General features: G+C 39.6%; 1 protein-coding gene across 1 annotated transcript; it reads right to left on the reverse strand.

The window, feature by feature from the left end:
• Nucleotides 1–6377: 6377 nt before the first annotated feature.
• CAPN6 (calpain 6) lies at nt 6378–33943 on the reverse strand. Its single transcript, XM_037060162.1, has 13 exons — nt 33845–33943; nt 26619–26798; nt 15671–15802; nt 14469–14677; nt 13785–13977; nt 13028–13221; nt 12695–12772; nt 12401–12587; nt 10619–10741; nt 10237–10439; nt 9546–9667; nt 9046–9182; nt 6378–8028 (listed from the first exon to the last, which is right to left on the reverse strand). The coding sequence occupies exons 2-13, from the start codon at nt 26781–26783 to the stop codon at nt 7846–7848; spliced, it is 1926 nt and encodes a 641-aa protein (XP_036916057.1). The 5' UTR covers nt 26784–26798; nt 33845–33943; the 3' UTR covers nt 6378–7845.
• Between the last annotated feature and the right edge of the window lie 38146 nt (nt 33944–72089).

The raw sequence follows: 72089 nt of genomic DNA on the forward strand, positions 1-72089 counted from the left end.
TGTCATCTGCTAACAATGACAGTTTTGTTTCCTCCTTTCCGATTTGGATGCCTTTTATGTCCTTTTCTTCTCTGATCACTGTGGCTAGAACTTCCAATACTATATTGAATAGAAGTGGTGAAAGTGGACAACCTTGTCTTGTTCCGGATCTTAGTGGAAAAGCTTTTAGTTTTTGCCCATTGAGTATGATGTTGGCTGTAGGTCTTTCATATATGGCCTTTATTATATTGAGGATTGCTCCCTGTATTCCCACTTTGCTGAGTACCTTTATCATAAATGGATGTTGTACATTATCAAAAGCTTTTTCCACATCTATTGATATGATCATGTGGTTTTTGTGTTTGCTTTTGTTTATGTGGTATATTACATTTACTGATTTGCGGATATTGAACCATCCTTGCATCCCTGGGATGAATGCCACTTGGTCATGGTGTGTGATCTTTTTGATATATTGTTGGATGCAATTTGCCAATATTTTATTGAGGATTTTAGCATCTGGATTCATCAGCGATATTGGCCTGAAGTTTTCTTTCCTTGTTGTGTCTCTATCTGGTTTTGGAATTAGGATGATGCTGGCTTCATAAAAAGAGTTGGGGAGTTCTCCCTCCTTTTGGATTTTTTGGAATAGTCTGTGAAGAATAGGGGTTAGTTCTTCCTTAAAAGCTTTGTAGAATTCTCCTGTGAAACCATCTGGTCCAGAGCTTTTGTGTGACAGGAGTTTTCTGATTACTGCTTCAATTTCATCTGCTCTTATTGCACTGTTCAGGTTTTCTGTATCTTTTTCATTGAGTTTTGGAAGATTATATTTTTCTAGAAATTTGTCCATTTCACCTAGGTTTTCAAATTTCTTGGCATACAGCTCTGTGTAGTAATTCCTTACAATCCCTTCTGTTTCTGTGGTATCAGTTGTAATCTCTCCTCTTTCATTTCTGATTGTGTTTATTTGGGTCATCTCTCTTTTTTTCTTGATGAGCCTACTTAAAGGTTTATCTATTTTGTTTATCTTTTCAAAAAACCAACTCCTGGATTCATTAGTCCTTAGAATTGTGCTTTTAGTCCCTATGTCATTTAATTCTGCTCTGATCTTGGTTATTTCCTTCCTTCTACTTGCTCTGGGCTGTCTTTGTTGTTGTTCTTCGAGTTTTTGCAGGCGTCGGGTTAGGTTGCTTGCTTGAAATGTTTCTATTTTCTTTAAGTAAGCCTGTATTGCTATGAACTTCTCTCTCAGGACTGCCTTCACTGTGTCCCATAAGTTTTGGATTGTTGTGAGTTCATTTTCATTTGTTTCCAGAAACTTTTTGATTTCTTCCCTAATTTCTATCTTGACCCATTCTTTGTTTCATAGCATACCATTCAGTCTGTTGAGTCTCATTTAGTGTCCTATCATGTGGTCTATCTTGGAAAATGTTCCATTTGCATTTGAAAAGAATGTGTATTTACCTTCTTTAGGATGAAGGGTTCTATGTATATCAATTAGGTCCATTTCATCTAGATTGTCATTTAATGCTGCAATATCTTTGTTGATATTTTGTTTGGAAGATCTGTCCATTTTTGACAGTGGGGTGTTAAAATCCCCTACTATAATTGTGTTGCTGTCAATATCATTTTTGAGGTCCTCTAGGATTTTTTTATATATTTAGGTGCTCCTATGTTGGGTGCATATATATTTATGATGTTAATGTCTTCTTGGTGGATTCTTCCCTTGAGTAATATGAAGTGACCTTCTGGGTCTCTCTTTGTGGCCCTATTTTTGAAGTCTATTTTATCTAATGTGAGACTTGCTACCCAGGCTTTTTTTTCTTGTCCATTTGCTTGGAAAATTTGTTTCCATCCTTTCACTTTTAGTCTGTGATAGTCTTTTGACCTGAGGTGGGTGTCTTGTAGGCAGCATATGTGTGAGTCATGCTTTCTTATCCATTCAGCTATTCTGTGTCTTTTAATTGGTGCATTTAATCCATTTACATTTAAGGTTATTATTGAAAGGTACCTATTCATTGCCATTTATGTACCTGTGTTCCTCTCCATCTCTCTCTTTTCCTTCCTTTCCTTAAAGCAGCCCTTTTAGTAATTCTTGTAGAGCTGGTTTGGTGGAAGTGTATTCTTTTAGACTTCTTTTGTCTTGGAAGCTCTTTATTTGGCCTTCTATCTTGATTGAGAGCCTTGCTGGATAAAGTAGCCTTGGTTGTATGCCTTCCTTTCTCATTACTTGGAATATTTCCTGCCATCGTCTTCTTGCTTGGAATGTTTCCATTGAGAAGTCAGTAGCCAACCTTATTGGGACCCCCTTGTATGTTACTTCCTTTTTCTCCCTTGCTGTCTTTAGGATTTTCTCTTTGTCGTGTAGTTGTGCCATTTTAATGATAATGTGTCTTGTAGTAGGCCTCTTTGGGTTCCACCTGCCTGGGACTCTCTGCGATTCCTGGATTCGTGTGACTTTATCTCTCCTCAACTTAGGAAAATTTTCCGTTATTACTCTTTCCAGTAGGTTTTCTATCCCTTGTTCTTCTTCCTCTCCTTCTGGTATTCCTATTATTCGGATATTATTACGTTTCATGTTGTCTTGCATTTCTCTTAAATTCTCCTCATTTTTTCTGATTCTTTTTTCCCTCACTTGGTCTGTCTGGGAGTCTCTTTCTATCCTATCTTTGATCTCACTTATGCAATCTTCCCCCAGAACGATTCTATTCTTCATACCTTCTACTGTGTTCTTCAGTTCAGAAATTGTATTCTTCATTTCCTCTTGGCCTCTATTAATGGTTTCTATTTCCTTTTTCATGTTGGTGTAGTTTGCAGAGAGTTCACTGTAGCTCCCCTGTAGTTTCTGGTACCTCATTGTAATCTCTTTGAATTTCCTGATAACCAGTGCTTTGAATTAAATATCTGATAGTTGGCTTACCTCTATTTCATCTAACATTCTTTCTGTGACTTCCTCCTTTTCTTTCATTTGGGGATTGTTTCTTTGTCTTCCCATTGTTTGTGATACTCTTCTTTTGGCCTCAGCTTCTTAAATTGATCTGTTCTGGTTCCCTCGGTTTATGGTGTGAACTTCTGTGGTAGGATACTTGTGAAATTCAGCAGTGCAGTCTCCTGCAGGTATCTTGGTGTTCTCTGCTTCTACCTACTCCTTTCTTTATTGTGTGTGTTTGATCAGTTGGAGGGGGAGGGAAAATGGTTTATGATAGCAGAAGATTATTTTATGTTATTTACAGACACAGTCGGCAGAGAAGAAATAGACAATCGTTAGGCTATGTATAGAGTTAACCGTGCTCTTCAACCCAGCTTGCCACTTTTCTGAAAGGATGGACCTAAATTAAGTGTCTTGTTGGGAAGGGGGGCTTGTGAGTTGTATCTAGAAAGCAGTGTGGTTGTGGGTGGTCAGATTTTGAGGTAAAGTGAGAGTACAGGTTAGTAGCTGGGTGTAGCGTGTGAGTAAATAGAGTAATAGAATTCAGGCACCTGTAAGGTGTTCTAAGGTCCGAGAGATGTGTTATGAAATACTACTGTTGTATAGAACAGCTCTTATTTAGGAAATTTTTTTATCTGAAAAAAAAGGTAGACAATGGGAAGGACTCCCAGTCAAGATAGAGGCATAGATAAATACAGCTTGCCTACTCACACAACCACAGCAAAAATTACAAGTACAAAATACCATCCAGAATTGTCAGAAAGTTGAGCTGAATGAAAGTTCAACAACCAAGGAATTAAAGAAGTCACAGTGATTCAGATGAGTAAGAGGAGTGGAGATGTGGAGACATGGAACTGATGGTCCCAAACCTACATGTGGTGGGTAAAAATTGGGAAGGATATCTCAAGATTGAGGGATCCAAGCCCCACACCAGACCACCCAGCCCAGGGTCCCATCACCACAAAAATAAGTCCCCATAATTTCTGGCTGCCAAAACCAGTGGGGGTTGGGACAGAGGGTGAAGCTGTGGCAGGATTAGGTGTCTCCTCTCAAAGGGCCAACAATGGTCTTAGGACTTAAGACTTATACAGAATCACTCCCTCTGGGCTCTAGCATGCAGGACAGAAGGTGGAGGAGAATCAGTGTCACATGGGGAGAAACTGAAGTGTCTGGCCTCAGGGCAAGTGCTGGGTGACAGCTTCCACCTGGGCAAAACCCCAGCGGCCAGGCAGTGCTCATAGACTCTTTTCTGAGTCCCACACATAGCCACAGAGTGGAAACATCATAAATGAGACTCTGTCAACCTGGTTCACAGAGTTGCCCCACTTTGCCAATTACCTAAGACTCCACCCCAACCAACTTACTGGTGCACTTTTCTATAATAGTCCACTCAACTAAGACAGGAAATCAAAGTAGCTCTACATAATACATAGAAGCAAACTCAGGGAGGCTGCCAAATTGAAGAGACAAAGAATTATGGCCCAAATGAAAGAACAGAAAAAAAAACAGGAAAAAAACTAAATGAAATGGAGATAAACAATCTACCAGATGCAGAGTTCAAAACCCTGGTTATCAGGGTGCTCAAGGAACTCATTGGGTACTTCAACAGCATAAAAAAGATCCAGGCAGAAATAAAGTTTACACTAAGTGGAATAAAGAAAAATGTACAGGGAATCAACAGTGGAGGAAATAAAGCTGATAATCAAATCAATGAAATAGACATACAAGAAAGCACAGAGAGTCCCAAACAAGATGGACACAAAGAGGACCACACCTAGACACATCATAATTAAAATGCCAAAGTTTAAAGATAGAGAATAAAAAGCAGCAAGAGAAAAGAGGAGTGTTATCTACAAAGGAGTTTCCCTGAGACCATCAGCTGATTTCTCAAAAGAAACTTTGCAGGCTAGAAGGGAGTGGGAAGAAGTCTTCAAAGTGTTGAAAAACAAGGACCTACAATCTAGATTATTCTATCCAGCAAAGCTATCATTTAGAATGGAAGGGCAGGTAAAGTGCTTCCCAGACCAGGTGAAGCTGAAGGAGTTCATCATCACCAGGCCATTATTATATAAAATGTTACAGGGACTTATTTAAGAACAGGAAGAAGATCAAAACTGTAAACATTAAAATGGCAATATTCACAACTATTGAAAACTAAATCTAAAAAACAAACTAAGCAAATAATCAAAACCAGAACAGAATCATATATCTGAAGATCATTTGGAGGTTTATCAGCTGGGAGTGAGAAGGACAAGAATAGGGGGAAAGGTGAAGGGGTTAAGAAGCACAATTGGTAGGTACAAAATAGACAGGGGGAGGTTAAGGATAGTAGAGAAAATGGAGTAGCCAAAAAACATTTATCCATGACCCATGGACATGAAGTAAGGGCGGATTGTCAGAGGAAATGGGGGGGTACTGGGAAGAAGGGGGCAAAGGGAGAAAATTTAGGACAACTCTAATAGCATAGTCAATAAAATATATATTATTTTTAAAAAGTGGCCTGCCTGGTGTAGCTCAGTGGATTGAGGGCAGGCCTGCAAGCCAAACAACCACAGTTTGATTCCCAGTCAGGGCACGTGCCTGGGTTGCAGGCCAGTTCCCAGCAGGGACACATCAAAAGCAACCATACATTGATATTTCTCTCCCTCTCTCCTTCCCTTCCCTTTTAAAGATAAATAAATAAAATCTTTTAAAAAGTGGTAGCTTCTTTGAACTAAATTGAAATATCATAGTGCCATCTGATGACCATGTAGAACTATTACAGTACCTGTATTTAGATGTCATTAGTAATCTATTACTAAATCTATTAGTAATAGATTTAGAACTATTACTAATACCTGTATTTAGATGTCATTTCTAGTGTGTTCTAGGGTAGTGGTGCAGGGACAGGGCATGGGGGCTGTTCTTGAGGACTGTTTTGCTGATCTTAGAGACCCCTCCCCTGCCTGAACATTCTTTTCTGTCAGAAAGTAGGTCTCAAGAAGAAGGAGAAGAGCTTCTTCCATAACCTCCTCTAAGATGGGCAAGTGGCAAACTGAGTGGACTGTGGAAGCAAGAAAGTGAAGTATTCACATTCATTCAGCTCTAGGAGAGATGCTGAAAGGGAAAAGTTGGTATTTTTTTCTGTTGGGAGGTGTGCCCTTGAAAAATTGGCCTTGGTAGCTTTGATTTTCAATACGGTCCCAGAGGAATTTCAAAATCATGTAATTCCAAATATCATCCAAATATTCATAAAAGCAGAATAGAAGAGGGACCTCTCTCCATTCTCCCAATTATATCCCCTCTTCCAACCTGGACGAAGGAGTGTACCATCAGAATGCAGTCAATGGCTCTGCATTCATCAGACTTGTACCTGGAGTCAGGTTGCAAAAAGTATCACCATCCTTACTTCTAGTGCCTCTGAAAGAAGTCACAATAAGGGGACACTCTTGCCATCTCTTCTTCACCATCAAATCAAGTCAAAACTGGTAAATGTATTGAATGTGAATTTTATTGTAGTTTGGATTATGCAAGGCAGTGTGGTAAAGGCACTGCAGAAGTAACACAGGCTGAAAAACATCATAGGAAATGAGCAAGCTAAAAATTACCCCACAAAATATTTTTCAATGAATGCGTGCTGGACTAGACTAGGTACCACAACTATGATCCTTTTTTTATCATTGCAGAAGCATTGAAATATTTTTGGAGGTGAGGATTTGGGGGGCTAAGAAAGGTTTCATTGAGGAGGTGGCATTTATGCTGGGCCTTAAAGGAGGAGTAGAATGTAGATAGATGAGATGGGGGGAAGAACATTTCAGAACAACTGACCCCAGAGAAAATTCTGTAGAAATACTGAAAAAATAAAAGGGCAAACGAACACCCCCAGGGAGTGAGGCTTCTCAGCTGAGAAAAATACCTGAGGGTCCTAGGCTTGGATCAAAGTCTCAAGGTCTCAGGTGGGGTCTTCAGTACCAATGATCAAATATTAGGAGGCATAAGACAACGGGATTGTTTGTCAACCTAGCAGCAGCAGGAGGTTTCACATTGCAGTTAGGGGCCTAAAACTGGCTGTATTATGCCTGGATGGATTTTATTATCCTTTCAGGGTGTGTGGCAATTATTCATTCTTCCTCTTGCCCACTGACTGCCTGAACCATAGTTGTTGTGCAACCACATACGTGTGTGTGAGTGTAGGTGTGTGTGGATGGGTAGGCAACTGAGGTTTTGTCTCCCATTGCAGTTTCTTCCACTTTTCTCCTTGTGGCACACAGCTGGCTTCCATTGAGCTGGAGCTCAGGCTCTTCCCATTTACTAGGCTTCAATAAACTCCAGCTCTTGATTAAGCACCTAAGAAGCTTCCTCAACATGAAGGTAAAACCTACTGTGGGGGATGACTTAGGTTATGGCAGAACTACACTTTCTGGAGGTGGTGATGATGATGGTGGTGATGGTAGTGGTGGTGGTGGTACCAAGGACTGGGGACTTATAAGCAGGTTTTGGTTGCTGAATAAAATGCTGCTGGGTCATTTGTAGTATTCACTCAGGAGCTAGGATATCAGGCTAGACCAGCTTGGCCATGATCACCCCATCTCCTTCTTCAACATGCTCTTATAGAACAGATACATTGGATACCTGACATCAGTGAAGACATCTACAGGGTAGCCAGGCTGTTGTTCTGCTTGAATCTCACCCCCGGAAGCTCCAGAGTTTTCTTGGCAAATGTCTTTATGATCTCTGGTTGACTGTCACCTCCCCCTGTCCAGCTGCTGGAGGTATATAGGTTATGTGGCTGGCTACTGATGCTACTTGGATTGGGAGGTATTGGGGAACTTATCAGAAGAAAGGAAAAGTTAATTACTATTAATTTCTTTCTTTCAAAAGATTATGAATCTGAGATAAAATATGGCACTGGCAGAAAATAAAAGGATGGAAAGCTGCCAGGGTTTTCTGGAGCTGCAGATTTAGATCCCAGTAAGGTCATCACTGGAAATAACCTTAAGGCTGATGTGGCCTTGCTTGACTTTGGCGGTTGGACCACCCTTCTTACGCAGGTACAGAGACTTTAGATCACGGCAGTCACTGGGGTCAGCATCCAGAGTAACCTGTCCCAAGAACTGATCACAGAATTTTCGGCTGTTCCACACCTGAAGAGACAAGTTGAGAGAGTGAAGGTGAGCAACTGTCTGTGAGATTGGACGTTTCCCAATGGCATCTAGAACCTAATACTGAGCTTGAAAAGGTTTGTTAAGCCCTTATTATATGAAATGTTAAAGGGACTTATCTAAGAAAAAGAAGATAAAAAATATGAACATTGAAAGGACAGCAAACTCACAGTTATTAACAACCACACCTAAAACAAAAGCAAATTAAGAGGACAGCTAGATCAGGAGTGGAACCAGAGAAATGAAGATGACATGGAGGGTTAGCAACAGGGGAGTGGGAGGAGAAGAAGGGGGGAGAAGGTACAGAGAATAAGTAGCATAAATGGTAGGTAGAAAATAGACAGGGGGGAGGGCAGGAATACTATGGGAAATACAGAATCTAAAGAACTTGTGACACATGGACATGAATGAAAGGGGGAATGGTGGGGGAGGGGTGTGCAGGGTGGAGGGGAGTGAAGGGGGGAATGGGACAACTGTAATGGCATAATCAATAAAATGTATTTTAAAAAACAATAGATGATCTCTCCTGTTAGGCTGAGGGAAGATTTCTCAAATAGTGATGAAAACCCAGAAAGCAGAGCTAAAGATCATCAACCTTGATTTATGAGATGGTTACCTAAACACAGGTGGTCAGAAGCATTAAGTGAGAAGTACTACCAAACTAGCAGTCCATCTTGATGCATCAGAATCAAGGTTATCTGAACTGGCATTTGTTTCCCTCATGGAATTTTATAGTACAAGTGTTAAAATGTGTACCTGTGAGCATGAGGGCTTCTGCCAACAATAAAATAAATGGAAAAGAAGCCATTTAGGATGGGGATTAATAATAAGTAAGTCAATGTCTGTGCCTGGTAGGAAGTGTCTTTGAGTATGATACAAATAAACAAAAAAAAACAGCTTAATCCTTTCTTTATATACTATATATATGCAAAGCACTTGGGATAATCAACTATCTGGTACTAAATATGAGCCACTCTGGTTTCCTAGTCACATTCTTACCTGCACTATAATAGGAATGTCAGTGGTCCTTCGGTAGAAAATGGCCTGTGTGTCAAAAATGGCATGAACAGTATTCTTTTGGACAGGAGAACGGACTTCTTCTTTTCCACACTTGATGACCAAATAGGGGTTCACAGCTGGATCAAAGTGACATTTGTTTTTAAGACAATTATTAAAGTTCACTTTTTAGATAGTCAAGAAACAATCTCACTAAATCTATTCTGGGACTTTGACCATAATAGTAGGGTACCAGAATGATTTACAACTTTTATTCCTGACTCCCTAGTCTTTTCTACATTTTATAAAGGAATATAAAAATGAATATTATATAGGCTTTGCTCAAAGAATTTTACATTCCATTTTGCTCTGGTTGAGAGCATAGCAAAATGTTCTAGACTAACAATACCACTGAAGAGAATCGTTTGTGACCATCTTTTCTAATCACACATGCAAAAAATTAAAGTAAATTTTGCTTTCCCAGATACCCTTGCAGTTCTTACTTTCATTGGCATACTTCTTCTCCAGGCCCTCAGCACTGTGAACAGTTATCTGGGTAACTACCTTTGGGTAGCCACGAGCCAGGTTCCAGCAAGACATCTTGGGCATGTCCAGAGTCAGTTCCCTGGAATATCAAAAGGAAAATGTGTTGTTGATGATGAATGCCCTTTGATGAGGAGATAGGCTTCAAAAGCAGACATTGTTGCTAAAAAGCATGACACACTGAGTGACCTAGCCCATTCCTCCTCACACATGGCTTACATTTGGTGACTATGTTTCCCTTTCCCCTTGCTTTAAGGACCAGCAGATTAAGATCAAAGAAGGTGGGGTTGGGGTGAAAGATAGGTTTGGTGACCCAGCACTCAAAACATAATAGAGGAACAGTGAGGAGGGTCAGCTATCTAAGAGGAGAGAGTGTCATCCAGAGAACAGAAGATAAAATATAAGTGGAAAATCTTAGGCTATAGGTCTGTCACCCTTAAAAGGCAGGTCAGAGCTTTCAAGCTCAGATCCCCCACTGGAGAATTTCTTATAACCCCACTTTAAAAAATATTTCTACCACTATAATATCATTTAACTAAAATTATGAAAAAGTTGTCCCTTTGAGTACTACATACAGGGAGAGAGAGGGAAGGGGGAATTGGAGGCAAAACAGAGAATTGGAGTTTGCAGGGCTGGCCAAGGAAACTGAACCTGAGCTGCACAGGCACTTGAGAGAAGATTCTCAGGAGAAATTCACTGGTGCGGCCATGCTGAAACATGGTTGGGATGAGCACATAGTTGCCTTTCTTCAGGTACTTGCTCAGAAACACGGTACGGGTGTCAATATAGGTGGAAGTTCCAGCACGTTCCTGGATGTACAGGTGGTGAAGGCGGAATTTGCGGTTCATCTCCACCTGGAAATAAAGCCAAATAAAGTGCTCCACTCCATTCAAGTCATAGTTTTTTTGTTGGAAGATACTAGGCCCTCTGCTTTCTTTATCTCTGTATGTTTCTTAATTATGCTAGTCCCAAGCCATCCTAATTTTTTATTCCATTTACCACCATTCTCCCTTCTCCAAATGCCCATTCTTACCTTGAAGAGCTCAAAACCAATGATGTAATTGTCAGGTCTTCCCATGCGGCGGTACGTACGCAGGTCTTTCTGTTGCAGTGACATAATGACCTTGTGCCCATCCTCAGGCACAGTGAAGATGTACTAAGGGAAAAAGGCCAGTAAGGAACTTGGTTAGCACTTCCATTTCAGATAAGCCACTTCAAATTTCATGGAAGAAAACTTCACTTTGGAAAGTAGAAATGGGTTATTTTCTGGGCTTTCCCATTGACCACAATATGAGGCCTTGGATAATTCATTTACTTGATAGGTGTAGATCATGATACTTGATTTTCCCTATGGCATTCAGTATGTATTGAAAGAGATACCTTCATGCCTAGACCTTTGATAGCAATGAAAAGATGCTTTGTTTTAGTAAGTTCTTCGTAAAATCGTGGGTGTTTTTGTTTTTATTACTGCCCTCTTGCTTTTAAAAGCTGTACACAGGAAAATTATAGAACATTTAAAGGCAGAAATTATTCTTGTTTAACTTAATCTGACAGTATAGCATCACCCTATGCTAACCTCCTATTGCCTTCCCAGATGTGTGGCTTCTGAAAGAGCTGGATCAACTTCCTTGAGAATTGATGTTTGCTATCATTGTTTTAGGAAAGTTGCAAACTTGTGCTACTGGAGAATCATGGTGTCACTGGGAAGTATAACTAAAAAGACATCAGATTTCTCTCTTGCTCTTTCTCTAATTATTTTTCTTTTCCCCCTACCCATTCTCCTTCCCTGCTTCCCTTCTGCTCTCCCTCTCTGTAGCAAGAAAGAAATGGAGAACAGATGTAGAACCATTGGCTTTCAAGACCCCCAAAGGCCAATCATAACACTTAACAGTGAAGCCCTAAGTGCCATTTCCTCAGCTTGGTATATGTGCCTGATACTTAAAACATTTCCAGTGTTGTAAATGGAGGTATAGGGAGGTAGTAATAGGACCTTTCTTTTCTTTAGGAATAATTAAAATAAAAGGGGTGGATAAAATAAGAGTTAAGTAAATTAGGCCACTACCCATTGTATCCTTCAAAATGCCTGCCAATGAGGTCCATGCAAAGAAAATACACACCCATGTAAGGCTGCAACACAGTCAAAATTCTTGTTTCCTGTGGATTAGCTCATCAGTACATTTGGGGATAAAACCATCAAGGTTGTTATAGATTCAAGCTTTAGCTGTTTGGATTATCTTTGCTTTGAGTTGTTCCTAGTCTTGAACCCTAATATGTCACCTGGAAGGGCATTGTAATGGGAGATAGATGAGATGAGGTCATTGGTATGGTAGCTATTCAAATCTTGAGGGAAATGACCTGGTTCTAAATTAGAAAAGAGAAGCATAATGATGGGGTTCAAAAGAATAACCTGCATGAGAAAGAGAATACATGTAGTAAATGTGCACCCAAGAGAAGAGTTGGGCAGGAAAACATGAAAATATATTGAGAAAGTTTCTGGGAGAAGATCCCTTCTCTCCAATGTGGGACCATCAGAAGGAAGTGGTGGTGGTGGGGTGTCAAAGAGACATACTCAGCAATATAGCCAGGAGAGAGGTATCCAGAGGAGAGAGCTCAAATTTATAATGTTGTACATCCCTACCGAGACACAGTCTATCATGCTTTACCAGCATCTTGGACAACCTCTAGACATCTTGGTTGATAAATATTGCACAATAGCTACAAGTGGAACAATTAATGTCAAAGAAATAATCTGAGGTGAGCTTGGGTTCCTATTGCCTTCATAACTTGAAGGCAAACGTAAAGAATTGATACAAACCTGAGGATTCTGGAGGAAGGTATTACGGTTGTTATAACAGCCTCCTGAACGGTTCATCAGGGGATCATCATCCACCGTCCAGCATCCAACTACCGATTCTAGCTCCTTACGGCCAAAAATGGGGTTGTTCACATTGCGGCAGACATTCAGTTCATGAAAGTTGTGACAAAAGTCCTCCAGGCTCATCCTGAATGGAATGAGTACAGGAAAAAAAATGAAGATGGTTCTTAATACCTGCCCCTTTAGTTGCATGTAGAAGCCACAATCCCCTTAGCACAGAGTACTTCTCCTCACCAAAACTCTCCATCATCAGACATAACAAGTTCCAGGTTTTTGCGATCTGCTGCAGTCAGTTGCTGCCACTCTTCAGAACTTAAAACAAATGAACAAAAAAGGGATAAGCCCTTATGTTTGCCATTGACTTGCTACAGTAAGCAATATGCCTAAGAAATAGAATGCATGAAGATTGGACCTACTTTATCTCACCTCTGGCTGAATCAAAGATCCCATGTTTAAAAAGAGCCTACAAATGTCACAGTATTAACAGCCCACTAGCAGTTTGGAGGAATGGATTTGGGAGATCTATAAGGCTTTGGAGATGTAGTAGTCAAATGGAATGACACTCACATTTCACTCCAGGGACCACTCCATTCCTGTCTTCCCAAGGGATTCCGCAGGCGAATCATATATAGTCTCTCAGTACTGAAAACTTCCACAAGTCTCTCTCCAAGACAGATCTTCCGAATATCAGTCATAGTGTAGGTATGACCCTTCAGTAGACCCCAATCAGTTTCAACTTCTTGTTCCTCCTGATTGGGAGACTGAGAGAAAAGAAAGATATGTAAGAGCACAAGAATTGGGACACCCAAAGCCATGTCTTCTTCCTTGATTTGTTTATATTCATATGGTTGATGCAAGTTCTCCCTATACAGATAGAAATTTAATCCATACCTAAATTGGCACAGAGCAAGAAAAGGAGCAGATAAAGAGTTTAATATAACAATTCACTTAAACAATCCAGATTCAAATTACCCACAGTACTACATTCATATGAACAGTATTAAAATTCGGTGCAGCTGGTTTACTCCTTGAGCAAAAAAGCTATAACCTCAACATCCAGAAACAGACACAGATGGGATGATTTAGCAGAGGCCATTTACATCAACTCAAATACTGGGTTGGTTCCCAGCAGGATGACTGGGACAAAAGGATAAATAGTTAAAGCTCCTCAGTCTGTGCCAAGGATCAATGTATATTGTTAGCATTCTGAGTTCCAAAATGGCTTTTCATGAATCTCCAGAGTAAAGGTAATATTCCCTACTAAATTTTGTAGTCTCCTCTGTCAGAAATGGGATAAGAGTAGTTGTTTTTGGTGAATACAAACCTCAATGGAGCAACAGATCAAACCTCCTTTGGTAAATGTTTTGTACAGTTCTCTGAACAGCTTGTACTTCTCCTCAACAAGCTCTGTGTATCTTCCCTTCTGCATGTCAATAGTTTCAGACAGTGTGCCAGTGAAGTCCACAATGACATCAGTGGTGGTCAAACCATCAAGGGCTTCATAACAGCCAAGCAGCCTGGGAACAAATATACAAGGTTATCTTTGTAATTTTTTTTTTCCAGGTTAAGGACATGTTGTCCCAAGAATTAGAACAGTCCCCTTCCATGTTGACTTTACCATCTGGTTTTTCTCTAGGTATGACATGACAGTTACTTTGATCTTGTAGTCAGACATTTCTAGGCTTAGGCTATGTATGTCAAGAACAGTCCATGCAGAAACTTCTTTCTACAGGAAAATGCTAGACAAGAGGAAAATTGGAGGTCATAACACCATGTAATTTGCAGATTAGCAACAGGAGGGGACACCTAGGAGCAGATGAGGGTTAATAGAAACCAGAACAGCTGAGTTCTCTATAATCTAGGATTTCTTAGGGACATTCTGTGGTCCAAAGCAATGTCTTGTATCTGACTTGGATCTTACTCGATTTAAACTAAGGGGAAAAAATGAAGTCCCATGAAAATATGTGGCCTTCCTTTCCTCATGCATTAGTCAACCCCCACTCCTTACTTCGCATAAGCTTTTTCCAACAGAGCATTCCAAAACTCATTCATGGAGGTGGAGAAAGAGAAAACCAGATCTCCATTGATGGTGGGTAGCAAGTCATCAATCACCACCTCAGTCCATTCTCCAAAATGCCAGAAACGGAAGCGAAATATCCCAGCATATTTATCTAGTTTTCGAGGGTCCCAGTCCTGTTCCTTATGGTTGGGAATTGTCTGGAAATACAAGAATATTCACTCAACTATCATTTACTGGACTACATCCAAATAGTGAGATTACAGTTGACTTCCAGTGTGGCCAACAGGAAGCCCACTCAATACACCTGGTTTGGATCTAGATTGGTAAGTCCTAGATAGGGCATTTTCTTCCACAACTATTGCTTTCCCCATTCAGTTTTACTGAGGACAATATTACCGTGTCTGTCCTGAATACATAGAGAATGACTGGGGGCCTCCAGTTAGGGGTTAAATTATTTCCCACAGATAATCTATAAACCGGATCATAAGAAACTGTGTATATAAACATATTCATGGTTGTATGTTTAACCACATAACCAAGGCATTTTGAAAATTAAATTTAGTCAAAATGCAAGACCTCCCGTGGTTTCAGTTTCTAAAAGTCCATCCTAGAGATTTCATGTACATTGTATAGAATATAGATTTAATTCACAACTTGAGTAAAATCTACATTTCTATACAATTACCCATTAATCTACTAAAATTATTTTTCTGAAGAAAATGCTCTTTGTCCCAAATCAAGACCTTATTGCCCTGAACTCTAAATGCCCCCCAAAATTGTGCTCTTAATAATTTATTAGAACTTTTTCAAAGATCTACTTTCATCTTTGTCACATTTTAGTTATTCCTGGCCCCTACTAGCTTTATATCCCAGTAGGTACAGAGAATAAAATTACTCAGAGCTATTCGGTCAAAGCACTGCAAGTGACAAAAGATCAATCAATATGTGATAAAGCTTATAAATTAAAATATTAATCATATATTCTGATTGAAAACATGAGTGTTTACTGTAAAATCCTTTCAACTTTCTGTATTTGTAAAAAATCTCATAATAAAATAGAAGAGAGTTACCTGGTTAATACCGACTTCAAGAAGTAGACAACCTAGAAGGTTATGAGCTGACTTTTTCTGAAATTATTGAGAAAGACAAGAAGTTCGAAACTGAGTGAGGTACCATAGGAGATGCAATACCTTTGTCCAGTGAGATTCCTGAACAGCCAAACAGGAGAATGCAGGGACCATTGGCTTGTGCCCCAGTCTTCCTTGGATCAACTGGTGGTTGCTGATGTTGCCCACAATCAGACGGGGGTCATCACAGATGTCCTGTGTATATAAAAAATTGATTTAAGAGTCTGTGAAGTATTTCCAAAGAGTCAATGTGAGCTCATCTAAGAAGGATAGAAGAGGTGGGGGTCAAAGGACACCCCCAGGTGAAATAAAAGGGAAGTTTGGGGCCTATGAGGAAAACCACAAAGCAGTAGGTCATCTCCACAGGAAAAGGATAATGTGGGGAAGTGGCAGAAGAAATGGAAGAAAAGGGTGCAATGAAACAGGATGAGATGTGCTGGTCAGGGCTTTCAGACATAGCTATCACTGGGGTTTGGAAGAATTTTCAGCACAGCAGTGAGCTTTTAAAGAGGAGAACTAGGGATTAGCACACTATATTCTGATCCTATTTGTCAAAATGAGATTTTCTGAAACCCTCATGCTTAGAAAGGTAACTAAATTTGAGATAAGGCCTGGTGGAAGTAAACATAAATGCTTCTCCCTCTCTAGGAAAATTATTTGGGAAACCTTTTTCATGAAGGTCTTTCCTAACATAAAGCAAAGGCAACAGTGGTCTCTATGGCAACTAGATTTTTCTACTTCTTTGGATAAATATAGATGGCAGCAGCACTGGTAGCAAGTAGTAATACATCACTCGCGGGAGCATTTCAATAGACACTCTTTCCTCAAAATGGATGCTCTAAGGGAAGCTGTACAGAGTGGGGGCAGTGTATGTTTGGAGTGTACATGTGTGTCTTTCCCAACGTATTATTAGTAGTGTCATTCCAACTGCAAGTAGGAAAATAAGACCCAAATAATATACTTACAATAAAACATGATGAAGACACAGTGGAGACATTTTCAAAGAATAACCAGTGCCTAGAGAATGGACTCCCAAAGTTTCCCTGGTGAGTAGATTGAATAGCAGTTGCAATGCTCAAGTTGAAACCTTAGGAGCCACTGGAGTTAGGCATTTAGGGAGGGATATGAAGACATCATGGGTAGAGAGACAAGCATGGCCAAAGGTATAGCCACATACATGACAAAATGTAATTGAATACATGATTGTGTGATTTAGAATATCAGCACTTGCATAGTTAAAAGGCAGGAAATACCAATGAAGTTTAGAATAGAGGGAGAAAACTTCCTGGAGGAGGCCATTGGCCAGTACCTTATCATTCTGTTTACTCAGCAGAAACAAATCCTAGCTTCAAATGGAAAGAAAATCTAGACATACGTTTACTTAAAATTATTAAAGAGAGACAGCTATATTTTTCTGGTTCTCGAACTTCTTTTTTAAATGGACATAATTCTCCTTGATTAAGAGTCTGGTCTACAGAATGAAACATCCCATCTATTCTTTAAAAGTCAAAATAACCCTGGAAAGGAAAAAGCATTCTGGATAGAGACAAGTCCAAATTGAAGATTAATTGAGCATTCTTCTGCCAAAAGGAGAGGGTTAGGTGGGTTGTCAGCTTTGAGGTTTCTTTTCTTTTTTAAATGTATGTCTGGTGCCTCATCATTATTTATGTGCCTTAGGAAAGACTTCAACCTTACTAAAATTTTTTTGTGGGTTGGGAGCTGCATGTTTTGTCATTTACTAAACATAAAACAGGTATGTGGGATGGACTAGATCCTTTTCTTGTATTGTTTCTTTGTCCTTTCTGAGATGGAAGTAAACACAGTTTTTCCTTCCTGGGTCAGGTGTTACCATTTTATTTTGCAAAGATGTAAATATATACAATGATTTCTTGGACTTAGATGATGCATACAATAGTTTCTTAGGATGGAAAAACAATATAGTGAACACTGCTGTGTGTAAAAGTGTGTTTTAGATCATTAAGGAAAATTATTTTCTGGTTTTATGTGGAGTTATTAGTAGTTTGGCTAATGTTACAGTGTCTTTGATTTATACAAAGGTTTTCATTTCATAGCAGGAATCTAGGCTCAGCCTACATTTTTGGCATATCAACTTCTATCCAAGATGTAGAGTCACACATGTGAAGAAAAAGACATGTAAAGTCAAACTGAGGACCTAGGGTAATTAATCTCTTGTCAACCTAAGTGCATGTGTGTGTGTGTGTGTGTGTGTGTGTAAAGGTGTGTAAAGGTGTGTGTGTAAAGTTAACTATAATCATGGATGAATATATATTTGGGCAAAAACCTGCCTTACTTTCTATTTCTCTCTATAAACTGGCCCATGCCCTAGTTTTACTTCACCATTTTTATACATGGAAAATGCCTATTTAACTGTGGTTTTTAAAACATTATAAGTTAACAGTCTACAGACTGTCAAAGTTGCAAAAAATTTTGGAGACTATTTAGTCAACCTGTTTATTTTACAAATGAGGATGGGCAGCAACTTGCCCTTTGATAATCCAGCTAGTTAGTAGACCTAGCATTTAAGTTTTAGGTTCTTCAAAACCATATACAATTAGAGAAAGGACCTCAAGACCTCAACTGGTCCATCCTTTTGCCTTTAGGTAATATTGTGCAACTTTTCAGGGACAGAGATGAGATTACCTCTCAGTTATCCATCCCTTTGTTTTATGCCTCTTTGCTTAACACTTAGAAAGCTCTCCACCATTATAAAAGACTTGCTTGAATCATGTCTTAGCTTTTGGTTCCAGGCTCCTCCGTAGAAAGGTTTAATTTGCTCAATTTAATACAACAAATATGAACCAATCTATTCTGTATTTCACAACCATGATGTGAAACTTGGAAGCAAATCTTTTAAGCCATATTTTCTACTTCTTTAAGAAGTGAAAAACTTGAAATCAGCTAAGGAGATAAAAAGAGTGAAGGCTTATGAGCCAGTGCAAATCTAAAAGTGGTAGGGAGTGGAGTTGGGAGAGAGGTCACACCTCACATAGTCACATATTTGGGTGGCTTGGAAGAGAGAGAAGATTGTTCAGCTCCTAATGGGTCCCAGCTGTGTTGGCACAGTTAATGTGCCAATCCTCAAACTGGGGTTTTTCTTTTTCAAGACAAAAAAGTTCTTAGGGGGAAACACACACAAGTAGGAAGTCAAGCACTAAAAGTAAAGCCAGGAATGGCCCCTGCTTATCCCCATGCTTGAGCCAAAGCCTTCCAAAGAAAGCAGCTTGTCTAGGAAATATGTTCTCTTAGCTGAGAATTAAGATACTTTCCCATTGTCCTCACCTCATCTCCTTTATCAGATACCTCTGGAAGAGAGAAGGAGGCAGGCAATTACAATTCTTGGGGCCCTGTACATGTCACTCTCTGTGGCTCCCTTTGCACCTACCACACCCACATCTCTAAAATTTTTAACACATGTAAAATTTAATGACAGTAAACATTGATGTCCAGAGTAAGTCTCAAGGACCATATTAAAATGAAAGGATTCCTAGAAAGCCAGAAGAGTGGAGATATTTTTTAAAGTGTTCTGTGCACAGTCCAGCAGTACTGGAGGGATGGTGGATGGTGGTGTGGATACTTACAAGTGAGATTAGCCCTTCAGTGGGAATATTAGGACTAAGTTCAGGGCTCTAGGTAGTCCCAGAAGATTCAGGGTTGCCATTCAGGACCTGTGGGCTTTGTGAACTAGTCCAGGTTGCCATTATCCTATCCTTGGGATATTGAACCATCTCTAGATAGGATACTGAAAAATGAACCTGGGCACAGGAGCCAGTGTTGAACCAGCCTCTCAAGGAGTCCATTTCACCTGCTGAGGAGTTCTGCTTCTGCATGAAGATATCATCATCAGTAAAACATTCTCTTCCTTCCTAGCTCTTCCAAGGAAAATTAAATATGGAGCCCAGGAATAAGGTCTTAAGCCCAACTTCTACTTCCAATTTATACAACCAAGCCACAACATAATATCTTTTTATTTGAATCTTCAAACTTTTGTTAGGAGACTTCAGGTATAAATTACAAATTGCTTTATTGGAAAGAATTTATATATTCATGCAATATTCATTCAATGTGCACAAAGGATCTTATTGAGATGGTGCAATTGTTCTAAAACTGGATTGTGATAATATTTACAAAGATCTGTAAATTTACTAAAAAACAATGCATTATATACCTAAAATATAAATTTTATAGTATATAAATTGCATTTTGATAAAGCTGTAAAATATTTTTAAAGCAGAATTTAAAATAAATGTAGAATAAATGGAAAGAGTATGGATTTATTCAACTGCCTTCAAGTGTGTCAACAGTGAAAAATACTTAAGACTACTGGGAGGGCATAATCTATGGGAAGAAAATGAAATTCATGAACAGTTGAGGCCAAAACTACTTTGCAGAGGTGTCACATTCATCTGGGTGCTGGCAATTCCCATTAGCACAAAGACAGAAGTGTTTCATCCTTTATCATTCCTTCACATGCAATCTATCACCAACGCTGGTGTCCTGTATTTCTAACGTCTCCCCTCATCAACCTTTTCCGTCCATTCCTATCCTCTTTGCTTTAATCCAGAACCTTACTACCCTCCTCCCATCCAGTGTAGTGAAATGGCCCCTGGAGAAGGTATTACCTAGTGGAAGACATGAGCAAGAGCAATGGTAGTCAAAGCTGAGCTCAAAATTGACCCGAACTGACAGAAGATCTTGTGCAAGTGCCCTTGTTTCTCCCACAGCTAGCTGTGCAAATACCCATGAGGCTTTGCTCAATTTTAGTTTGAGATTAGATGTGTCTTTCTCTAAGACACTATTTTAACAGTATGAGCCATTCAGGAAAAAAAGCCAGAGAGTAGCTGGTGGGAGCTGAAGAAGAGATTTTCCATGGGAATGTGGTGGCCAGATTTCAGCATAAAAATTTTACCTGCAGTCTTATTATCACACTGTAACTCAATTAAAACTCAGCTATTAAAATTTACTAAGACTTTATATGTCAAGGACCTAGGAAGATAGGAAATTCCAGGAGTATATGTTTCAGGCCATATACCTGTACACTCAGTAAGCTATGATAGTGGCTAGTGTCATGGGCCACTGGGGGAATTAAGAAAAAATATTTTCCTCTGGAGGGTATGGGTGTTAAATAATTGCAAAATACTCTGTCTATCTAAAGTGGCTCCTTAGTAAATAGCAAGGAAGCAGCAAGTGGGAATAAGGGGAACTCAATACGTCCTAGGCTGATGGGGCTTGACTAGTTGACTAGTGTTGGTTAGTTCAATTAGCAGTCGTGATTATAGGCACAGGTGCTTATAAGGGCAGAGGCTTTTCAACACAGGAGAGGAAAGAGACGGAAAATATTAGGTTGATTATGCTTCTCCCATTTTAGAAACTTTCAAATAGGCCTGGATGAGTATGAGGCTATGTGGCATGCAAAGGAATAAGAAGTATGTAAGCTTCTATGCAGACCAAGATTTCAACCTTGCCAATGAGGGGGGTGAAGACAATGACCCATCTTGTCTTCCTGAGCCAATTCATAGAGGCCCAGGGCTGTCTCTTGGCTTTCCTGATGGGAAACCAGAGAACTTTGACGTTGTTTTTGACCACAGGCTTGGCCTCTACACTGACTGAAAAGGAATCCAAAGCTCTTTGAGGAGATTCAGATGTTGGTCCAGAAACTTGTATTTCCTCTACTCCCCACAAGAGGTCCCCTCTCCAACCACTTCAATCCACAGTGATCTTTCTTTTTTCAGAACCTTACATGATTTATTATTTATATGCTTGAAAATAGCATTTTTATATCAGCATTAATTTATTATTTAACTCCCATCCAAGTATTAACCAAGCCTGACCCTGCTTAGCCTCCGAGATCAGACGAATAGGGCGGGTTCAGGGTGGTATGGCTGTAGACTAATTTACTATTTAACTCATTGATAGCTCAATATCTACCTCTTCAACTGCAATGAAAGAGCCTCACCCCAGGCCATGTCTGTATCTTGTACAGAAGCTGGCATAGAGTAGGTACTCAATAAATGTTTTCAAAGTGCTTCTCCCTTTGGGTTTAATTAAGACTAAGCTCACTGCATCCTTTCAAAAAGGAAAATATGGATCAATTTATGATTTACAAAATCAGGACAGTGGATAGAACTGATTGGAGAACTATGTGTTTTAACAAAAGAGACACATACAACTCTATTTTCCTAAAATATCAGCATGGTAGAAACTAATGTGGGCTTTGCAGTCAAAAGTGGGTTCAAATCCTAGCATGTTAACAATCTGATCCTGGACAAATTCTTATCTCCCTGAGGCCCAATTTTCTCATGCACAAAATGGACATAGTATCTACCTTTATTTTGCAAGTGAAGAAAAATGATATCAAAGTGATTTTTAGATACATATCTTTCTAAGTCATGGCAGATTAAGATGAAATGAAAATATGTACAGGAAACTCCAAACACAATATCTGGGCCCATAGTAAGCATGCCATAAATGCTTACTCTTTCTCTGCCCATCCCCATGCACCCTCTCTTTATGACATTCCCTCACTGTTGAAAAGGAATTGCTTGCTTCAAAGGGAAGATGGACTATTGCCACAGTTACTAATTTTTTTCTTCCCTGCTAATCCACCTACTATTCAATCCACAGAATTTGGAATATGAAGGCAAAGCACAAAGGACTGAGCCAAGGCAAAGGAAGGATGTGTCAAAAGACTGGCCAGTGCAGGAAGCACCATCGGCTTGATTCACATCCGAGGAATGGCTTAATGTTGGCTCACAATTTTGCTATCCATTGCATCTCCTCCCACCTCCTGTAGGAATCATTCATTCCTCCAGTCAGCAATTATCAATCATTCCTCCTTTCTTCTACAACTTCAACCTCTTCTGCTTTATTGTTTACTGTTCTATTCATTTACCCTAAAAACATCCCTCAATTTCCTGCTTCTTTTTCAGGTACTTATGCCCTACTAATCTCCTTCCTTTTATATTCAAGCATTATAAAAGAATGGTGCCACTCATTATCACCATCCATTCATAAGAGTGGCTCCAGACAATATAGCTCTATTTTCTTCATGCATTTCTAGAAAAAAATCTTGCCTCTTTGCATACTCAATTAGTGACTAATGAGTGAATTCTACTCACATTTCCCAGATTTTATTGCAGGTCAGTGATATGCAGGACACACATAAAGTCAGGAGGAATGTAATATTCATTCAGGTGGAGAGACTTCTCCAGGTCTAATACTTTCAATGGCTATCATACTTTATGGGCAAAAACTGAGACATTGACCTAGAGGTTATTATGTTCAGTGAAATAGATTAGTCAGAGAAAGTTAAATACCATATGATCTCACTTGTATATGGAATCCAAAGAGCATAATAAATGAACAAACAAAATTGAAACAGACCTATAGAAATAGAAAGCAGATTAGTGGTTACCAGAGAAGAGAAAGGTTGGGGGAATGGGAGAGAAAGATGGAAGAATTAAGAAGTACAAATTTGTAGTCACAAAATAGTGATGGGGATATGAAGTAAAGTATAGCAAATATGATCAATAATATTATGATAACTATGTATGGTTCCAGGTGGGTACTGGAATTATCAAGGGGAACTCTATGTAAAGTATACAATTGTCTAACCATTAAGTATAGACCTGAAACCAATATGAAATAATATTTAAAGTAAACTTTCATTAAAAAATGAAAAGCAAATTTAAAAAGAAGACTTATTATTTAATTTTTTATTGTTGTTCAAGTATAGTTGTCTCCATTTTTACCCCATGTCCTCCCACCCCACCTAGCCCTTCTGGCTTTGTCCATGTGTCCTCTATATATATTCTTTGATAGCCCTTCCCCTGTTTTCCCCCATTATCCCTCTCCACCCTCTGATTACTGTCAGTTTATTCTTTATTTAAGTACCTCTGGTTATATTTTATTTTTATTTATTTATTTTTATTGTATTTTTTGTATCTTTTCCATTATCATTTGTCCCCCATATTTGTTTTTTAACTGATTGATTTAATCTTTATTGTATTTTCCCCATTGCCATTTAGTCCCCTTATACCCCCTTGTTTGTTTTTTTAAAATATATTTTATTGATTATGCTATTACACTTGTCCCATTCTCCCCCTTATTCCCCTTCACCCTGCAACCCATCCCACCCACATTCCCCTCCCCCTTAGTTCATGTTCATGAGTTGTACACATAAGTTATTTACATTTCCTACACTATTCTTAAGTGTTCCCTATTTTGTACCTACCATTTATGCTTATTCTCTGTATCTTTCCCCCATTGTCACCCCCCTGCTTCTAGCTGATAATCCTCCGTGAGATCTTCATTTCTGTGATTCTGTTCCTGTTCTGGTTGTTTGTTTAGTTTTTTTTTTATGTTTGGTTTGGTTATGGATAGTTGTGAGTTTGTTGTCATTTTACTATTCATAATTTTGATCTTCTTTTTCTTAGATAAGTCTGTTTAACATTACGTATAATAAAGACTTGGTGATGATGAACTCCTTTAACTTGACCTTAACTAGGAAACACTTTATCTGCCCTTCCATTCTAAATGATAGCTTTGCTGGATAGAATAATCTTAGATATAGGTCCTTGCCTTTCATGACTTTCAATACCTGTTTCCAGCCCCTTCTTGCCTGTAAGGTTTCTTTTGAGAAATCAGCTGATAATCTTATGGGAACTCCTTTGTAGGTAACTGTCTCCTTTTCCCTCTCTGCTTTTAAGATTCTCTCCATCTCTTTAATCTTGACTAATGTAATTACAATGTGCCTTTAATGTGTGCTTCCTTGTGTCCAACTTCTTTGGGACTCTCTGAGCTTCCTAGGTTTCCTGGAAGTCTATTTTCTTTGCTATATTAGGGAAGTTTTCCTTTATTATTTTTTCAAATAAGTGAGACTTCTGGCCAAGATGGAGGTGTAGGTAGATACACTGTGCCTCCTCACACAAACAAAAGAAGGACAACAACAAATTTAAAAACAAAAAGCAACCAGAACTGCCAGAAAATTAAACTGTATGGAATTCTGACAACCAAAGAGTTAAAGAAGAAACATTCATCTAAACAGGTAGAAGGGGCAGAGAGGACTCATGGCAAGGTGGCAGCTGGAGGATCAGGGCACGAGGCAGAGTCTAGCTGAGTGGGCAGTCCCACATTCAAGTGCACATAAACCAAGAGGAACAACTGGGGAGCCAGACAGATTGAACAACCCAGGGTTCCACTGCAGGAAAATAAAACCTCAAAACTTGTGACTGAAAAAATCTGGGCAGTTGTGGCAGCAGGAGAAACTCCCAGCCTCACAGGACAATTCATTGGAGTGACAAAGGGAGTTCTAGAACAGAACATACACAAACCCCCCACCCAGAAATCAGGACCAGAAGGACACAATTTGTTTGTGGGTAGCAGGGGAATTGACTGAAAGCCAGCCAAGAGCTCAACAAGTGGCATTTTTCTCTTGGACCCCTTCCCTACATACAGCACCACATTGCAGCAATGTGGGTTGCCCTGCCCTGGTGAGTATCTAAGGCTCTGCCCCTTACTACATAACAGGTGTGCCAAGAGAAAAACAATGGCCCAAATGAAAAAAACAGATCAAGGCTCCAGAAAAAATACAACTAAGTGATAAAGAGATAGCCAACCTACCAGGTACAGAGTTCAAAACACTGGTCATCAGGATGCTTGCAGAAATGGTTGAGTATGGTTGCAAAATAGAGGAAAAAGTGAAGGCTATGCAAAGTGAAATAAAGGAAAATATACAGGGACTCAACAGAAAAGGAAAGGAAACTGGGACTCAAATCAACAGCTTGGACCAGAAGGAAGAAATACACATTTCTTCCTTCATTCCAGAACAGAATGAAGAAAGAAGAATTCAAAAAAAAAATGAGGAGAGGCTTAGAAACTTTCAGGACAACTTTAAACATTCCAACATTCGAATCATAGGGGTGCCATAAATAGAATAGGAAGAGCAGGAAAGTGAAAGCTTATTTGAAAAAATATACCCCCTTATTTGAATTGCACAGAAAACAAGAGCCTTAGTGTGACCAATATATCTTAGTACCTCCTGGTGGCAACCTACATAAACTGAAGTTGCTCTTTTAAGAATTCTTTTTAGGAGTTTATGCTAAACTAAAAAGTGATAGCTTACTCATTGAAGAAGGCAGACCTTAAGTACCTAACTGAGGTAGTTCCATAATAGTGCCCCAAAAGGTATGTCATTAAATAGAATCAGAAAATCTTCAGAATATTTTGAAGGTTCAAGAATTTCCATTTTATAACAGTCCTCTGTAGTCTATATACCTGGTCATACACTTTGGGAAGGAACCCTGGTAGTATATCCTTCTATCCAGTTATACCCTTTAGATAGAGCAAGGTTATCATTTGTTCTCCAGATTCCATCATCCTATCATTTTATGTACTAAGCTTCCTCTTGTGAAGGGGTAAAAAGACATGCTTTGGTGACAACATACAAATGTTCCACAAAGAACCACAGTAACCATTATAGGTGGTGAAAGACCTGCAGTCCTACTTGAATCTTACTTTGCTAATTGTGGGAGGATATGGGTGATGGTATCCAAAAAGCAGCAAATAAGCCTCCCTCACCCAATGCGACTTCACCTTTTCCCTATAGAGTTTATTTCATTTATTCCCAGCATATAAAGAACTTTCCTCCTTCCTGGTCTGAGATTATCATGAAGTCATTGTGATAGAAAAGTCAGTAAAGAATGTAGTTTTTTGAGTCACCATTTTTACCCAAATAAACTTCCAGAGAAGACAAACATGGTATATTTCTTTTTTGTTCTTTTAAAATTACAAAATCTGATAAAATTTAGCTAAAATTCAAGATTCCTCAAGCTATAGCCAGCCAAAAACACAGATTATTGAAACCTCCCATTTTAAAGCTGTCTCCTAATTTGGTCTATATGCAATGGGCTGTGTGAGAGGAATAAAGAGTGGACCAAGAAGTTACAATGAAAGAGATAAAAAAGGGAGAAAGAAATTGAAAAAAGAAACTTACCTGGGGACGTTTCCATACCACCTTTCCAGGAAGCAGTCTGTTGTAGAAAAGTGAATCATTCTCAGGCAAAAAGGTTGGATCGCAGAAAAGTACACCATTTTTGATGCATTCCTGTTTCAGTTCCTGATACTTCTGGTTTTTGAAGAGCTTCAGAGGAGGACCCATGGTGTTGAACTACGTCTAGAATGAGAAAAATTGTTGGTATTAGAGTGTTTTAAAGATGACCTGAGATTAGACAAATGATAATCATTCTAGTGACTTATCCCTGAAGCTAGGCACTTTAAGTATGGCTTTAATGGAAAAGTCACCATTTTCAGGGTGGAGGGATGGAAGGTCCAGGCTTTGCAACCAATTATTTTGGGACTTTGGGTGAGGCACCTAAAACATTCTTGAGCCTCAGTTTTTTTATCTGACAAACAAGAAAATATGTGCCTTAATAATGTTATTGGAAAAATAGATAATAAATGTTAAGATTGCTAGTTAAACATGAGTCACTTATAAATTAAAGGGCAATCTTCCATTTTATACTTTCAGGGAAAAAATTGGTTTACTACATTCAGAATGAGTTGGTACCCTGAAGCAACGCCTTTCATTTTTAACAAGCCCTTTTACACAGATCCTTTTCTCTTTTATCATTAAAGAGCTTTGCATTTTTATTAGTGGCCAGAAAGGCTAATGCAAGAAACAGAGCTCAGAGCAGATGGCCTCCAAAGACCAGGAAAGACAGAAAGATTTTATGTCTTCCTTCTTCAAAGTATAATGTGCAATAATTCACCCTTGATAAAATACAGACTCTGAAATTCAATTACACTGATTTGGTAGACTATAGATTCTTATCCCATGGCAATACACTGCTGCTTTCTTTTCTAAAAAAAATATCTCACATGACTAAATAAAAAATTAATATAGTGGCTCTTCAGGCAATGTATATCAGAGTGCCTCACACTCAAATGCCCCTAATAACTGGTTTTTATGAGGATAATTTGAAAGGCAAATTTGACTTTAAATAGTCTTGGGGTGATAATAAGTTTTTAATCTATCACTTGATCACAAAGATAGATTTGTAATGACTAATTATCTTCTCTTGACTTTCAATGGTAGATAATAGCAGGTTGTGAAATTTACATGGCACCAATTATTTCAAATATATATTTTAAGAACAACTGTGTCTATATTCTATGTTCATATGAGGGTTGAAAATAAAAAAATTTAAGGTCAGAGTATCTGCTAAAAAATGGACAACATATGAAAAAAAAGACTAATTATCACTTAAAAGTATGTGTAGGTAACACAGCTCAAAAGTCGGTTAATAAAGTGGCAGTTGATATTTTATAAAAAGTGTAATATAGTCCTAGCCCATGTGATTGCTGGTTTGATTCCCAGTCAGGGCACATGTTTGGGTTGCAGGTTCATCCCCAGTCTGGGCACCAGCAAATGAGATTCCCGGCCTTGTTTTAAATTTATTTATTTTATTTTTTTATTGTTGTTCTAATACAGTTGTCTCATTCATTCCCCACCTGTTTTTCTCTCTACCCCATTCTGGTGTTAATGGTATGATCCCTGGTCCCTTCATGGATTCCCAGTCTGGGTGCATATGAAGGCAACCAATTAATCCTTCTCTCACATTGAAGTTTCTGTCTCTCACTTCCTCTCTTTTTTCTTCTCTCTCCAAAAGAGAAAGTGAAAAATATCCTTGGGTGAGCATAAAAAAAGAAAGAAAAAGTGTAATATAATCAGACCTGTCTACTATCTTATTTCATGTCCTTTCAGTATTATATTGAAATGTCTTACTGGTAAAGAAGTCTCACCATTTGAAAATCATAGAAATATGTTATTTTAATGTTCTTTGTAACTTATGATATACAAATATATAAACATGCTTACCATTTTTCTGAATCCAAGGAATAAGAAGCTAAAAATAACCACAATTTTTCATAGACCTATATATCAACATTTGTTTTTTCAAAGTGAAGGCTATGGGACACTGCAAAATACTGAAATGCCTTCAGTTATCAGATTCAAGTCTGGTCTTATGTTTAAAAATTGAAGTGCATTTTATTGTACTTGAAGTCATGGATGGTACCAGTAATAATTTTCCATTAAGCAGTATCAGAGCCAATCTGAAGGTTTATGCAGGCTCCTTTGTGGAGCCTTTTATAAATGAACCCCAGTTTTTGCATCTGCCCAAATTTAAAACAAACACTACTGTGCCTCTTGCTTTCCCCGGAAAGTTTTGGTGGATTGCCAGAGGCTGAGGACTATAAATGGGGAATAGTCTGAGACAATTAGAATTTTTAGTTTGCCAGAACTTTCTAGTCCCTAATCATTTTTGATAAATGAGTATTTCCTATTCTTGGGAAGGCCCTCTGCCCCACCAGTCTTCCTTGCTACTCAGTCGATGGTTAGGCAAGCAGGAGCCTGCAAAGGGGACCCCTGTAATAAAAAGAAGACCTATCTAGAGACTAAAGCAGTATCCATTGCAAAAAGAAAATCAGGTTTGATTTTAAGAACCAGTGTGATCCCAGGAGGCTCTTTCAGAGGCAGGATGCACAGCTGGTATTAATAGGTCAAGTCTTTAGACCTGCATTTTGTGGGCTCACAGTAAATAAGGAATAGCAGCCATCAACCTAAACTTGACAGATTTTCATTAGAGTACAACTGCAGTCCAATGCCCTATTCAACTTGCAGGAGTAGAATTGACCTCATTCTGACTAGTTATTAGGACAACTATGTTCCATTTGCTGTGACCTTTGGTTTCTTTGTGCCTCAATTTTCACATTGGGAGAGTGGGGTTATCTGTCCTGTCCTCTACACAGTGACTATAACTAATAAGATGGTTAGTATAAAAGTATTTTGAATAACTAGAAAGGGCTCCATAGATGCAAGATGTACACTATAAACAATCCCATTGCCTGGCGCAGAGCTGGGCACACAACCATTGTTTAGGAAATAATTGTTGAATGGATGAATGTATTATGTAGAAAATTCATGTTTATATGGCAAGTCATTGTTTGAAATATACATTTAAGTTCATAATCTCTTCATGGAAGTCAAGTTTAGTACATATTATTTGTCCCTTCTTTTTGTGTCTATATAAATGGCAGCTTAGAGGAAGGGCAACTAGAACTTGCAGAACCAGCACAAACCTGGGTCTGTGTAATGTCTCAGCTTAAAGCTGTGGAATGTTCAGCTTTCCATCACACCATACTGCTTCTTCTGGTCACTACCTTTTTTGAAAAAGAAATTTCTTTTTCAGCTCAAATAAAGAAAATTCTCCAAAGCAAACATAATAGCTAACTTTGTGGTATCCTGCCTAGAATTAATTGACATGGTGAAAATGTAAAAAGTTCTTTCTTTCCATGGTTTGATGATCATGGGAGAATCCAAACATTTTATTTCTGAGGGTTCATTAACTAACCATCAGAAAACTTTTACAAACCCAGAAATTTGTAAGTTGAGTTTGCATAAGCAACTTGCTCTGTCAGAGAGTAGGAGAGTGAAGAAGGGTATGTCCCTTTTTTGCTATCTTGCTGCACTTAACTATGAAGGAGAGAGAACCTTTAGGTTAATAACCACATATTAAGAAACTCAGTAAATAGAGTCAAGTCTAGGAACTTATGCTTATCAACTGAAAAGAGCCTTTACCTACCAAGTAGCTAGCAAAGCGAACATGCATATCTAAGGAGAGAAACATTTTTTTTTTCCTGAGACGAGTATCATGGGTGGTGAGTTGTGGGGTTTACACTGCAATAATGGTCTTCAGCAATACTATTAGAATTTTGGACCCATTTCCTATAGGAAAAATGCAAGGAAGGAAGAAGGCCAAGTGGATCAAGGCAAGTAGAGAGGGAGGATATGGAGTATGGGAAGTTGAGAATTTCCAGAGGAAGTTGAAGGAGCCTGCCACATAGAGCACAAGGCTGCAGTTGGGAGGGGAAGCTTCTGTACTCACTGGACTGGAAAGCTTGGGGAGCTGGGCAAATCCTTAAGAAGAAAATCATTTGTTTTTTACCTGTGGGTTAGTTTTAGAGTAGGAACCAGATTTTGCTCTAAAAAATGAAATCTAACTCAGTTTATTAAAGAGAATTATTAACTGATAGAGGAAACCCAGTCTGTGGTTTACATACTTCTGTTGATTTGGATCTGTAAGAGAGGGCATTATAGGTGGAGATAGGGAAAGAGCATGGCTTGTGGCATATTGTCCCTGACTAGTTTCTCCTTTTCTCCAGTTTTGCCCTAGTGCTGTACTTGGGACAAAATTGGATGTAAAACATTTAGGAGTTTTATTGATTGACTGATTGATTCTTTCATTTTTAGAGAAAGCAGAAGAGACAGAGAAAGAGAGGGAGAGAAATATCAATGTGTGGTTGCCTCTCATGTACTCCCAATGGGGGACCTGGCTTGCAACCCAGACATGTGCCTTGACTGGGAATCAAACCAGCAAGCCTTTGGTTCACAGTCTGGCATTCAATCCACTGAGCCACATTAGCCAGGGTGCAATTGGGAGTTTTTGAAGAGCAAACTGAATGCAGAAGACCTAACTCTGTCTTGGTACAAAGTAGGAGTCACTTTAGCTACAATCAACAGTTCTTCTCACATCTGGGAGTGGTGCATTGCGAATAATGGAGCTTGGAGAGGGAAAAGTGAAAACAATTCAGCATCTACATGTTACACAGAGAATAGAATTTCTATGTCTACACAGGCAGAGTCCTAGCCCACATCTATGGGCAAGCAACTACCAAAAGACAAATAGTTGTTCAGATTAAAATTGTTAGCCAGATATTCTGGGATCTGAAAGGGATCATAAAAGTCCTCTTATCCAGTCTTATGTAGGACACATCAAATTTACCCAAAGAAAAGACTCTGTTCAAAGACAAAGGAAAAAAGAGTACACAATTATTTTACAAATTCTATTGTTGAAGAATTCTATCAGTAAATAAAAACAAATTCAGAATAAACCCCCCTCACAGGTAATCCAGGAGATCCAGTATCAAGTCTCAAATATTGCCATTTGGTATAATTAACATCTGTGTCCCTCAGTTCCCCATAAGCACAATGGGAATATGATAGTTGCCTCATGCACCTTGTGGTGTTATTGGAGGGAATCTAATGAAATTAAATGTATGAAAATGCTTATTAACTGTTAAGGATAACCCATGTAAGATAGTAGTATTAGGAAGCATTCTTTTTTATAAAACTAAATCCTTTTTTCAGTCCTCAGTAGGAAATGAGGAGATTTGATCACAAGGCTTTAAATAAGATCCTCAAGGCCATTTAAATGACCAACATAGCCCTGGCTGGTGTAGCTCAGTGGATTGAGCACGGGCCTGCGAACCAAAGGATGGCAGTTCCATTCCCAGTCAGGGCACATGCCTGGGTTGCAGGCCAGTTCCTGGTGGTAGGGGACGCATGAGAGGCAACCATACATTGATATTTCTCTCCCTCTCTCCTTCCCTTCCCCTTTAAAGATAAATAAATTAAATCTTTAAAAAAATTTTTAAAAGTAAAAGACCAACATAAAATTGCTCACCTACCATTCAATACCTCCTCTCTTTTCTACCTTTCCTTTTTGGATGACTTGCTCTCCACTACTTGTCTTATCCCTCTTAAATAAATAAACTCATCCTGTAAGTCTAATTTTATAACCTTGTGAGAATCTATTCCCAATTTCTATAGCATTATGCTAGAAGAACTTTTAGAAATCACTTGACCCAAATCCTTGCTTTTACAAGAAGGTGAAGGGACTTGCTCAAGGTTACATAGTTAATGACAGAGCTGGCACTAAAATCAGGACCTCCTGAAAATTTTACCATAATTTTAAAGAGTTGGAGGTAAGTGTACAAATACAAATCCTCAAGACATTACTCTGGTAAATTCTTATTGTCCTCTTCTTATAAGAATGCACTTTGGAGTTTTGTTTTTGAATTTCAAGCTATCAGAAAGTGAGATGATTTCAAATCAAGGCTAATCAAAGAAACCTGTTTGGGGGCCACAGAGGGACTTTTTCTGCTTTTAATTTAGGAACCAAAACATACAAATTATGCACAAAGCATGTTTTTTAACTTATTCCTGACTACACAAGTGTGTTTAGACTTGCTCCAGTCTGCTAGGGACTCTAAGGATAAATAAAGAATGCTATTTAAATACAAATTATTCACACAGACACACACAAATGTGCACTCACATGGACATGCACACATATATGCATACAAATTACCAGAGGAATGAAAGGGTTAATTAGCAGCCCCCCCAAGAATCTTTCTTAAAAATTCTTTTAGACTATAAAATGTCCTTAATTTCACAGCAAAAATTTTTAAATGAGGAATTAGCCAAAGTTCAATAAAACATCAGTACAAATCAGGATGCTTTATCCTGGAGCTGGAAGTGACTGTCAGGACCGCAAAATTTGTTTAATTTTCCTATGTGCTTTTCACCAAACTTCAAGATCCAAATCTTCAGAGCCAATTTCCAACCGTAATGCTCCCATACTTTTTCTTCCCTCCACCCCACCCACTGAAGCCCCTAGAACATCAGTGGCAGTGTTGTGGGTAGATGGGGTGGGGAGGGTAGAACCACAACTGCAAATCAAAATTTAAACCAAGTTAAGAATTAGAGAAGAACAAAACCAGTCCAGCCAGGGGCTGAAAATAAAATAAGTCAAGATCAACATGTCACCAAGGCAGGGGGACTCCTATCTGTGCAAACAGGGCAGCTTCTGCTGCCACTCCCTCCTATGCAACAGTGCACAGCCCATGCACACCACTTCCAGGGCTTTAAGCTTTTTGTACAGTATGGTTCCAAGATTTTGTCTGCATTTCAGTAATTTGCCTACAGCTCTTGGTCAGCAGGAGCCAGAATTAATCCTTGACAGTCAGCCTGGGTTTTTCCTCTCACTTTCCTAAGGAAGCCTTATCCTTTCTTACAGGGCATTCCTGGGAACAGAAGACAAAAAAAAAACCCCAAAACACAGCTATCACCAGAACGATTTTATTGCCAGACAGCCACAATCACCCTCCACACACCCAAAAACAACCAATTAAAAATTCCATTCGTTTGGAAGTTTCCAAATTGCTATTACACACGGGCATTCAATCCAGACAAACCATAAAATTATAGCTGTGGATTTTGATTATTTATAAAGTTCAAGTTTCTTCACTTCTCTTATACACCAAGTTGTCCCACAAATAAAATCCCCGGATAAGTTTGCGAATGCCCTTTCTACTCACCTGAGTTATCCCAGTTGCTGCTGCTTCTGCTGCTCTTGGCCAGGTAACTTCTACAAAGTCTGTTCAGTCAGTGTGGCTGAACAAAGATTCTGGCTTTCTTAACCTGAAAACTATTTGGGCTGTACCAAGCTCTGCTCACAGGGGGAGGTGATTTGCAGAAACTTCAGGAGACTTTGCCCCGCCTAGCAGTCAGAAACTGATCTTGAGTCATTAGGAAAATCTGGAAAGTGCCCCTGCCAGATGTGCAGAAAGGATGCCCACTCCAGATCCAGCCACCAACAAACTAGAAAACTCAAGAAGCCACAGTTGAAAGCTCTTTCACTTTCAAGTAGAAGTAGGACTTTCAGGGGAAGTTTGACAGACTTCTGACTTTTCTGTCTCAGGGTTAATAGTGCAGACATAGGCATTACTTGAGAGAGGACATGGCAAAAAAAATCTTAAAGTGTTGGGAAAGTTCTTGTAGGCTAGTGTGCAGATGAGGCCCTTTATACACGGGTCTATGATAGTGATGAGGACTTCAGCAAGCTTGTGGGAGTGAAAGGAGAGCTAATGGGGCACAGGGAAGAAAAGGCTGCTTTGTGAAATGACAGGTTACATTTGGCCAAGGGCAGAGAGCAAGGAGCATAAAGAGGGAGATTAATAGAGTTTGATGCTATAGCATTTGTAAGAAGCTTAATTTCTAGCAATAAGGCTGTGGAGATTCTGCTTGACCATGTTCCCCCACCCCGTGGTAAGATTTTTTTTAAATTTAATTCTTGTTCAGGCACAGTTTTCTGTCTTATATTCCCAGCCCTGACAATGTTAAGTGGCAGTAGAACAAATAACTGCTCTGAAAGGCCAGCCAAGAGGCTCCAGCAGGATAGTCAGACCCATGTAAAATACTATGCTGTATCCCAGTCAAGGTCCTGTTCCCTGAGACATTCACTGGGACACAACTCCAGGTACACAATTCACAAATAGTTTTGATTTTTACATCTCATTTAATTTTTGTCACATTCCTGGAATTTTCGTCACATTCCAGCTCTCCCAACCAATGCAATATTTACCTTTCAACCTGAAACTACTACTGTCTATCCCTATCCCTGTACCAAATCTTTTGGCTAGTCAAGAGAAAGAAGAACAGAACACAAGTAAGCAAGGCAAGGCCTAAGAAGCAAAGGAAGTACGCTCTCCCTATATTTCCATGAAACATCTGAGCAGTTCTCTAACTGTGGTCTCTGAGACCTCCCCTTGACATTTCCCCACAGCTCCCTCTGTGACTTTTCTCCCTCTATGCCAAGATGGAAATTGAGCTAGAGATAGGTAGCGATATAAATTGCCAGAGCTCAGGAGAATTAGAGTTTTAAATATTGGTACTCAATTTGGTTCCGGAATGATAGATTTCTCACACCAGTGTCCCCCATATTGTGGCATTTGGGCTTTGAAACTAAGGGTAGGTGTCTTGTCTGTGCTCATCATTTTCAGCCATTTTTTCCACCTCCAAAATTTCAAAATGAGTAAGTAATCATGAAATCTGAGAATTAAAAGGAACTTTAGAGGCGATATTCACCATACTACTCAGGGCAGAAATATCTTCCTAATACCTGGGTAGCTCTGTAAAACATTTTGTTCCAAATTCAGGTATCCCCTAGTGGTTAAAACATTCCTTAGGTTAAGCAAAAATGAGCATTACACAAACTATTTCTAATTCCTCATTCACGTGACAGAGCTTTAAAGTATCTGTCATGTCACCCCCGGTCTCTTGTTCCTAGCCTAAGTATCCTCAATTCTTTTAAACCATGCTTCACGGGACATGGTTTACAGATCCTGTGCCATTCTGGTTGTCTTCTGGGCGTAGATCTTCTCATTGTGTAACTTGTAGCTTATTTAAAACCTTCTTTTGTTTCTTGCATGAACTACTATTATTTGCCTAATTCTATGCTTATCTAATTAACTTTTATTTTAACCCAGATGCTGGACATTACCTGCATCTTCAATAATAATTGCCTTGTTGGGTAAAAATGTTTTTTCTAGATATTGTGTCTCTCATCTAGAATATCATATTTTCTTTACCAAAGTTTTGCAACTTTTTAAAGCACATTTCTACAGAGCTTCTTTAGACATTTCCCCCTAATCTCTCCTAGTGAAATTTTAATAACATGGATATGCTATATGCATGTTTATGTACTGTATGTATATCTGTTTTGTATATAAAATGTTTTTCAATCTTCAGGAACCAGTTTTTACTCTTTTGGGGGTGACAACACTCCCATTGAGAATGAATGCCCTATATCACCAAGTTTCTTTTTCTGCATATTTTGTTAACCAAATTAGCAAGATGACTTAGTGTCCAGGACAGGATACTGCAGCATAACCTTAAAGCCCTCCCTTATTACCAATCACTTTCAATAAAGTTATTCAAAATTGAGTCAATCTACATAACTTCTGCAGCTATCTAGCTCCTATTTTCCATCTTCTCCATGGGGATACTACAAGACTTTTTTTAGATACCCATTTGAAAAAGGAAATGGGCTTAGTTAAGCTTGACTTGCTTTTAGTGAGTTCATGCTTACCCTTAGTGATTTCCAGTCCCTTTCTATAGCCTTAAAAATGATCCGCCTAATTGTGCTTGCTACACTTCTGCCAAAGACCAAGGCCATGTTAACTAGTCTACAGAATTCAGGACCTACATATTACATCCTGCAAATCTACTACCCCCTTTCGCTAAAAATCGGAACAATGTGTGTCAGCTTGTTTACATCTCTCATTTTGCCATAATTTCTCAAAGGTTATTAAGATGGGCTCTATGACCACATCTGCACATTCTCTTAGTAGCCCCAGATGTAATTTGTCTGGGCCTGGGAACTTGAACTCACTGAAGGAAGTTAAGTGTTCCCTTATACTCCCTCAACTATCTTGGGCTTTAATTCTCTTTCCGGTTCAAAGATCATGGCCCTCATGGAGAGGTTAAGTAACTTGCCCACAGTCACACACCTAGTAAATTGTCAGAGCTAAAATTTAAATCCCAAGCTGTCTGACTCTAAATTCTACCTCTTAACCAGCATGCTATGTAGTATCAAATAGTGATATAGCCCGTGGGTGCTATATGAGTTCTGAAGAGAGAGAGAGAGAGAGAGAGAGAGAGAGAGAGAGAGATCTCTTCTAGCAAGATTAGTCTATGCAGGCTTTGTAAAGTAGATGAAATTTGAACTGGATCTTTAATAATGAATAGGATCACAATGTGAAGAAAGAAGTGATGTGTGCATATATGGTAGGATGATAAAGGAGACTGAGGGTAGGATCCTAGGTAGGTGATAAAATAAAGAATCATCACTTTGGGTCTGCCTCATAATACACTTGGTTAATAATTATCAATACTAAGAGACCACAAATAGTCAAAAGATTGACAGGGTGTTCCTGCCTTTCCTTAGCAAGTAGCAGTTCGTTAAGCTCTATTGCTTATTACTTGTATATCTTTGGGCAAAGCACAGTCCTCCTGAGCCTTTCTTCCCTGCTCTATAAAATCAGAGTATTAATAGGGCCACTTTAGATGGATGTTGTGAGAATTCAATCAGCTAGTTAAGACATGTATTTAGAACACTGCCTGATGTAAAAATGGGACTCAATAGATATTTATTTCTGCAATTATTACTGTTATTCATCTATTCATTTGACAAGTACTTACTGAACTCCTACTCTGTGCCAGATAATATGCTAGGTCTTGGGAATAAAAGTGTAAGCAATGAGGCACAGGATCTCACTCCTCAATGTGTTAAAGATCAACCATCTGTTTATTTTGTGGAAGTTTTAAGTCTATACTCTGTTTTACTTGTTTGTTTGTTTGTTTTATATGCTGAGGAAACTCTTGAATTTTAGTTATTTCTTTAAAAGTTTTGCCCTGGCTGGTATAGCTCAGTAGATTGAGCGCGGGCCTGTGAACCAGAGGACTGTGGCTCGATTCCCAGTCAGGGCACATTCCTGGGTTGCAGGCCAGTTCCCAGAGCAGGGAACTCACGAGAAGCAACCATACATTGATATTTCTCTCCTTCTCTCCTCCCTTTCCCCTCTAAAGATAAATACATAAAATCTTTTAAAAAAGTTTTGATCTCCTTCAAAAGTGTGTGGCATTAGTGGTAAGGAGACTTTAGATCCAGTAGCCCAGGATTTGTGGAGCAAGTTGTTGGCTACTCTCTCCAAGTTGTTATAAATTTTGATTAATTCCATCTCAGCCTGCTGTAGACTGCTCTGCCTGGTTTTAGAAATTGTATCTCGAACCCTTGTGGCTAAGGTTGAGGGATGACCTTTGGAGTGCCAGCTGCAGGAGACAAAGCTTGTCTCTCGTAGCAAATGCTGCCTCAGTTTCCTCTCCCTGCCCCTAAAGCTTGGTCGGAAGTCAATGACAGATAAGACCCCTCATAGTGGGGGGCAACCTAAGCCAGACTCCATCACTCAGGAGGCCTTCATGGAAGGACTTGGGGGACTGCAACAAAGAGGGAGCAATGGACTCTCGCCCCCCCCCCCCGCCCTGGCTTTGACATAGCCCGAGTCCCCATGTTCTCTGGGAGAAGTGCTTCCTGGCTCTAATTCCCTTAAACCTGAATACCTATTGGGAGAGGTGCAGCTCCTTGCCTGGCTAGAGCATGTCCTGGGGGGAAATCTGACATCACAAAGACTTCCCAATAAACCTGTGAAATCTGCTCTGCTAAGAGTGCTTTCATTCATATGTTAAGGGTTCAAGCAGGAAACCCTAAAATTCTGTTCCTGACAGACTCTGAAGCCCTCAGATTTCTCTGAAATGTTATCTACTGTTTGATCCTTCCCACCCTGTATTCCTGTGTATTAGTACCCAATAAAAGGCTAGGAAGGAGGGGGCTTGGGGCCTTTTTCTCTTCAGAGAAACTAGCCATTGCTGGCCTTTGTCTCACCTGAGAAACTGGCCACCAGCCCATGGCCTTTTCCCTCTGGGAAAATGGCCACTTCTCCTCTCCAAGCAGGTCACATCATATCTTGGTCACAATTACTCTTCATCAGTGGCAACTGGGGGGACTTGCGAGGGAAGTCACCTCCACATCAGCCTTCACCTAAGTCCTGGGTTCAGCTCTTTTGTATCCACCAGCCTCATCCCTACCCCAAACATTTTCCCCATTTGGGGAATTTTCCAACCCTACGTTGTAAAATCAAGTTCTCTTATGGGGAAAAGCCAGCTGTACTCTGTGTGTGTGTGTGTGTGTGTGTGTGTGTGTGTGTGTGTGTGTGTTGGGGTTGCTGCACATCAGTGTAGGGTCCCTGTGGTGCAGCTCCATCTGGTTTTGGCCAGTTAACTGCCATTCCTGCCTATTTTGACTTTACAATTCCCTGAAGCCTGTGAGAGTGTGAACAGAAGCTGTGGAAGAGGATGGTCTGTCAGATTCCAAAGCAAATAGCCTGGGGCCAGTGTTGGATGTAGGTCAACCAAGATTTTGGAAGGGAATAAATTGGACATCCTCCATGTTGGCCTGGTTAAAACAAAAATATGCTTCACTAGGCTGTCAGAATTTCCTTTAATTAAGAAAAGTAACTCATTTGCCTTGTCAAATAAAGGGCTCTCATTTCTCAATATTAGTCAAAGGAAATCTCTGCTGCCAGTAATTGAAATAAATGGTTACAGTCATGTCTAATCTCTATTATCAAATCTATACTCTTCTGCTTATTCACCAAAGCCTTCCCTCCACCAAGGGATGTCATTTTAGTTATTTTCCATGATTGGCTTCACCAGTACTCCTTGGTGCTGGGCTAGGTGGTCTTTGTGTTCCATTTCTCAGGGCTGGGCAAAATTTTCAGGAACATAACCACCACTGGCTGCTACTGGGGTAGAAAAATCGGGGCTGGAAAAGACTGGCTGGAAAGGCAGCTTTGAATACAGATGTCATCCAAGCCTTAAGTATACACTGTAGCTGAGGGTCTGCCCCAGAACTTAGTATCGAGTATCAGGCAAAAGTAGGCAAGGACATAAACAGAAGGCAAGGTGAGTAGTCAGGAATTTAGATGACCCAGAACTCACAAGCCAGGAATCATAGCACAAGATGGGCTGAAGCCAAATAGTGCAAGGCAAAGATAGAGAACAAAGTCAAAGATCAACCACTCATTCAAACTGGATGCATTGCACGATTCCACCCTATTCCCACATTTTTACTCAAGATGTCTTCTCACTGACTGTCCTGTCTCGCCACTTTATCCATCCAAGTCTTGAGTATCCTTTGATTCTCCAACCTTACTTCTCATGATGTCTTTTTCCTCCCTCATTGATCTGCAACCTGTAAATAATCATCTCCCTTTGATTCAGTCTCATATCACACGAGGTTCTAGTTAATTATTCTCCACCCCTTTCATGTGTATACTTGGGTTTCCTCAATCTGTAAACTCCTTAACCCTCTGAAGGTCACTAGATGATCTGTGAGAGAGAAACAAACTCTTTTCTTAACTATTGTTACATATATCAGGTGCATAGGTTCAAGGTCATGACAAGCTTGAACATTGTGGCTTAACATTAACATTGTCATGTACGAATGAGTAAGCACTTAATATATGTAACAAATAGTTAAGAAAAGAGTTTGTGTCTCTCAGATTGGCTACCACCTCTACTGGGTTAAAAACAATAGCTCTGGCTTTTGCACTCCCCATAGTGTGAAGCAGAGCTAAGTACCAAGTAGATATGCAGTAAGTACTTAGCAATGAATTCCAGAGACACTTAAAATGGAAATCAATAACAACTTAGCAAGAGACTTTGAGGTAGGCCCAACACACACTCACAAAAAGTGCTTGGAAAATCAAGTAGAACTGTCTTCTGAGATTTCAAAACTTGAGAAACAGGGGAGGTCTGAGGGAAAGATAGTATCTCTTTGTCATAGATACACATCCATAAATGGTCCTTTGAGTTTTAGGAAATTAGAACAAAAAGAGTGGAGGCAGCCTGAGCTGTCACTGGGGCTAAGTAAAGTACAGATTGGGAGCAGTTTGAAAACAAACAAAATTATAAAGAATTTCCAACACAGGGGTTGGGGGGAGTTGAGGGAAGAAAGGAATCTTTTTCAATCCCAGTAAAATGTCATTCATCTGGCTTTACTAATTTAGGCTTTTTTGAACAATTGGACTAAGAGAGGCTGTAGCTTGTTATAGAGTTGTTAATCTTGAAAGAAGAGTTGTTCAACTAATTAAGCATTCTCCATGTTGGGAGAGGGAGTGGGGGATAAAACAATGTCTTATTTGACTTAGGGAAAAGAAGTGCCCTTCTAAAGCTCTTTAGAAGTCTTATTAAGCTAATTATGAAGTCCTGGTTTCATAATCATTCTTGTCCTATGTTTCCCCTTATTGTAAACATTAGGAGTATTAAAACTACATTTGAAAAATTTACAGTTTTGACTTTTTACTGTTCTAGAACCATTCCCTCTCCTCAGCTGGTGCTAAGAAAAAAAGGACTATGGAAAGCCCTGAAGAACTGAGAGCTTTCACTTGCTATCTCATTTAATCTTCACAGAAACAACTCTGCACAGAGGTATTGTTTTTCTTGGTTAACAGAGATTGAGAGAAGCTGGGTCGAGGGAGGGGTGATGGTGGTGAGATGTTAAGTAACTAGCCTCAGGCCACACAAGAAAGCAATGATAAAGCCCCGTTTAAAAAATAAAAAACAATTCTTCCAAATCCAAAGTCCTTTAGCTTTCTCTTAGACTGTGTTGCCTCTACATTGAAATAGCTATTGACTAATAGGGAGTTCAAAGACTTTTCTTGACAAATCATATTTTGTTAATTCATTTAGTCAGCCAAGAACTCATTAGAAAAAAATACATGGTCAAAAACAAAGGTGATGTTTATAATAATCAAAACCTACAACTAGCCCAGATGTGCTAATTTTAGAAATGGAGAACTTATTACTGTCTGCTCCTGGTGGGAAGGGAGGTAGCAGAAGGGAGGTGCATGCAGTTATGAGAGGGTAACACCTGAAAGGATCCTTGAAGTGATGGCACTGTTCAGTATTTTGACTGTGCTGGTGAATGCATAAACCCATGCATGATGAAATTATATAGAATGAAATACACACACAAATGACTGTAGGTAAAATAGAAAATCTCAAGAATATTGGTAAATTGTATCAATATTAATATCCCAGTTATGATACACTACAGTTTTACAAAACATTAGCATTGGGGAAAACTTAGGAGAGGGTATACAGGGCTCTCTGTACTATTTCTTATAACTGCATGAGAATCTACAAACATTTCAGTAGAAAAGAGATTATATATAGTGGGAAGGTTTATATATACATCAAATGTATTCAATTTACTTAGGCAGAAATCACTTTTGGAAGATGAAGCTGCAGTGGTCTGGTAGATTGTAGCAGCGTAGCCAAGACTTGGAGGAGGTGGGCCTGAACTCATGGAGAAAGTTCACACAGGTCGCTAAGCCTGACTGACTGCAAAATAATGGGAGTGTGGTGTGAAATTCTAAGGAACAGATTTCATGCTTGGGGGCCTTTTATTCAAGGCCATAACTGCAGGTTCCTCTGCCCTTTTCTGGGAGACTTAACCCTGTTCCCAGAAACCTGTCTACCATAGGCCTTAGCCAGAAACAGATACGTAATATGTGAGACCCAGTGCAAAATGAAAATGTGGGGCCTCTAGTTTAAAACACATAAGGAATTTCAAGACGGCGACTGCAGAGCACTAAACCAGTCATGGGACCTCTATAACCACCAAGTCCTGTGTGACTGCACAAGTCCTGGCCCTAATTAATATTACTGCTAAATCCCCACAGCTGCAATAGCTACAGAACACAGACCAGCACCCCCTTTCCAGATGCTTCTAGCTGGTCTGGATTGACTGAAATGACTGAGGCCCAACTGGCCCTTTGGGATCAATTCATTGTGAATTCACAGTTCTGGGCACTTGGAAAATCCCTGGTGACTTGATTGTGCTGCTGCAGTATAGACCAGATATAGATCAAGAGAGGGAGGAGGGTGGAGTGCAGTCAGAAGACAGGCTGGAAAATCCTGAGTACCCACTGGCAAAGAGAAGCTGGCAAGAAGAAAATTAGGCTGGTGGCCATTCCTAACATGTGATCCATTAAGTAGGTAACAAAGGGAAAGGGTTACAAGAGTGATGGGAGTTCTGGCCTACTGGAAGACACTGAAAATTTAGGTTTAGAGAAAGAACACAAGCATACTCGCCTCCAAATGAGCTGATATTCCAAGCAGAGGAAGCAAATTCTTCCTTAGCATTTCTGATTCAACTAACTTTGAGTATCTGCCATGTGTGATGTGCTTCCTGTATATTGTTACATTTAGTTTTCAAAAAAAATGGGTCTTTCAGTGGGAGAGGTGAAATTCAAACCCAAGCCTGTTGATGGCAAGGCCTGGCCTCCTCCCTTGTGCCATATTATCATAATTAGCTGGGCACCTGTTTGGGGTCCACAGGCATTTTTAGTGAATTTCTTCCTTCCTTTCCTGCCTCTCTCTATAAGCTTTTAATCCTGAGACACCCTATTCAGAAGATCACAGATACCCTCAGGAATTGGACACCCACAAACACTTCCAAGACTGGTGAGGCAATTTACGCTGGCTGCAACAAGCTGTTGCCTCACCCCTTTGGAGCCTTCTTCCCCAAGTGAATGACAGTTGTTAGATGTCTATGCTGGGCAACTTTTCTTGATACTTTGATGCCACTTGGTGGGTATGCCCAAGAACAGGGACCTTGGGAGAGGTCATGTTGTTGATTCCAAGGGTGGGTCATGACGCCACTTCCTCTGACTAAAACATTCTCAGTGTAGTTGTTCCTATTTAAGTAGAACCCTACTTGGAGAGCAAAATTTGCTAAAGCTACAGAACCATGGGAAGGGATGAAAAAGAACATTTAATAAGTCACATACTCAAAATGAAGATCAGTTCTTGAAGGAATTTGTGGTACTTGCTCCAAGCCTTGGTAAAGATTTTTGTGGTTCTGGACTTAGAATTGCTCTTCTGAATGCTGACTTTTCATATGACTGAAAACACTTGCTGCTGGGAGTAGGTGGCAAGGGCAGTAGGTGAAAGGGGGCACCAAGGGCTTTGTAATGGAGAAAATGTTATTTGGGGACTGTCTCCCAGAGCAATTAGCTTCCTGCTTTTCCTAGAGTAGTATTACCTGTTCTCAGAAAGGAATACCCTAAAAATTTCTGTAGTTTGTGCCTTTTAGGATGTATGTGGAAGGGGTGGAGTATATTTCTCCTTCTCCCTCTTCCCCCTTTCCAGAAGAAGCTGAAGGGTTATTGCTATCTACCAAGTGGCACTTTATCCAGGTTGGCCTTTAACCGATATAGTTATCACCTGTTCATTTTCCAAATCGCTCCTTCAGTCTCACTTCTACCAGGAATTTAGGCCTCTTCTTTTTCCAATACTGCTGTAGGCATTTACTCTTCTCCAACCCAGAAGCACTTTGCTTAAGCTGTGTATTTTTGCTTCTCTGCCAAAGCTTTTCCATACAGAATCTTCAAACTAAACAAACAGGGACAAACTTTCCATCAGTCCTTACTGGCTCTTGGATTATGTCTAAAGCCCTGGAGCAGAAGGCAGTAGCATTATGCCAGGAGCTTTACATGCATTATTTCATTGAATTTTGACATTAGCCCAATTAAGTATGCAGTGTTAATTTCCCTGTTTTATAGATGAAGAGACTGAGGTTCAAAGAAGTTGAATGATTTATCTATAGTTATGCATCTAGTAAATAGCAGGACCAAGATTTGAACCTAGGTGCTCCATTATCATAGTTTTATTGTAATTGTCTATTTTCTTGTCTATATGCCACATTAGATTGTACATTTTTCATTTTTGTTTCCATTTTGTAAAATTTAGAGTTGTCAGGAACTCCTTTGTGCAATTGATGATACTTGAGCTAGACCAAAAGGATATTAGTGCTTTGAGAGAAAGTAAGGATTTGGGGCACAGGGTAGAGAGATCTGTAAAGTTTAAGGCCTTGAGTCAGTCAGGTGGAAATGTACTGTATGTTGGGGATGAACTTCAGGAAAGAACAGTGAGGAGCACTGTTGTGGCTGGGTTTCAGAGTTCATATTGGTAATAATGGGAGATCATACTGGGCAGAGTCTAAATCTGGAGGAGCCAGGAGTTTACATGAGTCCCACAAGCTGGTATGCATAGACATAGGAGCCTGTCTAGCCAAATATAGTGGTAGAGACCATCATGGATTAGTTGACTAGAGCAGCTGGGAAGGCTGCCACTGGGATGGGCAATATAATTGAAACTTCTCTCATATCAAACTCCTCTGGAATGGAGATGGTGAGCAAGGGCCCACATATGGCAAACTTGTATGCCTAGGGTCTCTTCATCTGCATTTATTGCACTCTTTTTTTCTTGGATTTTAATAGCTTCAGCCTCTCTTCTGCATGTAAAGCTGTCACCTTCTACTACTGGCAAAGCCTCACACAGGACCGCCATTACTAGGAAGCATCTTTTTCTGTCACTACTAGTCCCTTTTACTTTCACCATTCAAACCATATCACTTTTTCTCAGGGCTCTATCATGTGACTAGCATAAATCTGATGGACAAATTAATAGTAAATGTTAATAGTTGATATGTCTTCATAACATTTTAATTTAAATGGGGTCTTGAAATGCCTTTTCTATAAGCAGGGGTTGTCAGGGTTATTTTCAGGCTTAGAGAAAAAGGGGAATGGGGTGAGAATGGATGTCGAGGTGGAAATTTAAGAAGGGGGCATTTTGGTGATGTTTAAATAAGGATAATCCTGGTTATTTCTTAAATATTTGAAAAGAGCTCCCCCCCATTACCCTACACATTCTGCCCAACTTTTTGCTGCATTCCAGTATCTTGCCAGGAGTAATTGTATTAATTAAACAGCCCCACCTGCAGAGAAAATTCCCAATATTGTTTGGGGAAAGAAACTTCCTGAGTTGTCAGTTACTCCACAGAATGGAAACTGCTGCTATAAGAATGCATGTTCACAGCTCCCTTGGACACTAAATTTAACAGATGGGACACTTCAATCTGGAGCACAGTTGTCAAAAACCACGGTTTAAATCAGTCACAGACAACTGTTTCATTCCCCACACTTGCCTGGGTGTAACAACTGCAGAAATGCCTCTGCTTAAATTATACCCAGTGACACCACAGGGAGAAGTATGTCTAGGCTGCATTTCTGTCTAGGCTTCATCCTTTCTGAGATTCTTTTATAGCAGAGTCAGTGCCCTTTCCAAAATGGGGTACCAGGGCTTTGAACCGCATACTTTTATTGGCCTAATGCATGTGAATTTTTGTATGCAATCAATGGCAAGTTGGGAGAGTGCTGAGGTAAGAGGGAGAGAATGGAGAAGAGGGGAGCTATACTGAATCTCACAGAAGGGACTGTGGTGGCCAAGAATTATCCAGAGAAGTGGCAGCACTAGTATATGAGTTACAAAAATATATAAGAAGGGTGTTCTATCTGTGTCCTCTGATCTGTGTATCTGTAAAACTGGTCTATGGGTCATCACCAGGTTTCCTGCCTCAGAGTACTAGGTCTTGTATTATGGAATCCACTCATTTATCCATTCACACAGGTATTTATTGAGTGACCACACTATGCTGTTCACTGTGCCAGGTTCTAGGAACACAGAAATGAATAAGACACAGTGTCTGACCTTAAGGAGCTTGCAGTCTAGCCTCCATTCCTAGCAGTTCACCTACTCACACAGCCTAGCACTCACTGTCATTCATTCCACTAGTACTTTGCTGAGTGTCAGTAATTGCACTTCACTGGTTGATGGAGATATAGAGATACATAAAAAAATAAGACAACATTCTTGACCTCAAGATGAGTCCAGTATAGTAGTCCAGACAGACATGTAGATGTGTACATTTGTATTCAGTGTGGCAAAGGACATTAGGTTTTGGTGAGCCTGTAAGACACTCTCTCACCAAAGGTCCTTGATCTAGAGAGCATGCTTTAGAATTGGTAAACAGGGCCTTAGAGGGAAGCAGACTTTTGTGTCTAAGACTTGCCCTGTCACAGTACCAGACAGCTAGGTAGGGTCTTGGTAAACATTTGTTATCTTTGTTTTGGGGACAATTTCTTTCCTTTTAAAAATAGGAAAAAATACTTAAGTTAGTGAAATATGAGGGAAATAAAGGAGGTAGGCCCCCAGATGGACAGATTCTATTCTACTTGTGGTTCATGGGATCCAGAGAATGTTAAGCTGATAGACATGCTGTTAATGCTCCCCCAATAACTTGTCCTGACAGTTCTCAATCTATAAAGGTAGCAACTAGTGACTTCAAGCTATTTTTACTTAAAAATAAAATTTAAAAAAACTTCCATTCAGCCAAGACAAAGCTGCAGAGAACAAAGTATAGCATCATGTTTCTTTGCTTTTGACTAAAATGTGTATTAGCTTTATGTGGTTATATCATGAAGATCCAAATGAGTAAAAAATTGGGAGAATAAATTATTCCAAATCAAATGTAACTCTGCTAGATAAAAATGTTTCCAAATGTTGGGCCCATGGTGGGGAGAGAAAAGTAATAAAGGGGATCTTTGGTGGTGAAAAGGTTGGAAATCACTGGTCTCCATGCCTGGATTCCAATGTTTGGCTACAGATTCAAAGACTATGACCACAGAGTCCTGAGATTATTAGCATCTGACACCTCTGATGTGGTTCTTGTTGGAAAAGCAAACATGCTCCCTGACAAGCTTTCCAAAGTGTTATACATTAACTGTCTTACAAAGTGCCATTCATGGGGGGACAGGTTTTTTTTTATTGTGGTTTACTGTGTTTTTGTACCTACAGTAAAAGAACGTTTCAGAGGAAACATAGACTTGCCTGAGATCTACAAAGTTATGCTACACTCAACAAGAGCAGAGCTCCTTATGACTTTCACAGCTAGAACAAACTGTCTACACTTTTCTCCTTCTCATCAACAGCCTTTACCCAGTACCTCTGAGAATGCACATTCCATGAGCACACTGGAAACAGGCTGAGAATATTCATTGGCTATAACCAAAAGAGGGAGGAACCTGTAGGCCGGGAAGGAGGAAGGTGGTTCGGAAGTGGCCTGGTCAAAGAATCACTCCCATTCTTCCCATTGTCTGAAGTTTACTGAAGGAAGCTTAGGACAGCTCAGAAAAACGTAGGGAATAGGAGAGCCAAAGTTTCTAAAAAGAGAAGAAACTCCAAGAAATATTGAACCTAGGCCACATTTAAAGTTTTAAATTGTAATTGTGATAAAATAACTATAATATTTACCATATTTGCCAATTTTAAGTATATGTTTGAGTAGTGTTAAGTATATTCACATGGTTGTGTAATAGATCTCTAGAACTTTTTCATCTTACATGACCAAAACTCTATACCCACTAAACAACTTCATTTTCCCCCTACCATAGCCCCAATAACCACCAGACTACTTTCTGTTTCTATTTTTTTTCAATAGTAGCCTTCTTAATGGATGTAAAGTAGTATCTCACTGTGTTTTTTGTTTGCATTTCCATGGTGATTAAATATGTTGAGCATCATTTCATGTGCTTTCTGACCATTCATATATCTTCTCTGCAGAAATACCTATTCAAATTCTCTGCTGTATTTTAAATTGTGTTGTGTTATTGTTGTTGACTTGTAGGTGTTCTTTATATATTCTAGATGTTAACTCTTTGTCACTTATGTGATTTCCAAATATTTTTCTTCCATGCCAAGGACTGCCTTTTCACTCTGTTGATTATGACCTTTGTTATTCCTCCCACATTTTTGGTTTTCTTTAAAAAATATTTATTGAATTTATAGGTTAATACAATTATATTGGTTTTGAGTGTATGATTCTATAATAAATCATCTTTATGTTACATTGTGTGTTTATCAAACCAAATCAAGTCTTCTTCCATCACCATTTATCTCCCCTTTACCCTCCTCAAACTCCCTCCACTCTCCTTTCCCTCTGGTAATCACCATACTGTTATCTGCATTTACAAACTATTTTTTCTTAATCCCTTTAACTTTTTCAACCATCCCTCCAACTTCCTTCCCCTCTGAAAGCTTTCAACCTGCTTTCTGTACCTTAGAGTCTATTTTGATTTTTTGTTTATTTATATTGTTCATTAGATTCCACATATAAGGGAGATCACATGGTACTTGTCCTTCTCTGACTGGCTTATTTCATTTAACATAATACCCCCCAGGTCCATCCATGCTGTCATAAATGGTAAAATCCCCTTCTCTTTACTATTGTGTACTATTCCATTGGGTAACTACCACAGATATTTGTATCCACTTACTACTGATGGAAGACACTTGGGCTGCTTCCAAATATTAACTATAGCAAATAATACTGCAATGAACGTAGGGGTGCATATATTTTTTTCAAATGAGTATATTGGGTTTCTTCAGATATATTCCCCAAAGTGGAATTGCTGGGTCATAAGGCAGTTTCATTTGTAATTTTTTATTTCTTTATTTATTTTTAAAAATTTTTAAAATTTTTATTTAATTCTTGTTCAAGTACAGTTTTCTGTCTTATATTCCCAGCCCTGCCACCCCAGTGTTTCCCACCTCCCTCCCATTTCCTCCCCCCATAATTTCTAAGTGTATTTTATGGATTATTCTATTACAGTTGTCCCATTTTTCTTCCCTTTATTCCTTTCCACCCTGCACTCCTCATCCCACCAGGGTTCGCCACCTTAGTTCATGTCCAGGGTCATACACATAAGTTATTTGGCTTCTCCATTTCTTGTACTATTCTTAGCCTGCCCCTGTCCATTTTGTACCTACTATTTATGCTTCTTATTCCCTGTACCTTTCCCCCCATTCTCCCCCCTCCCCTTCCTCACTGATAACCCTCCATGTAACCTCCATTTCTGTGATTCTGTTCTTGATCTAGTTATTTGCTTTGTTTATTTTTTGTTTTTTTTATTTAATTATTTTTCAAGTACAGTTTTCTATTACTCCCATCCCATCCCATCCCCCGATGCTCCCCCCTCCCTCCATTTCCACCTTTCTCAGTTGTTGTCCATGTATCCTTTATATAGGTTCCTCTAAATCCCTCCCCTATATCCTCCTGAAATTCCCTCCCCTCTTCCCTCTGGTCACTGACCCCCTGTTCCTTATTTCAGTGTCTTTGGTTATATTTTGCTTGCTTCATTGTTTTGTTGTTTAGCTTCCTGTTAAAGGTGAGATCATATGGTATTCGTCCTTCAACACCTGGCTCATTTCACTCAGCATAATGCTTTCCAGTTCCATCCATGCTGTTGCAAAAGGTAGGAGCTCCTTCTTTCTTTCTGCAGCATAGAATTCCATTGTGTATATGTACCATGATTTTTTGACCCATTCATTTACTGATGGGCACCTAGGTTGCTTCCAACTCTTGGCTATTGTAAATTGTGCTGCTATGAATATTGGGGTGCATATGTTCTTTGGGATTGGTATTTTAGGGTTCTTAGGATACAATCCTAGCAGTGGAACTGCTGGGTTAAAAGGCAAGTCCAATTTTAGTTTTCTGAGAAAATTCCATACTGTTTTCCATAATGGTTGTACCAGTCTGCAATCCCACCAACAGTGGATCAGAGTCCCGTTTCCCCAAACCCTCTACAACATTTGTTGTTTATTGCTTTGTTTATGATAGCCATTCTCACCGGTGTAAACCGGTATCTCATTGTGGTTTTAATTTGCATCTCTCGGATAGCAAGCGATATTGAGCATCTCTTCATGTGTCTCTGGATCCTCTGTATGCCCTCCTTGGAGAAGTGTCTGTTCAAGTCCTTTCCCCATTTTTTAATTGGGTTAGTTGTGTTCTTAGAGTGAAGTCGTGTGAGTTCTTTGCATATTTTGGAGATTAAACCTTTGTCTGAGGTATCATTGGCAAATATGTTTTCCCATACAGTTGGTTGTCTTTTTATTTTAATCCTGTTTTCTTTAGCCATGCAGAAGCTTTTAATTTTGATGAGATCTCATATGTTTATTCTTTCCTTTATATTTCTTGTTCTAGGGGACATATAAGTAAAAATGTTGCTGCGTGAAATATCAGATATTTTCCTGCCAATGTTCTCCTCTAGGACTTTAATGGTGCCATGGCCTATATTTAAGTCTTTTATCCACCTTGAATTTATTTTGGTGTATGGTGTAAGTTGGTGCTCAAGTTTCATTTTTATGCAGGTAGCTATCCAGTTCTCCCAACACCATTGTTGAAGAGGCTATCTTTACCCCATTTTATGTTACTGCCCCCCCTTGTCAAATATTAATTGACTATAGAGAGTTGGGTTAATTTCTGAGTTCTCTGTTCTGTTCCATTGGTCTATGTGCCTGTTTTTATGCCAGTATCAGGCTGTTTTGATTACAGTGGCCTTGTAATACCGTTTGATATCAGATATTATGATCCCTCCTACTTTGTTCTTCTTTCTCAACATTGCAGCTGCTTTCGGGGTCTTTTATGGTTCCATATAAATTTTTGAAGTGTTTGTTCTATGTCTGTGAAATATGCCACTGGCACTTTAATGGGTATTGCATTGAATCTGTAAATTGCTTTGGGTAGTATGGGCATTTTGATGATGTTAATTCTTCCAGTCCATGAAAAAGGTATATGTTTCCATTTGTTTGTGTCTTCCTTGATTTCTTTGTTCAGTATTGTGTAGTTTTCTGCATACAGGTCTTTTACCTCCTTGGTTAGGTTTATTCCTAGGTATTTTATTTTTGTTTTTTGCCATATCGAATGGGATTTTTTCTTCATTTCTGCTTGTGCTGATAAACTGTTAGTATACAAAAATGCCTTTGATTTCTGGATATTGACTTTGTAACCCGCTGTTTTGCCAAATTCATTTATTAGTGCAAGCAGTTGTTTGGTAGAGTTTATAGGATTTTCCAGGTACACTATCATGTCATCTGTAAACAATGACAGTTTTGTTTCCTCCTTTCTAATTTGAATGCCTTTTATTTCCTTTTCTTGCCTGATTGCTGAGGATAAAACTTCCAATACTATATTGAATAGAAGTGGTGAAAGTGGCCAACCTTGTCTTGTTTCTGATCTTAGTGGAAAAGCTTTTAGTTTTTGTCCATTGAGTATGATGTTGGCTGTAGGTCTTTCATATATGGCCTTTATAATATTGAGGAATGCTCCCTCTATTCCCAGTTTGCTGAGTACCATTATCATAAATGGGTGTTGTACATTATCAAAAGATTTTTCCGCATCTATTGATATGATCATGTGGTTTTTGTCTTTGCTTTTGTTTATTTGGTGTATTACATTTACTGATTTACGAATATTGAACCATCCTTGCATCCCTGAGATGAATCTCACATGGTCGTGGCGTATGATCTTTTTGATGTATTGTTGGATGCGATTTGCCAATATTTTATTGAGGATTTTAGCATCTATGTTCATCAGCGATATTGGCCTGGAGTTTTCTTTCTTTGTTGTGTCTCTATCTGCTTTTGGAATTAGGATGATACTGGCTTCATAAAAAGAGTTTGGGACTTTCCCATCAATTTGGATTTTTGGAATACTCTGTGAAGAATAAAGGCTAGCTCTTCCTTAAAAGCTTTGTAGAATTCTCCTGTGAAATCACCTGGTCCAGGGCTTTTGTGTGATGGGAGTTTTGATTACTGCTTCAATTTCATCTGCTGTTATTGGTCTGTTCAGACTTGTCACTTCTTCTTCATTGAGTTTTAGAAGATTATATTTTTCTAGAAATTTGTCCATTTCACCTAGGTTTTCAAATTTCTTGGCATACAGTTCCGCATAGTAATTTCTTACAATGATTTCTATTTCTGTGGTATCAGTTGTAATCTCTCCTCTTTCATTTCTGATTGTGTTTATTTGGGTCCTCTCTCTTCTTTTCTTGATGAGCCTACTTAAAGGTTTGTCTATTTTGTTTATCTTTTCTAAAAACCAACTCTTGGATTCATTGATCCTTAGAATTGTGCTTTTAGTCTCTATGTTGTTTAATTCTGCTCTGATCTTGGTTATTTCCTTCCTTCTACTTCATCTGGGCTGTCTCTGTTGTTCTTCCTCCTATTCTTTCAGGTATAGGGTTAGGTTGTTTGTTTGAAATGTTTCTGTCTTCTTTAGGTAAGTCTGTATTGCTATGAACTTCCCTCTCAGGACTGCCTTGGCCGTGTCCCATAAGTTTGGGGTTGTTGTGAGCTCGTTTTCATTTGTTTCTGGAAACTTTTTGATTTCTTCCCTAATTTCAATCTTGACCCATTCTTTGTTTAATAGCATACCATTCAGTCTCCTTGATTTTAGGTATTTTGTTTTTTTTCCTGCGGGGTTGGTTTCTAATTTCAGTCCCTTGTGGTCAGAGAAAATGCTTGTTATGTTTTCAATTTTCTTGAATTTGTTGAGGCTCCTTTTGTGTCCTATCATGTGGTCAATCTTTGAAAATGTTCCATGTGCATTTGAAAAGAATGTGTATTTAGCTTCTTTGGGATGAAGGGCTCTATGTATATTAGTCAAGTCCATTTCATCTAGGGTGTTGTTTAGTGCAGCTATATCTTTGTTGCTATTTTGTTTGGAAGATCTGTCCATTCTTGACAGTGGGGTGTTAAAATCCCCCATCATAATTGTGTTGCTGTCAATATTTTTCTTGAATTCCTCTAAGATTTTCTTATATATTTGGGTGCTCCTATGTTGGGTGCATATATATTTATGATGTTAATGTCTTCTTGGTGGATTCTTCCCTTGATTATTATGAAGTGACCTTCTAGGTCTCTCTTTATGGCCCTTTTGTTGAAATCTATTTTGTCTGATATTAGAATTGCTACCATGGCTTTTTTCTCTTGTCAATTTGCTTGGAAAATTTGTTTCCAGGCTTTCACTTTTAGTCTGTGATTGTCTTTTGTCCTGAGGTGGGTCTCCTGTAGGCAGCATATGTGTGGGTCATGCTTTCTTATCCATTCAGCTATTCTATGTCTTTTGAATGGAGTATTTAATCCATTTACATTTAAAATTATTATTGATAGGTAATTATTCATTGCCATTTTTGTACCTCAGTTCCTCTCTGTCTCTCTCTTTTCCGTCCTTTCCTTTAAGCAGTCCTTTTAGTATTTCTTGTAGAGCTGGTTTGGTGGAGGCATAATCTTTTAGACTTCTTTTGTCTTGGAAGCTCTTTATTTGGCCTTCTATCTCGATTGAGAGCTTTGCTGGGTACAGTAGCCTTGGTGGTAGGCCTCTGGTTTTCATTACTTGAAATATTTCTTGCCATTCTCTTCTTGCTTGGAGTGTTTCCATTGAGAAGTCAGTAGCTAACCTTATTCGGGCTGCCGTTTATGTTACTTCCTTTTTGTCCCTTGCTGCCTTTAAGATTCTCTCTTTGTCTTGGAATTTTGCCATTTTAATGATGATGTGTTTTGAAGTGGCCCTCTTTGGGTTCCTCTTGAATGGGACTCTCTGTGATTCCTGGATTCATGTAACATTTTCTCTCATTAAATTAGGAAAATTTACATAATTACTCTTTCAAATAGGTTTTCTATCCCTTGTTCTTCTTCTTCTTCTCCTTCTGACATTCTTATTATTTGGATATTATTACGTTTCATATTGTCTTGCATTTCTCTTAATCCCTCCTCATTCTTTCTTAGCCTCTTTTCCTTCTCTTGCTCTTTCTGGGAGATTCTTTCTACTGTGTCCTCCAACTCGCTGATCCGATCTTCTGCCTCATTGATCCTGCTTTTCATTCCTTCTACTGTGTTCTTCAGTTCCGAAATTGTATTCTTCATTTCCTCTTGTCATTTGCTGAGAGTTTCTATTTCTTTTTTTATGTTGATGTAGTGTGCGGAGAGCTCATTGTAGCTTCCCTCTAGTTTCTGGTAGCTCCCCTCTAGTTTCTGGTAGCTCATTGTGAGCTCTTTGAATTTCCCGATAACTAGTGCTTTGAATTCAATATCTGATAGCTGACTTTCCTCTCTTTCATCTAACAATATTTCTGATACTTCCACCTTTTCTTTCATTTCATCATTGTTTCTTTGTCTTTCCATTGTTTGTGAAACTCTTCTTGTTAGCTTCAGCTTCTTAAATTGATCTGTTCTGACTCCCTGGGTTTTTAATGTGAACTTCTATGGTAGAATACCTGTGAAATTCAGTGGTGCAGTCTCCTGCAGGTATCTTGATGTTCTCCACTTCCACCTGCTCCTTTCTTTGTGTGTGTGTGATCAGCTGGAGGGGGAGGCAAAATGGTTTATGACAGAAGGAGAGTACTTTTTGATATTTACAGTCACAGCCAGTAGAGAAGAGATAGAAGATCTTTAGGCTATATATAGTGTTAACTGTAATCTTCAACCCAATTTGCCACTTTTAAGAAAGGATAGACCATAGATAAGTCTCTTGTTGGGGAGGGAAGGCTTGTGAGTTGTATCTAGAAAGCAGTGTGTTTGCGGGTGGTCAGATTTTGAGGTAAGGTGAGAGTAAAGAATAGTAAATAGGTGTAGTGTGTGAGCAAGTAGAGTTAATCACTACAGTTATAGAATTCAGGAACCCGTGAAGTGGGCTAAGACCTGAGAGATGTGGTGTGAAGTATTTACGGTGGTATAGAAAGCAACAAACAAACAAACACCAAAAAATGGCAGGAGAAGTGAGGAAAAAGCAGTAAGTTTGAGATGAAAGGAAGAAGGACTAAAACAGGAAAAAAGAAAGGAGAGGAACAAAGTACTGAAAGATTCAGCAACAATAACATTAAAAAAATAAAGGATTACTAAAAAAAAAGTTTAAAAACCCTCCCTTGTTGGTTTCAAACTGTCCAATCCGGTTTTTCTGGTTTCAGCAGGACTTCTCTGTGGACTGGGTTGCACGCCCAGGCGCACTCCCGCTCGCCAGCCAGGCTACCAGACTGGGGTGCGGCAGCTCGCCCACCTGACAGGCTGCCTGGGTCCCACAGGATCTGGTGCTGGTCCTTCCCAGTCCTGTGCCTGAGTGAGAAACAAGTCAAGCTGCCTTCAAAGGAGAACACCTTAGTCCACTTTCCAATAAAAACTTCTCCAGAAAGTGTGCCTCTCAGCCCAGCACAATCCCCAATCCAACTGGTTAGGACAATGCTCCTTTCAAATTTCCTGGCCTGGCGGGCTACTGGGCTGGTGACCACAGAGATCGCAACTGAACATGGCCCCCTGTCCTTGCCACCCTCCATGCAAACCTAGGCAGACTGGTCTCTGCCACCCAGCCCCGCCTAAATGGGGAGGGAGGGAGCCAGCTCTCTTCCAAGGACCCCGCAGCCAGCCCAAGGCTCCACTGGGTGCCAGGCTCCCAATGAGTCCTCCGTGGCACTGGCCACAGACGGAATCCTCTACACCCCTAACTCGGCGGCTCCGAGTCGTTACGGGCTGGCCGAGGGCAGCCGGCCCTGCCGCTGCTGCTTTTGTCTTTACTCACAGGTTCCAGGCTCCCCATGAGTCCTCTGTGGCAGACGCTGTAGATGGAAGCCTCTGGGCCTTGAAAGCTGAGGCAGCAGCAAATCCAAGACCGTTAGGCACCGGCCAAGGGCTGCTGTTCCCGCCGCTGCTGCTTTTGACTTTACTCACAAGTGCCAGGCTCCCGATGGGTCCTCTGTGGCAGACTCCCCTGTCGCTGGGCTCAGACAGAAGCCTCTGGGCCCCGACCACTGCGGCAGCCATGGCTCAGGGCCATTATGCGCCGGCCAAGGGCTGCTACCAGCCTGGCTGCCTCCGTTCTTACTCACGTCCCTGAGACCCCCACCGACCTGTAGCTGTCTAGTCCGTCACTATCTCTGGTCTCTTATTTTCATAAATGCTGGGGAATTGTTGGTTGGGGAATTGATTGCGCTGTTCCTCAGTAGATCTGCCAGGATTTTCTCCCAGGGATACAAGAACTGCAGTCACTCCGTCCTACTCTGCTGTCATTTTCTTCCTATGCTTAGTTTATTTTTGTTTTTTAGGTTCAGTTGTTGATAGTTGTGAATTTGTTGTCATTTTACTGTTCATAGTTTTAATCTTTTTCTTAGATAAGTCCTTTGAACATTTCATGTAATAATTGTGATGTAATTGGTGATGATGGTCTCCTTTAGCTTTACCTTATATGGGAAGCACTTTATCTGCCTTTCCATTCTAAATGATAACTTTGGTGGATAGAGTAATCGTGGATGTAGGTCCTAGCCTTTCATGACTTTGGATTCTTCTTTCCAGCCCCTTTTTGCCTGCAATATTTTGTATTCAGAAATCAGCTGATAGTCTTATAGGAACTACTTTGTAGTCAATTCTCTGTTTTTCTCTTGCTGCTTTTAAGATTCTCTCCTTATTTTTAATCTTGGATAATGTAATTATGATGTGTCTTTGTGTGTTCCTCCTTGGGTCCACTTTTTTGAGCCTCTCTGAACTCCCTGGAAGTCTATTTCCTTCAGCAGACTGTGAAAGTTTTCCTTCATTATTTGTTCAAATAATTTTTCAATTTCTTGCTCTTCCTCTTTCACTTCTGACACACCTATGACTCAGATATTGCTAAGTTTAAAGTTGTCCTGGAGTTTCCTAAGCCTCTCCTCATTTTTTTTGGAATTATTGTTTCTTTATTCCATTGTGGTTGAATGTTTACTTCTTACTTCTGTTCCAAATCATTGATTTAAATCCCTGTGTCCTTTCCTTCAGTGTTGATTCCCTATATATTTTTATTTCACTTTGTATAGTCTTAACTTTTTTATTTTGCATCTGTACTCAATCATTTCTCTGAACATCCTAATTACCAGTGTTTTGAACTCTGCATCTGATAGGTTGGCTATCTCCTCATAACTTAGTTCTTTTTCTGGAGTTTTAATCTGTTCTCTCTCTCTTTTTTAAGTCTTTCTCTGATTTTCACTTTGTTTAACTGTGAAAGAAGTGAATGTCCCTTTCCCCAAGGTCCGAATGTTTGAAAAGTTAACATTTCCAACTAGCAAACATTAGCTATACCCGTATTATCAGAACTGAGAGCGCACATGATCTCTTCTTTCATTCGGGCCATATTTCTTTGTTTCAGCGCACCTGTTTCATTGTAAGGGATGGAGCTTTAGGTATTCACCAGAGCTGGGCCACCCACTTCTCTCTGTTGTGACGCTCTATGTAGGGGAGGCATCTGAGAGGGAACAATGATGCTTGCTCAGCTCTTGCCCCGAATTTAGTCACTTTCCGTGCTACCCACAAGTGAATTGGGCCCTCCTAGTGCTAATTCCTGGGTAGGTGGGTTTGTGTACATTCTAGGACCCTATGGGTCCCTTCAATGGACTTACCTGTGAGACTGGGAGTTTCTCCCACCACAGCAACCCTCACAGATTTTTCAGCCAGATGTTTTGAGGCTTTATTTCCCCATGCTGGAACCCTGGGTTGTGTGGTCTGTCTTGCTCCCCAGTTGTTCCACCCAGTTTATCTGCATGCAAATGTGGGACCACCTGGTCTGCCAGCTGCCACCTTGCCATGAGTCCTCTGTGTCCTGGCTCCCCATCTTCACCCCTTCTACCAGTCTGGATGAATGTTTCTTTAACTCCCTGGTTGGTGGACTTCCATGCAGTTTGATTTTCTGGCAGTTCTGATTATTTTTTTTTTGTCTTTAAATTGGTTGTTGTCCTTCTGTTGGTTGTGTGAGGAAGCAAAGCATATCTATCTACATCTCTGTCTTGGCCAGAAGTCTATTGTTTAATAAATTGTTATTTAGTCTCTATGTCTTTGTGTGTTTTTCAGGTTTTGTCTTGTGATCGATATTTTTAAGTACATTTTATTGATTATGCTATTACAGTTTTCCCAATTTTCCCCCTTTATCTCCCCTCCACCCTGCACCCCCAACCCTCCAGCTTCCCCACCCTTAGTTCATGTCCACGGATTGTACATATAAGTTCTTTGAGTTCTCTGTTTCCTATACCATTTTTGACCTCTCACCATCTATTTAATTCCTACCAATTGTGATTCTTCCTCGTACCTTTCCCCCCCTTTCCTCCCCTTCCCCTCTCCACTGAAAACCCTCCGTGTGATGTCCATTTCTCTGATTCTGTTCCTGTTCTGGTTGTTTGCTTAGTTTTTGTTTTCATTGTTCTTTTATTTTTTTAGGTTCATTTGTTGATCGTTGTGAGTTTGTTGTCATGTCACTGTTCATAGTTTTTATCTTCTATTTCTTAGATAAGTCCCTTTAACATTTCATATAATAAGGTTTTGGTGATGATAAATTCTTTTAACTTGATCTTATCTGGGAAGCACTTTATCTACCTTTCCATTCTAAATGATAGCTTTGCTATATAGCAATCTTGCATGTAGGTCCTTGACTTTCATGACATCAAATACTTCTTTCCAACCCTTTCTTGCCTGCAAGGTTTCTTTTGAGAAATCAGCTGATAGCTTTATGGGCACTCCTTTGTAGGTACCTCTCTCCTTTCCTCTTGCTGCTTTTAAGATTCTCTCTTTATCTTTAATCTTGGGTAACTTAATGATGATATGTCTTGGTGTGTTTTGCCTTGTATCCAACTTCTTTCAGAGTCTCTGGGCTTCCTGGACGTTTTGAAAGTCTATTTCCTTCACTAGACCGGGGAAGTTTTTCTTCATTATTTGTTCAAATAAGTTTCAATTTCTTGCTGTTGTACTTCTCCTTATGGCGACCCTATAATTCAGATAACTGGAATGTTTTAGGCTGTCCCAGAGGTTCCTAAGTATCTCTCCATTTTTCTGAATTCTTTTTTTTCATTCTTTTTCTGTTGGATATTTATCTCATTTTTTTTTTTTGTTCCAAATCATTGCTTTGAGTCCTGGTTTCCTTCCTGTCAGTGTTGGTTCCCTGAATATTTTACTTTCATTTTTTATATTTTTCACTTGTTCTTTATTTGTTGACCAAGCTCAGTCAATTCTGTGAGCATTTTGATTACCAGGGCTATAAATTCTCCAACAGATAGGTTGGTATCTCCTCATCACTTAGCTCTCTTTCTGAAGTTTTGCTCTGTCCTTTCATTTGGGCCCTATTAATTTATCTCAGTGCACCTGTTAAGTTGTAAGGGGATGGGGCCTTAGGTATTCACCCAAGCAGAAGAAACCTCTTTGCTCAAGACCACTCTGCACAAGACGAGATGCATGAGCAGGTGCACAGTCATGAAGAAGCTGCCCATACCCAGTTTCCCATAGCTGAGGCCTTCTGAATCATCCAAATAGCATCTGTGGAGGAATGTTCAAGCTTAACAGTCATTTTGAATGCAACAGCCACACAGTACACATGCTCATTCAATGGCATCTACCACCCCAAATGACTAGTACAGTGAAGTCATCATTGTTCACACATGTGCATTTTAATCCACTCTCCTTGGCTGCCAGGTTACATAGATGTTGTGCAAACCATTCTTATTATATTAACAATAACTGGACTTTATATGGACAGACCTAATAACTTCAATCTTCTTAAATTTATTGAGATATGTTTTGTGGCCTAACATGTGGTCTATCTTAAAAAATATTCCATGCACACTTGGAAAAAAAATGTATTCTGCTGTTTTGGAGTGAAATTCTCTAAAGATATCAATTAAATACATCTGACCCAGTATGTCAGTTAAGTCCACTGTTTCTTTGTTAATTTTCTGTATGGAATGCTTATCCATCATTGTCAATAAAGTGTTAAAAGCTCCTACTATGATTGTAGTGTTGTCAATCACTTCCTTTATGCCCATCAAGATTTGCTTTATATATTTAGGTGTTCCTATATTGGGTTCACAAATGTTTCCAAGGTTCATATACTCTTGTTGTATTTCTCTCTTTATCATTATGTAGTGCCCTTCTTGGCCTTTTAGTATATCTTTTGTTTTAAAATTTGTTTCATCAGATATAAATATTGCCCTCTCAGCTTTTTTATTCCATTTTTATGAAATATCTTTATCTATCCCTTTACTTTTAGTCTGTGTGTATCTTTTTTTCTGAAGTAAGTCTCTTGTAGACAGCATACATATAGGTCTCATTTTCTTATCCATTTATCTATATTATGTCTTCTGATCAGAGCATTTAATCTATTCACATTTAAAGTGATTATTGATATCTACATATCTATTGGCATTTTATCCTTTTAGTTTTCGTCTTCTTCTTGTCCTCCTCTTCCTCCTCCTTCTTATTCTCTTCTTCCTCCTCCTCCTTCATTTTCTGTAAGAAGGCTCTTTAACTTTTGTTGTAATACTGATTTGGTGGTAACAAATTCCTCTAGTGCTTTCTTTTCTGGATAGCTCTTTATTTCTCCTTCAATTTTAAATGATAGCCTTGCCAGATAAAATAGTCTTGGTTGTAGGTCTTTGCTTTTCATCACTTTGAATATTTCATGCCCATACCTTCTGGCCTAAAAATTTCCCATTGAAAAATCATCTGTTAGTCTCATGGGAGCTCACTTGTAGGTAACTGTGTCTTGGTGCTTTTAAGATTCTCTCCTCATCTTTAACCTTTGTCATTTTAGTTGTGATGTTCTTGGCGTGGATCTCTTTTGGTTCACCTTGTTTGGGACTCTCTGAGCTTCCTGGACTTGTGTATCTTATTCCCTTGCCAGGTTAGAAAATTGTTTGGTCATTATTTCTTCAAAAAGGTTCTCAATCTCTTATTTTCTCTCTTTTCTTTCTGGTACCCCTATGATGCAGATATTGTTATGCATCATGTTGTATGGAAGTTCTGCTAAATTATTCTCATTTTTAAAATATTTTTTTCTTCCTGATGCTCTTACTGAGTGTTTTATTCTACCTTGTCTTCCAAATCATTGATCCAATCCTTTACTTCATTCCACCTACTTTTTATTCCCTCCAGTGTATTCTTCATTTAAGATATTTTATTCTTCATTTCTAACTGGTTTTTATGTCCTTTTTCATGCTACTGTAGTTCTCATTAAGTTCCTTGTCATTCTCACTAAGTTCCTTGAGCATCCTTGCAATCATTTTTCTAAACTCAATTAAGGTGTTTGCCTTCATTTTATTTAGACCTTTTTTTCCCTGGAGATTTCTCCTCTTCTTTTATTTGGGGCATGTTTCTTTTTCTTCCCATTTTGCATATCTCTGTGTGTTTCTATGTATCAGGCAGGTGTGCTATAGTTATCAGGGTGAGGCCAGAAGAGTTTATCAGGCCCAAACAGATCAATTTGGGCTGTGTAAACAAAGGCTCTGCATGAATTTGGCATGTGAAGAAAAAATGTCCCAGGTTTAGAGCCACACAACTCAGTCTGTCCCAGATTCTTCCATGAGCCCCAGATCAGCATGGTGGGGCTGCCAAGAGTTGGGAGAGTGCAGCTAGAGGGTCTCATATGAGGTGGAGGTACCTGTTAGGCTTGGGGGATCATAGGTGGGGTGGTTCCTGCTCCAAAGCTGCACACTCACTTACTGACACTCCCCTGAGTCTGCCCAGACCTCTGCATACCAACCCAGGCAGCTCACTCCTCAGCTGTGAGCAAGCTCTTCAGGGTGGAGCAGCAGGGAGTAGAGAAGATGGGGCTATTGTATTCCCCCAGGCTGTTGCATCATGGAGGGGAGTGCCTCATCCAAAGAAGATGGTGTTTGTAGTGTGAGAGCAAGACTCAGCTTAGGTATCCTGGCTGCTATCTCTTTAGCTTTATCCCCAGAGCAGCAAACCTCAGTCTTTCCTCACATGACTCTAGTCTGTTTCACCCTCTATCCAATAGAGCCCAGGGTGAGTGGCTGTGAATGAGATTTTGTGCATTGGCTCTTTAAAAGGGAACTTGTGTTTCTAGCAGACTCTATCCTGTCCCTGATTTTTATGGCCAGTTGTTATGTGGGCATATCTTCCCAGCTCTGGTGCTCTGGGTGGGAGCATCAGAGATGTCCAGCATCTCTAGACTCCCAGAGTTGAGACTCCCATGCTTCTCAGGGGCAACCTCCATAGCTGAAATACCCCTGTAGAATCTCAGCTGTAGTCCATGAAAGCAGAACCAGGCCTTTTTGCATCTTCACCCTTCCTACCAGTCTCAATGTGGCTTCCTCTGTAAATCTTTGTTTATAAGACTTTTCTTTAGCTAGTTTTCTGTTGGTTGTTCAGATTGATTGTTCTATAATTTAGTTGTGTTTCCAAGTTTGTCCTTGAAGTAGATGCATGTACCTTCTACCTGCACTAACATCTTGGATCTTTCCACCTCACTTTTTAAGGACAAGGAAAATATGCTACAATAGAAAAACAACCCAGTGAGAATGATGCCCAGGGGTTTGTAGACACATTAGGTAAATTTTCCAAGTTCTTTGTGTTCTGTGTTCTTGAGTTTCAGTTCTCCTGGTGATGCTTCTCTCAAGTTCTTTGTACACTGCTTTGTATTTACACTATTAGTTCTAGGCTGCCTTTTAGAAAAAAAACATGTTCCAGTCTAAGTACCATTTTACTTTAACACACCACAGTCTCAAACATTCCAGTCTCAAAATCCACTTGCAACCTCTTTGTCATTGCTTTTCATGTCTCCTGCTCATGGATCTCTAGGCAGAGATAAGCTTAAACTCTTTTTTATGATAGCCATTATGGCAGGACAAAGTATGAAGCACATGTGATGCATCAAAATATCTCTGAAAAAAAAAAGTTGGTCTAATGGAAAGACCATCAGACAATCACTTCCTGGCTGTGTGACTACTGACAGACCACTTCACCTTTCTGAGTCTGTTTCCTATCTGTAAACATGAAGATAGCACAACCCTCCCTGCTGTGGTTTGGCAGGTCTTATTCAGGATAAAACATGTGTGCTGTTGGGATTAGATCTTGAAACACCATGGGAGAATTGCACAATTGGTAGTTTTTCAGCAAGAAAAAATCACTGTGCCTGTCCAGGGTGCATTCCACTCCGAGGCTGTAGAGCACTAAGGGAAAAGGACAGAAGAAATCCCTCATTGACCCCTTGCCTTTGGTATCCCTGTGCCTCAAGAAGCCTAGGTTCTGTGAGAGCCTGCAACTGCTTGTCAGGAGGCTACAAAATATGTCTCATATGGTGAAGCCTTTTAGTTGTCTTCAGTTCTTCCTGTACTAGAGTTTTTTCTATTCTCTGACTCACTTTGAGAACTGAAACATTTACTACCTCGCCTTCCCACAGATACAGTCTTTCACCAAGCCCTGTAGATTCCACCTCCTAAAAGTCTCTCCAATAGTTTACTTCCGTCACACGTGTCCAAGCTGTTATCAATTCTTGCCTAACCTGTACCAGGACATACCCCATCCACCCACTGACAATGCTTTTCATGTCTCCTGCTCATGGATCCCTCAAGTCCAGTCTCCACACAGCACCAGCAGGAGTGATCTATCTGCAACTTTTATTTACTCTTCTGACTCTCCTACTTAAAACTCTTTAATGACTCCCTGAGCGCTCTTCATGGGGCAAGTTCAGACTCCTTCATGTGGCTTACAGACCCTACATAATGTGGCCTCTATCTGCCCAACTGGTGTCATCTTTCAACACCTCTCCTCCATCACACTCCACATTTCAGTCATATTGGACTTCTTCCAGTTGCTCCAACAAAACAGTGCTTTTTCTCAAGGCCTTCACATATTCTTTTCCCCCAACCTAGAAGAGTCTTCTTCTCCCTGAATAACTTTTATGCATCTTGAAGTCTCAGCTAAGATTTCACTTCCTCTGGGAAAGCTTACCCCACTCCCCACCTGCTGAATTAGGTACTGCATGAGGTCTCCCTTCCATTTTATGATTCATTGTGTCACAGCACTCAACACACTATGTTAAAATTACTGTCTACCTTAGCTAGACTTGGCATTCTGTGAGATCTGGAGCCATGTCTCTTTAGCCTCAGAGCCTAGTACAGTACCCAGTATATAGCATGTTGCCTGTTTGACAATGTGGTCTTTATCCACTCATTTCCCTGCATTCCAGGCCCTTCCACCTCACTGGAGGGCTTTCTGATCCCATGATACATTTGACATGGATCATATATATTTCTTTGCCTGTTATTCACATTGGTCTTTGTGGCTGGAATGCCCTTGTCCACCCCTCCCCTTTTTACCTAACACACTGAAATTTGTTATGCAGATCACAGCTCAAATTCCATTCCCTTGGTGAAGCCTGTGTCCGAGGGGGGTCATTAAACTAAAGATTTATTCTAGGCAGAGTAATTATTATCTCATTCTTCATCATTAATGCTTTATTATTTCAACTCCAATATCTAGCAGCCTTCATCACCTCAATAGCCAGACGACCCCTCCTCTGGGCTCTTCCAACTCTTTGTAGCACCTCCATTATAGCATTTTCTCAAGACTTTGGGTGGTGGGCTTTTGTTTGTTTGTTTCTTTGGTTGTTTTAATTTATTTTCATTTAAGATTTTTTTCTGGAGGAGGTAAGAAAACATAGTGTGACCTTAACCTTCTACCCCAAGCTCCTTGTAAGGGAAATTTGGCTCATTTCTTCAATTAAAATGAGACATAAATTCTGACCCTTCCCCTATAATTTGTCTTCTCCCTGACAGTGTGCACATTCATCACTGAGAAGCATCATTTTTCCAATTAGCCTTTGTTTAGAAACAGGGCTATTGCAGCTGGGCAGCTTTTAGTCCCTGCCAGAGCTAGAAAGCCTGGTCATGTGAAAGGAAGACTGATCCAGGAGACAGGAGTCCCCAGTGCTATGCCATCTTTGCTCTCTATCCAAGTGTGTATGTGGACAACTTTCTTTCCTTTCTTGGACCTATGTTTCCTCATCTTTTGAATAATAAGGGGTTTGAATTTAATGTTTTGTCACTTAATTTGTGGTCCATGTACAAGGAGCATGGAGCCTCGTTGGTAGTTTGTTAGAAATGTAGAGTTTGCTCCCCGACTAAACCTCATTAATCAGAAATTGCACTTGAAAAAGATCCTCAGATGATTCGATACACAATAAATTTAGAGAATCACTGTGAACTTCTCAAATATAAGAATCACTGAGGCCCTTTTTAAACATACAATTTCTCTGGCTGCTGTTCTGCATATCCTAATGAAGTGAGGCTATGATGTAGTTCCAGAACTTATATTTGTAACAAGTACCTCAAATGACTCACATTCATGGGAAAGTTTGGGACACATAGGACAAGTGGTTCATAAGGGCCTTTTCACCTTTGACATTCTCCAGTTCTGTATGAAATTGGTTCATTAGTACATGATTCAGACCTCCAGGACATAATGTCATAAATCAGCTAAAGTATTTTCAGAATCATCCAGAGCTGTGCAGGCAGGGGGAAGAGGCAAAGGGATTACACAATTTAAGCCAAGTTTTCTTTTTTTTTTTGATATTTCAATATGGCTTTTATGTATTTATTTATTTTTCTCTAGTCAGAATTTTATTTTATTCTTTTTTATTGTTGTTCAAGTAGTTTTCTGCCTTTTCCCCCCACCCCTTCCACCACCCCAGCCCTCCCTGCCTCCTTCCCCCATTTCCACCCCCCCCTTGATGTTGTCCATATGTCCTTTATATTGTTCCTGTAAACCCTTCACCCTTTCCCCCATTATCCCCTCCCCTCTCCCTTCTGATCACTGTCAGCCTGTTCTCAATTTCAATGTCTTTGGCTACACTTTTCTTGCTTGTTAGTTTTGTTGATTAGGTTCCTGTTAATGGTGAGATCATATGGTATTTGTCTTTCATCACCTGGCGTATTTCACTTAGCATAATGCTCTCCAGTTCCATCCATGCTGTCACAAAGGGTAGGAGCTCCTTCTTTCTTTCTGCTGCATAGAATTCCATTGTGTAGATGTACCATGGTTTTTTGATCCACTCATTTACTGATGGGAGCCTAGGTTGCTTCCAGCACTAAGCCAAGTCTTCTTGATTGGAGAAAATCAACATCCTCCCAGATTTCAAAGAGAAATTATCTTATTCCAGACTGTCTCCTTGAAGCAATCAAGCTTGATAAAATCAGATGATCTGAATGACAGAATTAGAGATAGAAGAGGTAGCATCTCTCCCATACAGGCAAGAGGATTGAGAAGAGGAGGGCCAGACAAGTTGACAAGGAGACCTGGGGAAAGCCTCTTCCAGAAAGGCATCATATTTTCCAAATTCTCAGTGCAGATATGCATCCCGATAAGGGATGTTTTCTAATTTTTTATTGTGTTTATATAAAAATTTAAAGAAAGGTCTGAAAATAAAATCACATTTAGTTACATGTTTAACCAATCAGCTTTATTTGGGGGAAAAAACACTTAAGATCAGGCCTGCCCTGGAAAATTCAGGGTAGTTGCAGTTTTTTTATTCATGTTTGGGTTTGTTTTTCTTATAAATATCCCTTAAGTTCCATTGCTGGTAGCTTTTGGCTACGTCTGAAATTTAGACAGGTCGAGAGAATGTGGAAGGGCATTCATAGGGTATTTTTCTGGGCAAGGAAAGAAGGGTAGATTCTGTCAGCAAGAGTGAAGTGTGAATGAGCATTGCACAACTAGGGCCCACGTCAGGGGAAGGGGTGGATATAAGGGAGGCTACTAAGCTGTGCAGAATAGAGGACCATGTTGGGGGACAGGAAAGCTAGGAATGAATTGCTCATGAAGTTCGGGCTTTGCTGCTTTCACATTTGCTCTATACACCCAGTGTCTACCAAATCCTTTCTTTTCTGTATTAACATATCCTTATCCCCATCCCTCCTCGCAATCACCAGTGCTCTGGAATTAATTCAGGGCATCCTCATGTTGTTATCTGGACTTTGCAACAGCTGCAAGGACCCACACTCTCAATATATATTTACCAATGAAAGTTGTCTCAATCTTGAAACAGTAGTCTTCAGAAAACTAAGTATATAGAGATCTTGCCAGATTTGACAGTCTCTTAAGTATTTGTTTTTCTGGGCAAGATGCAAACTCTGATTCAAATGGCCCATGACATTATATATGCTATTTAGGTCTTCACTTAGTCCTGAGGAAAAGGAAGAGGAATTCACAAGAGCAGGGGTTCTTAAACTTGGGCCTCAGAATCCTTTAGAGGGCTCGTTAAAACAGAAATCACCGAGTTCTACTCCCAGAGTTTCTGATCCAGTATATATGAGGGGGGGATCCAAGAATGTGCGTTTCTGACAAGCTTCTAGGTGGTGCTGATGCACTGCTCTGCAGTGTCAGCACCTTGAAGACAGAATCCATCTCATCTCTGTACCCCGGGTCTTTAGCACAGGGCCTGGAGTTTAAGAGACTTTCAGTAGCAACTGTTAAAAGAAGGAAATTATAAAAAGAGAAAAAAGTCAGGGTGGGTAGGAAGGGAGGTGAAAGAAAAGGGGCTGAGGAAAGAGCATGAAGGAAAGGAAATTGTGAGAAAAACCACTGGTCTAAACCACCCAAACTGCAATTCCAGACTATGAACTTGTATTTCCCTCCCACAAACCTGTGCACTGGACCTATAACCTTGCCTCCTCAGGTAATTATCAGTTCTCAGAGAGGCCCTTGTATTTCAGCATCTTCCACACTATTATACCTGCTTAGAATGCTCACTACCCATTTGGAATTTTTTTTTATTATTGTTCAAGTACAGTTGTGTCCACTTTCTCCTGACCACTCTCCCCCACCCCCCCACCCCCCCTCCCACCCTCCATCCTAGCCCCATTTGGCTTTATTCATTGGTCCTTTATACATGTTCCTTGATGACACCCCCCTTATTTACCCTGTTACCCCCTCCCCTCTCCCATCTGGTTACTGTCTGTTTGTTCTTTTCTTTTTATTCAAAGTTTATTTTTTTACTTTTACAAAGAGGGGAAGGGAGAGAGAAATAGAGGGAGAGAAACATCAATGTGGGGTTACCTATCATGTGCCCCCACAGTGGGGACCTGGCCCAAAATCCAGGCATGTGCCTTGAGTAGGAATTGAACTAGCAAACCTTTGGTTTGCAGGCCAGCACTCAATCCACTGAGCCATACAAGTCATGGCAGTTTGTTCTTTATTTCAGTGTCTCTGGTTATATTTTGTTTGCTTGTTTTGCTGATTTCATGCCACTTATAGGTGAGATCATATGGTATTTGTCTTTCACTGCCTGGCTGATTTCATTTTGCATAGTGCTCTCCAGTTCCACCCATGCTATTGGGAAGGGTAGGAGCACCTTCTTTATTTCTGTTGCACAGTATTCCATTGTGTAAGCATACCAGTTTTTTTTTATGCACTCATTTACTGATGGGCACTTAGGCTGTTTCCAGCACTTGGCTATTGTAAATTGTGCTGCTGTGTACATTGGCGTGCATATGTTCTTTTGAATTGGTGTTTCAGGGCTCTTAGGGCATAATCCCAGCAGTGGAATTACCAGGTCAAAATACAGTTCCATTTTTTGTTTTCTGAGCAAATTCCACACTGTTTTCCATGGTAGCTGCACCAGTTTGAATTCCCACCAACAGTACACTAGGGTTTCCTTTTCTCCACAACCTGGTCAGCACTTGTTGTTTGATGACTTGTTTATGAAGTCCAACTTGGCTGGTGTGAAGTGGTATTTTATTGTGGTATTAATTTGCATTTCTCTGATGGTTAGTGGTACTGAACTTTTTTTTCATATGTCTCTGGGCCCTTTGTATGTCCTCCTTGGAAAAGTATCTGTTCAGGTCCTTTGCCCAGTTTTTAATTGGGTTCCTTGTCTTCCTAGAGTGGAGTTGTGTGAGTCGTTTATATATTTTGGAGATCAAACCCTTGTCTGAGGTATCATTGGCAATCATGTGTTCTCATATGTTCGATTTATTTTTCATTTTGCTGATGTTTTCTTTAGCTGCACAGAGATTTTTATTTTGATGAGATCCCATTTGTGTATTATTTCTGTTATGTCTCTTACTCTAGGGGATATATCAGTGAAACTATTGCTGCATGGAATATTGGAGATTTTTCTGCCTATGTTCTCCTTCAGGACCTGTATGGTGTTACAACTTATATATACATTTTTTACCCACCTTGAGTTTATTTGTGTGTATGGTGTAAGTTGGTGGTTGAGTTTCATTTTTCTGCATATAGCTATCCAGTTCTCCTAACACCATTTGTTGAAGAGGTTATTTTTATTCCATTTTATGTTTCTGCCTCCTTTGTCAAATATTAATTGACCATCAAGACTTGGGTTTATTTCTGAACTCTCTATTGTGTTCCATTGGTAGGCTGTTTTGGTTACAGTGGCCTTGTGATATACTTTGATGTAAAGTATTGTGATTCCTCCTACTTTGCTGTTCTTTCTCAAAATTGCTGCAGCTATTTGGGGTCATTTATAGTTCCAAATAAATTTTTGAAATATTTTCTTTTATATCTGTGAAATATGTCATTGGTATTTTAATAGGGATTGCATTGAATCTATAAATTGCTTTCAGTAATACAAACATTTTGAAGATGTTAATTCTTTCAATCCATGAACATGGTATATGCTTCCATTTATTTGTGTCTTCCTTAATTTCTTTCTTCAGTGTTGTGTAGTTTTCTGAGTACAGATCTTTTACCTCCTTGGTTAGGGCTATTTCTAGCTACTTTATTTTTCTTGTTGTGGTAGCAAATGTGATATTTTTTCCTGATTTTTGTTCCTGATATTTTTATGTTGGTGTACAAAAGTTCCTCAATTTTTTAATATTGACTTTGTATCCCCTGTTTTGCCAAATTCACTTATTAGGTCCAGTAGTTTCTTGGCAAAGTGTATAGTGTTTTCTATGTATACTCTCAGATCACCTGAAAACAGTGAGAGTTTTACTTCCTCCTTTGCAATTTGGAGGTCTTTTATTTTTTTCTTCTCTGATTGCTGTGGCTAGGACTTCCAATACTACATTGAATAGAGGTGATTTAAAGAAGACACCCTTGTCTTTTTCCTGATCTTAATGGGAAAGCTTTTAGTTTTTGCCCATTGCTCATGATGTTCACTGTAGGATTCTCATATACAACCTTTATTATACTGAGGTATGTTTCTTCTACTCCCACTTTGCTGAGTGTTTTCTGATAAATGGGTGTGGTACATTATGAACTGCTTTTTTTGTGGCATGGATGTACTTTATTCTTTTTTAAAAATATATATTTTATTGATTATACCATTACAGTTGTTCTATTCCCCCCTTCATTCCCCTCCACTCACACACTCCCTCCCCCACCATTCTCCCCACCTTAGTTTATAACCACGTGTCTCAAGTTCTTTAGATTCTACATTTCCCCCACTATTCTTGCCCTCCCCTCTATCTATTTTCTACCTACCATCTATGCTATTTTCTGTGCCTTCTCCCCCCTTCTCCTCCTCCCACCCCCCTGTTGCTAACCCTCCATGTGTTCTTCATTTCTATGGTTCCACTCCTGATCTAGCTGTCCTCTTGGTTTGCTTTTGTTTTAGGTGTGGTTATTAATAACTGTGTGCTTGCTGTGCTTTCACAGTTCATATCTTTCATCTTCTTTTTCTTATATAAGTCCCTTTAGCATTTCATATAATAAGGGCTTGGTGATGATGAACTCCTTGAAGTTGACCTTATCTGAGAAGCACTTTATCTGTCCTTCCATTCTAAATGAAAGTTTTGCTGGATAAAGCAATCTTGGCTGTAGGTCTTTGGATTTCATGACTTGGAATACTTCTTTCCAGCCCCTTCTTGCCTGGAAGGTCTCTTTTGAGAAATCTGCTCACAGTCTGATGGGTATTCCTTTGTAGGTGACTGTCCCCTTATCTCTTGCTGCTTCTAGAATTCTCTCCTTCATCTTAATCTTGGCTAATGTAATTATGATGTGCCTTGGTGTGTTCCTTCTTGGGTCCAACTTCTTTGGGACTCTCTGAGCTTCCTGGATTTCCTGGAAGTCTATTTCCTTTGCCAGACTGGGGAAGTTCTCCTTTATTATTTGTTCAAATAAGTTCTCCACTCGTGGCTGTTTCATTCCCCCTTCTGGTACCCCTATAATCCGGAAGTTGGAACTTTTAAAGATGTCCTGGAGGTTCCTAAGCCTCTCCTCATTTTTTTGAATGCTCATTTCTTCATTCCTTTCTGGTCAGATGTTTCGTTCTTCCTTCTGGTCCATGCCATTGATCTGAGTCCCAGTTTCCTTTCCATCGCTATTGGTTTCCTGGACATCTCCCTTCATTTCAATTAGTTTAGCCTTCATATGTTCCTCTAATTTGTGACTATAATATACCAGTTCTGTGAGCATCCTGATAGATAGTGTCTTGAATTGTGTTTCTGAGAGGCTGGCAATTTCTTGGTCACTTAGAGTTATTGGCTCTGGGACTTTGAGTTCTTCTTGTGCCATCTTTTGGGCTGTTTGTGCCTGTTCCGTAGCAGGATTGGAGCCCTAAAGTGTTCACTAGAGCAAGGCAACTAAGTCGCTGGGTTGTGATGTTGTATGTGGGGGCGGGGTCAAAGAGGGACAATGGCTTCCCGTCTGCCGCCTGCCACTGGCTGTGGTGCTGCAGTCACCACCATCACCAGGCCCACGCATTTCGTTCCACTACACGCA

Source organism: Sturnira hondurensis, unplaced genomic scaffold (genome assembly GCF_014824575.4).
Source record: "Sturnira hondurensis isolate 20B ecotype Veracruz unplaced genomic scaffold, ASM1482457v3 Scaffold0011391, whole genome shotgun sequence".
Classification (NCBI taxonomy): Eukaryota; Metazoa; Chordata; class Mammalia; order Chiroptera; family Phyllostomidae; genus Sturnira; species Sturnira hondurensis.

What these genes read in the sequence shown, in the direction of transcription:
- CAPN6 (XM_037060162.1), bottom strand. Translation starts at nt 26,783, where the DNA reads ATGGGTCCTCCTCTGAAGCTCTTCAAAAACCAGAAGTATCAGGAACTG. An exon ending in AGTGGTCCCTGGAGTGAAAT is followed by an intron (nt 12,773 to 13,027) that starts GTGAGTGTCATT and finishes ATTTGTTTTAAG; the next exon opens with TTCTGAAGAGTGGCAGCAAC. An exon ending in ACATTCCTATTATAGTGCAG is followed by an intron (nt 8,029 to 9,045) that starts GTAAGAATGTGA and finishes TTGTCTCTTCAG; the next exon opens with GTGTGGAACAGCCGAAAATT.